Source organism: Ictalurus furcatus, chromosome 6 (genome assembly GCF_023375685.1).
Source record: "Ictalurus furcatus strain D&B chromosome 6, Billie_1.0, whole genome shotgun sequence".
Classification (NCBI taxonomy): domain Eukaryota; kingdom Metazoa; phylum Chordata; class Actinopteri; order Siluriformes; family Ictaluridae; genus Ictalurus; species Ictalurus furcatus.
The window spans coordinates 17768877-17840965 of NC_071260.1; the positions used below are offsets into that span (position 1 = coordinate 17768877).

The following is a 72089-nucleotide window of genomic DNA, read 5'->3' on the forward strand; positions in this document are numbered from 1 at the left end:
GTTGAAACAACTACATTCCTCTTCACAAATTCTGTAGACTGCAAAACAATAATATAAGCATTTCTGCAGCTAGTGTTATAAAAAAATTATCAAAAAAAAACAAAAACACATCAACGGAGCATTTGAAAATTCCAATATTATGTTCTACCTGTTAAATGTGAGATTAAAAACGTAATGGTACTTTTACTTCTTGGGTCTCACCTTTCTGTTTATAATACAATCATACACAAACATTTGAAGCAACAATTTCATTCATTATATAACCACTTTCTGTGACCATGACCCCACTAGGATTTTTTGTGCCTGTTCTAGATCAACATTAGGTCTTTTGCATTGCATAAGTAAAACTGTATTCTTTTATAAACATAAACAAGATAAAATATACCTATTTCAAAATTTCATGATTATACTGAGCATTCTAAACATTTTCATGCATTCTAAATATTACCAGAAGATGTTACATTTCATTATAATAATTTTTTTTACATTTTATTTTGTATTCTCACGTTACATTATTTGTTTCTCTAGTAATACTATAGAAGCAGTGTTAGGTCCTAAGCAATTAAATATTTTTAGAGTTCTTTTCAATTGTGAATCTACCTCTTCGATAAATGAATTCAGCTCTGGTGCTGCTTTGTTGGCCTTCTTCTTCAGATGCTTTTTTGCTTTATTAACATCCTTCTTTACTTTCTTCCAGTCCACCTGCACATACCCGCTGTGATTGGCAATCTGAAAATGATAATCACGTTTCTTTATCAGTGGTTACTGCAGCATATCTATGTATAAAGTTTACGTTTTCCCATGAAGAAAACAGTATTTGAAACGTGTGAAGTTGGGCTCACTTGTAACAAAAGAAATCCTCCGCCCACTGCAGTTGCGGCAATTTTCCCAACCTTCTGGAAGAGATAACCAGCACACCTAGGATCCAGACAAAATACCTTTACGTTTGTTTCTGTTAATATTTTGCCAGTTATTGTGCTCTCATACAAACACAGCAGCATACTGTTACAAGTGCTCTCTTTCTATGTTTTCGTATAATGAATCACTTGAACGGCAGGCATACTCATGTTCTTCTACTTGATCATGAGAGAAATGATATGAGGAAGCATTTGAAGGTGCATGATTTCTATGTTTACCATCCTGTTACGCCACCCATCATGATCTGTGTGGCTACTGAATACTTCTCAGCGATGGGTCCGGTGTTGCTCCCGAAAACTCGACTCCACCACTGATGTCGTCGTGCATATTCAGTGATGTCCACCACCTCATACAGCTCATCTTCGCTCTCCGCCTCTGTGTATGGATTAAATAAGAACGTTTCAGACATCCACCGTTGGATTCGCTGTTTAGTTTTAAGCATCAAGGAATCAGTAGTGCTTCATGTTTGGAAGTGTATGTGTTTCTCCAGATGACAAAACATGTGGAATAACAGACAAAGATTAGAAAACTTTTAAACATTTTCCCTAATTGTTCGGTGGAAGCCTCATCTTACAACCCTAACATAGCTACTCCTCTTCACATATCGACGGCGTGACAATGAAGTAAAAACAAATCTAACCATTTATCATAACACCTTTTCCCATCTTAGACATGTTTTTGCAAGTAAAACCATCACTATCAACACTATGACACTTCAAACTAAATCCGTCATATTGTCTGGTGCCCTCGAATAGCAGACAATATGAAACTCTTATTGCAAATAAACTGAAGACCAACATTCCAATGTGTACATCATCTATACTCTATCTAACTTTGGTGAGCAGCAGATAATCATGGCAAAGATAACCAGAATGCATACGATAAAAAATAAAATAATGCTATTAAATTTACACTCGGGGCTATCTATTCTACAGTATAACACGAAATGCTTGTAAAAACAAACAAACAAACAAATAAGAAAGAAATGAAGCTGACCCCTGAGATAACACGCCGACTACAACGACTATTTTCTCTATATTCCCCGACACCGACACCGATGAGAACCAGTCAAGCGGATCAATCAAGGAACGCTTCGTTTCAAGATTTAGTGGTACCATTTGTAATTTACCTTCTCCACGATCCGCCATTTCATACAGCTACAGCGCTGTTGACAACCGTTGCGTCTCCCAAGGCGCATGCGCAGTGCGCGACCGAATCGCGGAAGTGATTCCTTCCCATAATGCCCAGTTTCTGAGCTGGAGCAAAGAAAGTGGCGATGTTGATTGGAACTGGTTGTGAATCATAACATTACAAAACGTACATTTGAATCATGTTAATGCATACGATTTACAGCATAATTCGTAATCTCGTTATTTATCCTCCAACTGTATATAGTATATCGTTTACAGCTACCTTTATTTGGATTAGTAAAAAGCAAAAGCCATGTGCAAATATATAAAGAAATGAGAGCACAGTCGTGTACAGAAAAAAAATAGATAGAGTATATTGCAGGTTCTGCATTGATCTAGGACGTTAAAGAAATGTATATAGATATGCATAGTATGAAATTAGATGGTATCATGAAAAGAACTGGACAACTGAAGGATGGTACAACATGCCAGTTTAAACATCAACATGGATGTAGCAGGTTGCCATTACAAAGCTACTGGTTCATGTAGATGGTAGCAGCATTTACGTTTTAAAACCTTCCGTGGTGTGTGCATTGTAATGCTAACAAATGCACCTCAGACAACCTTATAAACAGTATTGAACACCTCTTACATTGTGCTTGGTATTTCAGTCCAGTTACAGCTCAAACAGAATGAAACATGGCATTATGAAACACTTTCACTTAATAGGGCACTTGCCAGAATGTCATGGCAGCCCTTCTCTTTCGTTTTATTCAAACCATGGAGCTGTGAAGCTGTGAGGTTGTGAGGTGAATATTTCCTGCCGCACCACTCTGCCACCGTGACAGTTTTTCATGGTCCCCCCATGCACATTTATGTGTATGTAATACAATTTCTATTTTGTGCCACATTAGCTGTGGACAGCTGTAGACCCCACTTACAGGTTGGGTGGTTAGTAATAAGAACATTGTAAGATCAGTTAATATCACATTTTATTTACACTTCTTTATTTACAATAGCGATGAATTTTATGATCCAGGTGCTTAACATCATTTGTATTTGTGATAGTATAGCTGTGTAGTCTATAACTACGGTTATGGTGCTGTTTCTTCATTCATCTTTCACCTGATGATCTTTTGAATTCTTACAACTGTAGATAACCATTCTGTCATGGACAGTGGGATTGGACGAGATATTTTTTTTTTTCATGAAATGACATGAAGGAAAAGGGAGTTACTAATATCATCACTCATCTCTTAACATGAGTCTCATCAAGTTATCATGTTTCCTCAAAGAACAATTTGGTTACAAGTGGTGTTAATTGAATGATAATTCATTATTATAATTTAATACATTAATTATGTTTACAAGGGTGTTTTTTTTACATACCTTTCCTACAAATTTTGCATTAGTTATTTATTCTCTTAGATAGATTTAGAGAAAAAAATCTAAAGATTTGTCAGCCATACAGACATAGAAGATATAAAAAGTACACCATTCACAACATAGTGACATGCCAAGATTTGTATATTTGCATGTGTATTAAAATATATACATTTATGCAATATGTGTACATACGTTTTAATTTAAAGCTATAAATATTTTGTTCAACGATTTCGAGATTAAACCACCTTTTGCGACATGAACAACAAGCGTAAATGCTTTAAAATATCTGAAATTATATACATTTTTACGTTTATTTTAAAGACCGAAAAACGCGTGACTTTAGAATAAAAAAAACTAATCGCGTATAAAAAGAGGAACTGGCAACAGTGGCCATTACGCCTATCACTAGCTTTGCATATCGTTGAGAGTGTGAATAGACAGCTGTTTTAACCAATGAAATAGTCCAAGACTGTTTGACGCAATCACAATAGAGCGGTGTCCACCAATCGAAGTGGACGAACAGATAGCGTAAAGTTGAGTCGTTTGTTATTTATCCTCCCCCTTTGAAAGTTTATGAAAAAGAGGGATCCCAAGACAAGGCCGGTCACGTGTTTATAGACACGAGCAGCGATTGGTTTAAACGACAAGAGAAGGCGTGGCCACGGCGGCGGCGTGGGTTCGCTTGAGTGACACAATTATAACAAGTTGGAACTGGCGGCTGAAGGGGAAGTTTGTGATATCGTTACATTGACACTTAACGAAATAAACAAAAATCGGCGTTGTTATTTTGCGTGCCTAATTCGGGGTCGGGAAAAGCGAGTAGGATTTGTATGGAAGACAATGTGAAAAGAGGGCTGTTTTGAGGAGAGTCTTTTCCTGGACGGATTTTGGCATCTGCTCATATTGCGTTTGGGATCCGCACAGAGGTGCTGGGGGACGGCGAGCTGGTACATTAATCCGGTGGCGTGGCTCTGCTGCTTCTTTTTGACTCTTCCATGAAATCGTGGGGAGTGTCAGTGGCCTCTGCAGCCTGCACCGCCGCAACAGCCGCCGCTGCTGCTGCTGCTGCTCGGAGTCTCGGCGATGATGATGAGGAAAAGAAAATGGCGGCGCGGAAACCGAGTGAAAGCGAAGAGGACTTTCCAAAGCTCACAGCTGAAGAAAGAGAATGCTTGGCTGGCGTTGACAGGTTAGATCAATCTTTTGTTCGCACTAGTTTTCATCGTTGTTTTTAAAAAGTGACACGTTCCTGTGCGGAAGTCGTTAAAAAAATATCAATTGAAGTGAGAGAACCGCCTCTGTGTTGTCCTCTGCTTGCAGCTCACTGTTTGGATTTCAGAGGCTTCATGAAGATGGCGCCAGAACGAAGGCCTTGCTGTTAAAGGTAATGTTAGCTATGCACACACAACGACCTGAAGCTGGCACTCGGCTTTTAGCACCGTGCATTCATATCTGCTGCACCGCACACACTTCTTTACTTTTCACTGGGATGCGAAAATATCATTTGTACCTAACGGCATTTTTGTTTGCAACATTTTAAATTTAACGTTACTTTTTTTTCGCCCCTGCACTGAGCTAGACACTTTTTCAGGGGATCGAGCTTGTGATTTCGTGTAGTTTTACTAGCTGGTACACTAAGCATTCAGCATGTTACATAAACATGCACCCAGTAAGTGAATTAATTGAGGATTTGGTATCTACTGAATTATTAATTTATTTTTTAAAATTAATTTAAGGGAACTGTTTCTGATGCGATGTCAGTTTGCGTGCTCTTAGCTAGTTGTGTCGCTTTGTTAAGTACTGCTGATAGCATGTGGTGGGCGCGAGATGTTAGCCACATATTAATCAGTTAACTATGTGGCGACCGGCGTTTTGCTAGCTAGCTTGACGTTGTTGCTTTTGTTCTAAAACCGTGTTATTAACTAGTATTGGTTTAATAACACGGTGTTAGTTGAACTTTCGCGTTGTAGTTAGTGAACCCGGTTAATTTGCAGGTTAGGACGGACTTGCTAACCAACTGAACCTGGTTAGTTTGCTAGCTAACCCCCCCCCCCCAGGCCACATATCTGGGTGCAGTGTTAATATAACCTGTATAACTAGCCGAAAGCTTTCTCTACGACGCACACATTTCTTTTCGCGTACATTTTTCGTGTTCGCTATTAGCATGTAGACCGCTCCCTTTTCGGGATTACTTCGATAACTACCCTGTTAGCTGGATGCTAGCTCAGTATTTGAATGCGCCATGTTATGTGTTTTTGTGTAGGGTGGCGTTAAGTTCAGACCATTTTCAAAATAAACGAGTACGGGCATTTTCACGAAGTAGCACTGCTTAGCTAGCGAGCTGGTCAGGGTTAGATTCTTAAATTACCTCCATTATTATTCGGGTATTATCATGAAAATTCTGGAAATCCAAGCCCTTGTTTGTTTAGTGAGCTGGCACTAAGGGTTTTCACTTCACATACGACATATAACTTAATGGATTTACATGACTGAATTGTAGAAGCGAAAAGAAAAAAAACCCAAACAAAATATTTGATATTGGACGTACTGGTGTGGTGTTTTGCTTTTCTCCGAGTGCTACCCCATGGTAAAAGCCTGGCCGAATACATGGGTGTTATGCGCACAAATGTCTGCTTGGTCTTAAATCTTCCTATTACTTTCCCCTGTTTCAGTTTTAGTCAGGCTAGTATGTGCCTCGTCTGGTTTTCAGAGGCCTGCCAGCTTGCATAGCTTGGTTTCCTTAAAACATTGTACAATAATAATAGTGCACGTGGCAGTGCAAAAGCTATACAACCTGGGAATCTCAGTTCGCTTATGACTTTTGGTGCATTGCATAACATACTGTAAGCAATCTTCATACAGATTGTGGGTGTTGCAGTTTTAAATATGATCTAGTTAAAAAAAACTTACAACAATAGCAGGGAATTAACTGACCATATATTAAAAAAAAATATATCCCTACACAAGCCAGTGGTGAGAATGAAAGGAAGTATTTATTCTGAAATCTTTGCACATCCTTGTGTGTGTGTGAAACCCAAAGGGAACAAACAGATCAATTCTCCTAATTTATTGTTCTTTCTGCAGGATAAGATTTCCAGACAAGTATGATTGTTTATTAATTACAATTGATTCACATGCCATTAGTGATCCGTGTGTGTGTAATATATAACATAAATAAAATCCCAGAACCCATGTTTTTCACCCTATGTATTACATACACCTGATTTTAATATAAACAAATGATTTTAACCTTTTATTATAACTTTGTTGTGATGTTGGTGCTACACAAGTTGTGTGTGTGGTCATTAGTAGGTCACCTGATTATTACATGTATCTAGACTGTATCTGTCTTAGGAGTTTGATTACTCGTGGAAGCATTACTTCTGACAATTTTTTAAATGTCTTCTATATTTTATTGTTTTGCATTTTAAATCTGGCCAGTAATTAAATTTTTTTCTAGTGGGAAATGATTTGTAAAGAGTGCTTTCTGGTGTGTCTTTTTACTGTGGAAAAGACACCAACATGTGAATTCAGACTTGCTATCAGTCAGGTCCATAAGTATTTGGACAGTGACGGGTTTCTGCCTCTGTACACCACCACAATGGATCTCAAATGAAGCCATCAGGATGTGGTTGAAGTGTAGACTTTTGGCTTTAATTCAAGGGGTTTAACAAAAATATTGCATTAACCATTTAGGAATTATTGCCATTTTTCGCCAGCTCAAAAGTAATCGGACAATTGACTGAGCAGTTTCATGTTCTGTTTCCTTGTCTATTTCATGACAAATTAAGGAGATAAAACGTCTGGTGTTGATTCAAATGTTTTTGCATTTGGTAGCTGTTAATGGGAAGTCTCAATATGTGGTCCAAAAAATCAATTATTTGGTACAGTTTTAAAATGAAGGAATGCACTGGCGAGCTCAGCGACACCAAAAGGCCTGGAAGATCACGGAAGACAACTAAAGTGGATGATCACAGAATTCTTTCCGTGGTGAAGAAAAAATGCTTCACAACATCCAGCCAAGTCAATAACACTGTGGAGGAGGTAGGCATATCATTGTCAAAGTCTACAATCAAGAGACGCCTTCTCGAATGTAAATACACGGTTTACTTCAAGATGCAACTCACTGGTAACTCTCAAGGACAGAAAGGACAGATTAGACTACTTATAAAAAACCTGAACAGTTCTGATGCAAGATTAACTTGTATTACAATGATGGAAAGAGAAAAGTATGGAGAAGGGAAGGAAAGGCTTGTGTTCCAAAGCATACCATGTCATCTGTCAAACATGTGTAGGAAGTGTTATGGCATGGGCGTGCACTGTATGGCTGCCAATGAAACTGGGACACTTGTTTATTAATGATGTGACTGCTGATAGAAGTAGCAGGATGAATTCTGAAGTTTATAGAGCTATGATTTCTACTCAGATTCAGTCAAATGCTGCAAACCTGATAGGACGGCGCTTCACATTACAGATGGATAATTACCCAGAAACCCAAAAGCAACCCAAGAGCTTCTCAAGGCAAAGAAGTTAAATGTTCTTAAATGGCAGAGTCAGTCACCTGACCTCAACCCAATTGAGCATGCGTTTCACTTGCTGAACACCAAATCGAAGGCAGAAAGACCCACAAACCATCAGCAACTGAAGGCGACAGCAGTAAAAGTCCTGGCAAAGCATCACGAGGGAGGAAACTCAGCATTTGATGATGTCCATGGGTTCCATACTTCAGGCTGTCATTGACGGCAAAGGATTTTGCATCCAAGTATTAAAAATAATTCTAATACTTATTATTCATAGTTCGTCCAATTACTTTTGAGCTTGTGAAAATAGAGGGGCCATGTATTAAATGGCTGTAATTCCTAAATGGTTAATGCAATATTTTGCTTAAACCCATTGAATTAAAGCTGAAAACTTGCACTTCAATCACATCTTGATTGCTTCATTTCAGATCCATTGTGTTGGTGTATAGAAGCAAAATTCAAAAATGGTGTCCAAATACTTATGGACCTAACTGTATATTACCTTTTAGTTATTTTCTTATGTTGATCACTTTTTTCGGAAGCTAAAATACAATGGAATTGTTCCAGACGAGTGCTTTCGGTAAAAAAAAAAATATTGACATGATGAAATTGGGTGGGACTAAAATCCCAGAGATCCTCTCTCTGGTAAGAGTTGCATGCCGCTGCCTCCCTATGTAAAACTAATCCAATCCAAATAAAGCTTTAGAAAGATATTTTTGAGAAAGACTTCACCATTTTAAATCTCTTGCATTGTCATTATTAATCACATTGACCTTAAGCTGAGTATAAGGTGGAAATGCATTTAATTTATGTTTTTGAAAAAATCTGTGGTATGTTTAACCATCTGATCGTTCACCGTGAATAACATTGACACAATATCAGCCCTAAAATACAGTGATGAAAAGTTCTTTCAGCTCTTCAGCCAGTTATGTGTTCCTTGAGTAGGCTAGTAATACTTAATCATATCATTAGATTAATCCTTATGACAGACCTTAAAGGCATAACTGTTGTCTTAGTGAATTGGTATTGACTATTCCCTGATAAAATCCCAGTGTGGTTAAGCTAGGTTCTAATGCTGAGAGAAAGGAGCAGGCTCCTGAAACAGTAGTGAATTCGAGACCGCATGAAACAGTGGTTTAAAAAAAAAAAGTGAAGGAAAAAGTATCAGTTGAGTGTGTTTGTCAAACCACTCCTTTGGTGGACACGGACTCCTCCAAACTAGCCAGCTGAAGATTAGGGGGGGAAAAAATCACCTGGTCTTTTTCCAGTCTTAAACTGTCTAGTTTGAGTGAGTTTGTGCCCATGATGGCTTCAGTTTCTTGGACCCGGATGTAGTCTTCTGTTGGAGCCCGTCCACCTCAAGGTTTGATGTGTTGTGCATTCTGAGATGCTTTTCTGTTCATCGCATTTGTAAAGGAAGCCGTAGCTCAGTGGTTAGGACATTGTCTTCTGATTGGAAGGTCGTGAGTTCAAATCCCAGCACTGCCAAGCTGCCACTGTTGGGCCCTTCAGCAAGGCCCTTAACCCTCAACCGCTCAATCTAATCTAAAAATTAGATAATTGTAAGTCACTCTGGATAAAGGTGTCTGCCAAATGCCGTAAAATGTAGCGTTCTTATTTGAGTTACTATAGACTTCCTGTCAGCTCAGACCAGTCTGGTCATTCTTCTCTGACCTCTCTCATCAACAAGGTGTTTCATGCAGAGGATTTTTTGTTTTTCACACCATTCTGTGTAAACTCTAGAGGTGTGCGTGCGTGCGTGCATGCGCAATTCCCAGATCAGCAGTTTCTGAAATACCATGCCACGCTTAAAGTCAGAGATCACACTTTTTTTTCTTCATGATATTTGATGTGAACATTAACTGAAGCTCTTGACCTGTATCTGCCTGATTTTATGCATTATGCTGCTGCCACATAATTGCCTGATTGAATAACTGCATAAATGAGAAGGTATACAGGTGTTCTTATTAAAGTGGCCAGTGAGTGTATAGTCAGGATAATCCAAAAGTAGCTGATAGCTGTTAATGTTACAGTAGTACAGGAAATTTAAACCGAGGAATCAATATAACAGTAGGGCTGTGACTAACGATTATTTTCATAATGGATTAGTTGGCTGATTTATTTTATCGATTAATCTGATGGGGGGGGGGGGCAAGCTTTCGGTACCCTTTTTTGTTTATTTATAATAAAAACCACAGACGGAGTGTTACAAATATAAACTTCAGACTAAAACTTTACACAGCTGTTTGTCCAATTATATAAGACTGAAAAGAACCCAATACATACACCAGAATATTTATTATTGATTTAGGACTGTACTTTAATTCAGTACTTTTCGTGCATCCATAAAAAATAATGCATAAATACTTATATAAACTAATAAGTCTAAGTATAAGTAGGTAAAAGGTAACATTTGACATAAACAGTAAACTGAAGAAAGTCATTGTTGGTGACTCTGGGTGTCTGCTAAAGTCAGCGGCATCACATTACGTGCGTATAATGTGCGCCGTTGACAATGAAGCGGCTTATACTTCCGGTTAGTAAAAACCTGCTAGTGTTCCTTTTGAGACGATATTACCTTTTAAAAATTAATACACTAGTCAATAGCGTGCATAGTGTAAGTGCACAGTACTTCATTCGGGACACAATTTTATTATTTACTCTCCGGAGCGTGTTTTCGGAACAGAAGTAACGTAGAGAGTAAATGTACCATGTGCCGCGCGAAGACTAACTAATTGATAATGAGATTCCTTGACAAAGATTTTCATAATCGATTTTATTGATGTTGTTGCAGCTCTGTATAACAGTATTGTAAACAAAAGCAATTGAATATTTGCAATTCAGTCTTCGGTTCAGGACAGCTGACGGTGTTTGGGGATGGTTCTTAAAAAATTTGTGGTGAGCCCTACCTGGCCTCAACCTTATTGAACACCTTTGGGATGAATTGGAGCATCGACTGGACCTCAGACCTCCTCATCCGACATCAGTGCCTAAGCTCTCTAATGCTCTTTTGGCTGAATGAGCACAAATTCCCACAGTGAGTGGAAAGCCTTCCCAGAGGAGTGGCGGTTATTATAAAAGCCAAGGGGAGGATGAACTTTGATATGGGACGTTCAGAAAGCACATATGGGCATGATGGTCAGGTGTTTACGTAGGTTTGGCCATATAGTGTACACTTACTGAGCACTTTATTAGGAACCACTGTACTAAGGGGACTTTCACATGGCAGTTTAGTCTGAAACGGAACACGGTTTGCATGAAAAATTGGAAATGTGAAGGCAGTTATGCAGATAAGGAAGCATACTGTGGTACAGAACCAGAGATTGTAATTGGCGCATAATATCTTCTGTGCATAGTAGCACCAAAGTAATAATACTAATAAAAAAAAAAAAAAATAAATAAATAAACATGGTGCGCTGCGTTGTGGTCTCCATGTACATTTGTGATTACATAAGATGAGCACAAGTGCACCGAGGTTGGATAGAATCAAGTCAGTGTGAAACCAGACCAATGCTGCAGGGGGCGCCGGGAACAATCACACTCGGATTCGGACCACAGCAAACTTGCCCAGTGTGAAAACCACCTAATACTTGGAAGGGCCTCCCTTTGCTCTCAAAACAGTCATGGATTCCACAAGATGTTGGAAACATTCCTTTGAGCTTCTGGTTCCTGTTGACATGATTGTATTATGCAATTCCTGCAGATTTTTTAGGTGCACTTTAATGCTGCAAATCTCCCTTTCTACCTCATCCCAAAGGTGTAGTATTGGATTCAGAACATTGAACTCATTGTCATGTTCATGAAACTAGTTTGAGACTTTTGCTTTGTGACATGGTGCATTATCATGCTGGAAGTAGCTAGTAGTAGATGGCAAATTGTGGCCATGAAGGTCAGCAGCAATATTCAAATAGGTTGTGGCAATCAAGCAATGATTGATTGGTATTAATGGGCTCAAAGTGTGCCAAGACAACATTCCCCACACCCTTACACCACCTCCACCAGCCTGGACTGTTGACACAAGACAGGTTGGGTCCATGGATTCCTGCTTTTGACACCAAATTCAAGTTAGTTCCCGTTATCAGTTACATTTATAGCAGCTACAAACACTTGCCTTCTCACCAGCATCCCCTTCTCTCTCTCTCTCTCTCTCTCTCTCTCTCTCTCTCTCTCTCTCTCTCTGTCCAACTCTCCACATGCTGATATTCTAGACACAATACTATTTGATTGAGTAGTCTCTGGTAACATCTTACCAGCTTTGTTCAGAAACTGGTGGGCCTACCATTAATTATTGATGTAGAGAAGGTCTATTTTAAGTGCATCAGGGCAAATAACCTTTCTAGTCTATTTACAAATCAGTAAAAAAGTGTTTTTTTTTTTTGTTTTTTTTTTGTTGTTTTTTTTAAACATACCAGTTGCCTATCCTTTTTCACTAATAATTGATTTATAATCAGTAATGGTCACTTTGAGATTGTTGCCTTGATTCATTTTGATTCTTTTTTTTTTTTAAACGAATGCATTAATCTGAATTGTCGGATTGTTACAATAATTATTACAGACTTTAAGACAGAAGGTATGACTTGAAATATATGTTCATTTGCTGTTAAATAATCAAAATGAATATTGCTAATAATTATCGCATGTTAGTAAGTAGATTAGTGTAAGCAGTAACATTAATCATCCCAGTTGCTTATGCTGAAACCTCAGATTAAAACATAATTGGGGTTTTAATGCCAGCAGTAACTTGTAAATAAGAATGAGCAGAGGTGACTTTTTTTCATTTATTAGATTAGTAATGTGTAATAAGTGCATAGTAAGCATTATCCTTGGCTATTATCTTTAAAATGCATTCCTATTATTGCCTCACTGCCACAAACACCTGCATGAATTGGGGCATGTTTCATGTATATTACATGTGTATGAGGGTAAACGGAGCATGCTGCGTACAAACCATGTGTAAATAAGGGATTAGTGGATTTGAAGTTGATTCATCAAACAAACTTGATCATCACACATTTTGATGTTATGACGGTCTAATGAATCAAATTCAGATTTGTTCATACACAGCATTGATAAATAAGGGCCAATATTCTAACAGCACGCCTACCTATTCCTTGAGTGTCATCAGGTTGGGTCATTCTGAAATGTTTGTAAAACTCTTGAAATATGACTTTTTGCTAAACTGCAGCACCTACATGTGATTTTGAGTGCTTTAAAAGCTAGTGTATTCTTTCCACAATGAATATGACCTGAATAATGTCAGAAGGGACATTTAATGAACAAAATGAAAAGGTACCGCGTCGCTTGTCTACAAATGCTTTGCAATCATTATGGTAAAATAATTAACGTCTATTGCAGTTTACATGACTGTTCATACAAACATCGAAATGGTTGTCATTTGTATGTTGTTACTCTCCACAATTTTGGAAACACCCATAGAATCTTTCTGATGTCTTCCAGGCCATTCGCTGCTATGACGCCTACATCTTGAAATCCGAAGGAAAAGTTGAGCCTGAGGTGTTTTGCCAGTTAGGCCATTTCAACCTCTTGCTAGACAATTACCCTAAAGGTGAGTCAAGATATTGTTTATTTAATCGCTTATTTTGATTTGATTATTCTCATCTCTGATCCCAGCCGCTCTGCCTGTAACAGTAATTGTGTCTTGAAATTAAAAATGTATGCCAGATGAGTCATCACTAATTACGTTCACGTTTCTGTCTTTGTTCCAGCATTATCTGCATACCAGAGGTACTACAGTTTACAGTCAGACTACTGGAAGGTGAGAAATTTTCTGTAAAGTTTCATTCAGAGCTTGTTTTGTTTGTGGTTTGTTTTAGTTCCTGGACTAGATGCATGTTGGTGCTAGTCATACAGTTTGTGTGGGAAGGCGAGCACTCCGAGATGCCATGGAGTGCTAGTGATGACATTTCTTGGTTTCCAGTGATGGAGCTTCAGGTTTGGTTGGCTGTTGATGAGCTGAACATGAGCTGGGCTTGCTCTCACGCTGTAGCTCATTTGTAGAATTCTCACTTTTAGCTTATTAGAATAAGCTCAAATCTGTACAATGCAGTATGTCAACCAGATAAAACTATTATTTTTTTCTGATCATTCTTTTTATGTGCACGTCATTGTCTAAAACCCAGCTCCCTACTAGTTTTCTTCTCTGGTTTGTAGCCTTTTCTCTTCTGTGTGATTGATGCAGATGGTATCAGCACTGTGTGTCTGCTCAGCCTGAAATGGCGCTTGCCTCATCTACTGCTCCTGCCACGGGTACTCTGTGTTCGTTGCCGTGTAAGACTGTGCTAGAAACAAGATATGTGTACTTGATAAACTGCGGTGCTGGATTGGTAGTGGCATGAATTGGTGAAATAAGTTGTGATTTTCCTGCTGCGACTGCATACATTTTAGAGAGAATTCAAAGGTTAGGGTTAGCATTTTCCATAGTGGTGACCACACTAGCTGCGCTCGACAACGAACACATCATGATGGTCTTCATCGCTCGTGGAGTCTCTTTGCTCCTCATCTTTCACCTCACCCAGAGTGCCATCACTGGTTGTTTAGTAATTAACTTAACGTGATGAGATGTTATGGAGACAAAAATATTGTTAATGTTTTCTTCCTGATTGTTACAGCTAATAACTGTGTAGACCTGCTCATTCTAATCTGAACTGTTAAGGCTGTTGCTGATAAAATCATTAGCTTAAATAATAACTTGTAATTACACTCGGCATGTAATTGAAACTCGGCACCCTATTGAAAACTGTTCACAGTATTAAGTGGGACTGAATAATCATTTGTGTTTTACTTTTTTAATTTTTTATCACTATTTTTTTTTTTTTTTTTTTTTTTTTTTTTTAAACTGATGTACCAGTTAACTTCCTGTCAGTCACCAGTCCAAGTACGGCTCTAGCAGCAAAGCTAATCATGCTGAACTACCAAATATTAAGAACATTCGCTGAAAACTCTCCAATCCCTCCATGTTCCCATGATTTATGTAGAATTTAACCAGAATCACAGACACTTCACTGAGTTGTAGTTTTCATAAAAATATTTGTAGGTATGGAAAAATCTGGGATGTTTCAGCCAAACACCACATCTATACACTGGGGGCAGTTCAGAAGGTCGGGGGTTCAAGCCCCAGCATTGCCAAGCTGCCACTGTTGGGCCCTTGAGAAAGGACCTTAGTGTTCTTTGCTCCAGGGTGTCATGGCTGACCCTGTGCTCTGACCCCAGCTTCCTAACATGCTGGGGTATGCAAAGAAAAGAATTTCACTGTGCTATAATGTATATGTGATCAATAAAGACTCGTTATCATTATAGTGCAAGGAGTCATTTTGCTCGTGGGACCAATACTTGACCGTTTTTAAACCATTTTGACTTTGAAAATTTGTTATTTACCTGATTATTTATTAATTTCAAAAAGACGTTTCATGTCAACACCATCTGTTTCTTGTGTTGAAAGTATTTTGCTTTTCCAAATGGTGATGGATGACTGGCATCTAACATGTGCAACCTCATTATTTATACCCCTAAAACAGTCAAAAGAAACAGCACTTCCTGGAGACTGAACACAAATTGAAAATAAATATGTTCACGGGTGTTATAACAACATGCTGCTCAAAAAGGCCGCAGACCTAGGGTGAGATTTTACCTGAGCGTTTTAAAAATTGTTGCTCATGTCCCTTGGTGCTATAGACAGACGGGAACGTGAAGTGAAAGAAAAGCAAATAGACATCTCTACTTCTGGCCAGCTCACTGCTTAGGGGGAGAGACCGAGAGAGGATAAAGGCGAGATGGGTTTGAAAACGGTGCTCGATGTGCCTTTTTAATCCTCACTCCTCAAAGTCATTCCCTACACACCACCTTCCTACAGACTTCCCCTAAACCACACTCAAGCATGCCACAAATGACTATTTGTTTAGATTCATTTAAAATTAAAACTATTTTTCACTGCTTTGGTTCATGTTCTCTTTGAGTTCAGTAGTCAGGTGGCACATGTAATGGTGAGAAGGTATGATATTGGTGTAAGTGTAAAAGAATAACTGGACGACCCAGCAACCTATAGTGGAAGTGCCATGTCTATATTGTTAAATTGTATATGGATTTCAAATAAAGTGGTCATGGGTAAAATGATGCATTCAATCTCATCCGTGAGGAAGAATTATAGGTTTAAAGGTGTCAAGGCAGGTGTCCACAGCACCGAAAGACTCTCTAGCTAACTTGACTGCTTTTAAATCCTCGCTACCTCTTGGTAAATGGTGATCTGTGATAATTGCTGTAATTGCTCAACATGGTGCATTTGTTTTTAAGAGTAAAGGTGGTTGGTGGTTTTGGTGTGGGCTTCATTTTTGACAAATGTTTATATGAAATGTTTTGGTCTTTTAAGTATTTGCTCATCCCCATTTTATCTCCTCAGAGCTCCTAACCTGGAATAGTATGAAAACTTAAAAAGGCAAACAGGGATGAAGTCAGGCAAAAATCCTATAGAGAGTGTGTGTGTGTGTGTGTGTGTGTGTGTGTGTTTGTGTTTGTGTGTGTGTATATACACACATATAATCACACAATCTAAAGTGACTGTCTTACCTGTTAATGAACATGCTTAATCTGCAGCAGATGCCATTCTGATGCATTTTTTTTCTGTGTGCATCACATGCAGTAGATATGCTTCCATTTTAACAAGTTCAGTTTCAAATATTGTCATGCTGCTACAGTAGGAACATTGAGCTAAGATTCAGTAAGAAAATTGAATTGCGGTGGAAAAATGATACTAGATTACACCACATCTATGAAGTCCTCCCCTCCCCCATTCACACACATTGTTTCTTTCTTCTATCAGATAACCAAATATGCCTTAATTAATTCTTGCGGGTATTTGAATATTAAAGTTGGGCAGAAAGCACATCCATAATTTGCATTGCTATATGACCTGTCTTGTATATATGCTTAAATTGCTTACCTTTCCACTCTGTATACAAAGTATACAGAAGCTGGACACTATGGCAAACACGTTTTAAGTAGTAATGTTGTAACAGACTTCCAAGGTTTTTGTCTCTTCAGACACACCCTCTGTTATAATGTATGCAAGATGGCTGCCAGTGTTCTAATTGCTGCCACATACCATAATGATTATGTATTTGCCACATTCTGCCTCTTGAAAATGTGTTGATTAGCCATATTAAAGCAGTTTATTATTTTAACACTATAAATCCTTGGCACAGCACCACCTGTGTGTGGTGGAAATGGCGTATCCCTACTACAGATTGCACAGAATGCCATCTTGTAGATACCTACTCATGTTGGACAAGTCTTTAACTTTTTTCTGTCCTCTTTTCAGAATGCTGCCTTTTTATATGGCCTTGGCATGGTTTACTTCCATTACAATGCGTTTCAGTGGTGAGTACTTTTTTATTTTTATTATTTATTTCTATTTTTTTTACTGCATATTTTGTAAATGCAATATTTTGTTCAGCATTGTCCTTTTATTTTACCAACATATAGTGTGTGTGTAAGAGATATATATATATAAAATATAATAATATTACACACACATACATGCAGTATGTCACAAGTTAGTACACCCCTCACATTTTTGTAAATATTTGATTATATCTTTTCATGTAACAACACTGAAGAAATGGCACTTTGCTACAATGTAAAGTAGTGAGTGTACAGCTTGTGTAACAGTGTAAATTTGCTGTCCCCTCAAAATAACTCAACACACAGCCATTAATGTCTAAACTGCTGGCAACAAAAGTGAGTACACCCCTAAGTGAAAATGTCCAAATTGGGCCCAAAGTGTCAATATTTTGTGTGGCCACCATTATTTTCCAGCACTGCCTTAACGAGCTTGGGCATGGACTTCACCAGAGCTTCACAGGTTGCCACTGGAGTCTTCTTCCACTCCTCCATGACAACATCACGGAGCTGGTTGATGTTGGAGACCTTGTGCTCCTCCCCCTTCCGTTTGAGGATGCCCCACAGATGCTCAATAGGATTTAGGTCTGGAGACATGCTTGGCCAGTCCATCATCCTCATCTTCAGCTTCTTTAGCAAGGCAGTGGTCGTCTTGGAGGTGTGTTTGGGGTCGTTATCATGCTGGAATACTGCCCTGCGGCCCAGTCTTCGTAGGGAGGGGATCATGCTCTACTTCAGTATGTCACAGTACATGTTGGCATTCATGGTTCCCTCAATGAACTGTAGCTCCCCAGTGCCGGCAGCACTCATGCAGCCCCAGACCATGACACTCCCACCACCATGCTTGACTGTAGGCAAGACACACTTGTCTTTGTACTCCTCACCTGGTTGCCACCACACACGCTTGACACCATCTGAACCAAATAAGTTTATCTTGGTCTCAGACCACAGGACATGGTTCCAGTATTCCATGTCCTTAGTCTGCTTATCTTCAGCAAACTGTTTGTGGGCTTTCTTGTGCCTCATCTTTAGAAGAGGCGTCCTTCTGGGACGACAGCCATGCAGACCAGTTTGATGCAGTGTGCGGCGTATGGTCTGAGCACTGACAGGCTGACCCCCCCCCCCCCCCCACCCCTTCAACCTCTGCAGCAATGCTGGCAGCACTCATACGTCTATTTCACAAACACAACCTCTGGATATGACGCTGAGCACGTGCACTCAACTTCTTTGGTCGACCATGGCGGGGCCTGTTCTGAGTGGAACCTGTCCTGTTAAACCGCTGTATGGTCTTGACCACCGTGCTGCAGCTCAGTGTCAGGGTCTTGGCAATCTTCTTATAGCCTAGGCCATCTTTATGTAGAGCAACAATTCTTTTTTTCAGATCCTCAGAGTTCTTTGCCATGAGGTGCCATGTTGAACTTCCAGTGACCAGTATAAGGGAGTGTGAGAGCGATGACACCAAATTTAACACACCTGCTCCCCATTCACACCTGAGACCTTGTAACACTATCAAGTCACATGACAGGAGCGAAAACGTCTAATTGGGCCCAATTTGGACATTTTCACTTAGGGGTGTACTCACTTTTGTTGCCAGCGGTTTAGACATTAATTGCTGTGTGTTGAGTTATTTTGAGGGGACAGCAAATTTACACTGTTATACAAGCTGTACACTCACTACTTTACATTGTAGCAAAGTGTCATTTCTTCAGTGTTGTTACATGAAAAGATGTAATCAAATATTTACAAAAATGTGTGGGGTGTACTCATTTTTGTGAGATACTGTGTGTCTGTGTATATATAATAAATAAATAGTCATGTGGAAAAATAAGAATACCCCCTGGAAATTGTTGGCTTTTTTGATATTTATTTTTGACAAGTGAACCTTTTTGAAACTGTGGATATTAATAAAGGTGATACACTATCAAATGACAGAAAATTGGCATTTTGTAGTAATTTTCACAATTTAAATGAACAAAGAAAAACAAATCAGTCACATGGAAAAAGTAAGTACACCCCTACATTGATCACACCTTAAAATCCATACAATGAGAATCAGGCAAGATTGGGTAACAGTGATTATAACCTGCTTAAGGAGTGCAGGTGTTATTTAAACCTCACATCTAGTGTTTGGTGTCATCATGCCAAGATGTAAAACAACTGCCAATTTGACCAAAAGACTACAGTTTGCCAATGAGCATATAGGCAAAGACCAGGCCTTTTTGGAATAATAGACAAATTAAAGATATAGTTGTTTGGCCACAATAACAGCAAACATGTTTGCCACTGACCAAAGACAGCTTTTCAGGAGGAGATCCTGAACCTCATACCAACTGTGAAGCATGGTGGCGGAAATGTTATGGTTTGGGGTTACTTCGCTGCCTCAGGGACTGGACAGCTTGCATTCATTAATTCAACTATGAATTCTGCATCATATCAAAGAGTTCTTGAAGAGAATGTGAGGCCATCTGTCCAAAAGTTGAAGTTGAACTGAAAGTGGATCTTTCAACAGGATAATGATTCTAAGCACACTAGCAAATCCACTAAGGAATGGATCAAAAAGAAGAAAGAGGGTTATGGAATGGCCTAGTCAAAGGCCAGCTTTGAATCCCATTGAAAAGTTGTGGGGGATTTGAAACAGGCAATACATGTAAGAAAATCCTCAAACATCTTGTAGCTGAAAGAATATTGCATGGAAGAGTGGTCAAAAATTGCAGCAAGCCTGGTGGACAGTTATGCAAATTGCCTACATGAAGTTATTTCTGCTAAAGGGGATAATACAAGCTTCGTAGCCCAAGGGTGTACTTAGTTTTTCCACAGACGAACATCACATCTATTGATATTTCTGTTGAATAAATAATTGAGATATTTTACCCTGTGACTTTGTTCAAGTTAATCAACTTCATTAATAGGCACTGTTTCAAAGATGATCAAATGTTTGCTTTTCCAAATTTGTCAAAAAAGCCATCAGTTTCCATGGGGTGTACTTATTTTTTCACGAGTGTGTGTGAATGAGAGAGAGGTGTGTGTGTTTTTTTTAAAAAAATTTTTATTTTTTATTATTGTTTATATGTGTGTGTATATATATTACAATACACACACACACCCATCAGCCATAGCAATAAAACCAGTAACTGGTGAACTGAATAACATTATCTCATTACAGTATCACCTGCCATGGGGTGGGATATATTAGGCAGCAAGTGAACAGTCAGTTTTTGAAGATGTGTTGGAAGCAGGAAAAATGGGCACGCTCCAAAATGGCAGGTTTTGTGGGGTGTTCCTGGTTTGCAGTGGTTAATACCTACTTAAAGTGGTAAAAAGGACAACTTATGAACCTGCGCTTGGGGGCAAAGGCTAGCCTGTCTGGTCTGATCCAACAGAAGAGCTACTGTAGCACAAGCTGCTGAAAAAGTTAATGTTGGCTGTGATAGAAGGCTATCAGTACACACAGTGCATCACAGCTGCAGGCCGGTCAGAGTGCCCATGCTGATCCATGTCCACCGCCTAAAGCAATGGGCATGTGAGCATCAGAACTGGACCATGAAGCAATGGAAGAAGGTGGCCTTGTCTGTTGAATCACGTTTTCTTTTGCATCATGTGGACAGCCGGTTGAATGTGTATTGCTTACCTGTGGAAGAGATGGCACAAGGATGCACTGTGGGAAGAAGGCAAGTTGTGTGATGCTCTGGTCAATGTTCTGCTGGGAAATCTTTGGTCCTGGCATTCATGTTGATGTTAACTTGACAAGTACCACCTGTTTGACCAGTACACCGCTTCATGGCCATGGTATTCCATTATGACAGTGTATAATACACTGCACAGATTGTTCAGGAATGGTTTCAGGAACATGAAGAGTTCAGGGTGCTGACTTGACCTCCAAATTCCCCAGGTCTCAATCCGATCAAGCATCTGTGAGATGTGCTGCACAAACAAGTCCGATTCTTGGAGGCTCCACCTCACAACTTACAGGACTTAAAAAGGATCTGCTGATAACGTCTCGATGCCAGATACCACAGCACATCTTCAGAGGTCTAGTCTAGTCCATGCCTTGATGGGTCAGAGCTGTCTTGGTGGCACAAGCGGGACCCAATCAATATTAGGCTGGTGGTTTTAATAGTCGTGTGTGTGTGTGTGTGTGTGTGTGTGTGTTAAACTGTTTCAGGATCTTCTTTTGAATTTATGCTTGATAGAATTTTCATGGTATGGAAATAGCAAAGTCTGCCGTTGCAGGGAACCTCTGTGGAGGCATTTGCATTATGTTCATTTCTGAATGACAGTCTACAGCAGCATCTATACAGGCCTTTTCTCTCCACATGGAAGTAAACAAAATTAGTGACATTTAATAAAAAAAAAATAGTTTTATGTTACAGCTTTTGGTTTTGAGGAACATTTGAGTTGTACACATAATGGCCCAATAGTTTTATTCAGGCTGATGGTATCAAAAACCCCCACTTCTGTTGGTAAAACCCGTTTCTCACCAGAGCAGCTAGTGGCCCTAAAATTTGAATGAATTAAGGGATCCCTTCCTTTGATATCCAGGAAAGTTAAATATGGAATCGTAGTGAATTTATTTACCTTTTTATGAACATCATTTATAGCGCAGTTATTGCGGAAAACAATGTTATTTGACACACACATTGTAAGTTGCACACTATGTGCGATAACCACATACTACTAAGCATTTGGAGTCTCTCACATAACAATCACCTAATAGTGTAAGCAGTTGAATAGTTTATAGCCGTTATAGAAACCGTCAAATTCTACTTTCAGTGTTTTGATAGATAATAGATGGAATAGACAAAAGCATGTTAAAACTGCTGATGTGGCAGAATTTGAGTTTGACTTGTCTACAGTGCACTTGACGGATTCCTGAAAGTGATTTTATTTATTTTTCTTGTTGTGATTTGTAACTTGTGACACAACTTCACATTCTGTTACCTCACTACCACAGCTTCTTATGTGGGCCTAGCGAACATGGCTAGAGTAATGTTAAACTAAATCTGAGGCCTCTTTGTTGGTGCTAGATTGCCCTATAACCCTATGAATGACTCCTTGAAAGTAGCTACTACATAGTGTAAGTTTGCGCAGATGGCACAAGTGCTCGAAATGTCTTGTAGCACAAATTAGCATATTGTAGAACTAAGATTTAAAGCGTCTGTAATTCTATAGTTTTATGGTAGCGGCTCAAATGGGCCAACATATTGGCACCCATTTAACAATATTTTGAATAACTACTATTTAAATAATTGGCATTTAAATATAAGGTTGTAAAATTGCATGTAAAGTAACCAACTACAAGTAAAATAATTACTTTGTTCTCGATATTTCCACGACCATGAGAGCTGTTCTGTATTTAAGTACCTGTGGTGAATTATTCTTCTTGCCCTGGTACTATTTGAGCCAGGGCATATTTGAGAAGATGAGAATACTGCAGTCCGTTGATTGTTTAACTCAGTTGTCATAGAGTCATCCTGATTTTAATGTCCTTAGCTGGTCATTAAATGTCCTTCCTTCTCTAACAGCACAGATGTGTGTTAAATGAGTGAGATATACCTGGTTCTGTGTCAAATAATAATAATTATTATTATTGAATTTGAAGTAGTATTTTATTTATACATTTTATTTCTTTTTTTGTTTATTATTTAGTTTATCTAGTCATATCTACCAAGTCACCCAGTAGCCTCCAGAGGGACTGGGAAAGCGGCATGGGCATTCAGTTGGGACATGAATGGCTGTGGGCTTGTATTTGTTGCTGAGCAGTGGTCACCCGTGTTGTTTGGTGGAGTAAACACAGAGAAATGGTCACTAAACTACATAAGCAGTTAAACATGGCAGTAAGCATAATCAGGACATTACAAAAAGTCTGGAACAGTTGAATGTTTGCCAAGAAGAGGCAAACTTTCAAACTGTTAAACATCACCTCCATAACAAACTATGTAGCTGTTCTCCTGAGTTGAAAAGGGGGAGAATAAATTGAGTATAACACTTTCATAATATTTAAGCAGTTCTTGTTAAAGATGGCGGGGTTTTTTTGGAAAGTGAAGCGATTTTGTCTTTGTTTATTTAAGTTGGGAGTTCTACACTGACTGGCACAATACAGGTGACCTATAGGCGGTCACTCCAGGGTTTTGCGAGCGCAGAAATTAACGCAAAATCAAGGAAACTTTGCAATATTCAGAGGAACTTGGAATTTTTCAAAATCACCACAGATTTGGGCCAAGACGCATCCTGCCACAGCCCACTTCGATTCACGTGCATCAAACAGGAGTACAGCTGAAAGCTTCCATTTACCAACAATTTTGTGCAATTGCCATTTTGCCAGTTCAAGTAGGTTTCTGCAAAAAAGGGGTGCAAAAAACTGCAAGTTGTCACATTTTTTTTTTAAAAGCCTCTGCAAAAATCGAGTTTTTTTTTTTGTTTTTTTTTTAAGCCGCAACGGTAAAAAAAAAAACTCCTCTGCGTAATCCTGTATGGACTGTCTAGGTGGTTTTGTGACTCCCCATCCAATAAGTCTTCATTTAACTCTTGAGGTTTTGCCACCATAGTTTTTGTTTTTGCAACATTTTGTGTTTGTTTGACCATTACTTCAGTTGAAAGTAAACTTCCAATAAATGTTATCCATTGTTGACCAAAGGTTAATGTCCCTTTTTATCCAAACTACATTGTTTATATACATGCAGTACATACGCAGAAATTTGTGTTTGGGTTAAAGTAAATCGTTCATGATTTTGTGCTCTGCATCTTGCAGCTGACCTTTTAACAAATAGATTTTCCTCTTTTGGCAATTATTCGTGTTTTTTTTTTTCTTTTTTCTTTTCTTTTTTTTTTGTAGTTTTAGCTCTGCGTTCTCTCGTACACATCCTGTTTCACAGTCTGGGATAAGTCATCTCAGCATCGAGCACAGCAGGCAGGGAGGAGAAACTGGAATTTGAGTTCAGTGGGTTCACTGAGCTGTGCTTCACACAAATGACCTGTTTGCATTCACTGAGGAACAAGCAGAACCCTACTGCTACGCGTTGGCCACGTGCAGTTTTATAGGGATTGTATGTAGAAAAATGTGTCTGTAATAGTTTGCGTTCTTAATCACTAATACCTGCTGACATGCATTTACATTTTTGCTCAAACATTGCCATGGTAACCAGATTACTTTGGCCGCTACTGATGTCCTTCAGAGTGTCTGCACACTCTGAAGTTAAACGAATACTTTATGTACATGTTTTAAAATTCAAATTGAAATGATTCCAGCCTTGATTTGAATGCATTTACTGCATTTTGTTCCTCTGTGCTGCCTGAAATGGCTTTTGTAGCATGTTATGAGGGAGTATGTTTCCACTCAGATACCTCTTTATGCTTTTCTGACTTCTGCAGGGCGATAAAAGCCTTTCAGGAGGTGCTTTACATTGATCCCAGCTTCTCTAGAGCCAAGGAGATCCACCTGCGGTTGGGGCTGATGTTTAAAGTCAACACAGACTACGACTTGAGCCTAAAGGTTTGTCCAGTTTCCTGTGACCATTCTGCACAATTCAATTTCGAGTCAGATATGCATCCACTCCAGTAGAGTAAGTTTAATTTTTTGATCATTTTAGATATATAATATGTTGGTATTATTCACATATTAAAATAATATAACATATATGAAATGTGTATAAAAAGGGGGGGGGAAACCTTTTTGGATAAGCAGCTGTGCTGTTGTGTATTATTTTTTTTTCCTTCCCTCCCCCCCTTCTACTGTGGTCACTTGAGGTTCAGAGCTGGGGTCCTTTAAGCATCTCTCAATCCTTTTTAATACAGTGGTTTGCATGCTGAGTTGCCATCTGGGTCATGTTGCCTAATAAGGGAGGAGAGGAGCCTCTGTGCTGAGGATTTGATGCGCAATATCGACTTTGTGATTTTTGTCCCTTCCTGTTTCCCCCAGCATCTGTTTATTCTCACAGAGCCCCCAAAACACTACAATTAATAAATGGGTTTCCTCACCACGGTTAAGATGGTGACAGGTTATTACTGTGTGTTTGGGTGTAGTGTATGAGCTGGGGCTTTTATATCTGCAGTCCTCAGTCATCACCAGTGAGTATGTGTGTCAGTCAGCCTTTTTGCTCCTTACACTCCAGGCTGCTGTGGGCAGAGTGAGTAAAAAGTGAGTGAGCATTAATAAGTTGCTGGTGCTGCACGTGCAGAATGTCCTCTGCTATCTGCGAGGGTGCTGAAGGCAGCTCTGGCCAGCAGCCAGCCTTCCGATTACACGCCGAATCTGTGTCCCACTTATGGGAACAAAGGCAAGGAACCAACACTGCACATCACAGATACAGCTCATGTGCCAGACAGGGCTTCTTTCTTACCATCCGAGCCCTGGTTTTTTATTTATTTTTATTTTTTATTTTATTTTTTGTGGCTAAAAAAGGATGTGTTCAATAATACACTTTGGGCAGCATTTCAGTATTTTTATTGGTGTGAAATATTTTCCTGGATGGATTTTGAAAACATTTGATTGTCTTTGCATCAGTCTCCAGTAATGAAATAGATATTGCATCATTTAATATTGCAGAATTGTTACTTTTGATTTATTGAATTAAAGAAGCTTACAGCTTTACAACCTGAGAGCAATACATGTTTCAATGCATAACATGAACCGAGAGAGACGGTGAGAGATGTTCCACAATTAGAAACACATACTGCTGCTCCCCCCCCCACCCCAAAGGGATTGACTGGTGCACCAGTTCTGCTGCTATACTACCTACACCCCCCCCCCCCCCCCCAGCTTTCAGAAAAGAGTACAGGGAGAGCTTACTGCAAGCATATGAAGTGTGTGTGATTTTAAAAAGCCTGGAGGTGTGTGTCTGTGAGTGAGAAAGGGAGCAGCATGTCATCTCTTTGCTGCTGCTCTCTTGAATAGTAATCAGTGTTGGAGGGAGACAGAAGCTGGCAGTCCTGCTGCATTATCTTCTTGCCCGCTGAGTGCCATAGAGCTCACACAGGATGGTCAGCTGCTTGAGGGATATCAAAAAGCAAACTGCATAGCGCTAATGGCTTGATGTGCTCCTGGTGTGTGTATGGGATGGGTAGGTATTCTGTGGAGGGACATTTTTGTTGTCTTTTCATTGCCATTATGTGGAATGTGTGTCTTAACTGTAATGGTTGATCGGAATTGACAGGACAGAGGCAAGTGGTAAGTGGTTTTCTCCCTCTTTCTTTTTAATTTTTATTTTTTCATCTCCTAAATGTTTCACTACCTTATTTTCATAGTTCTGTCATTTTATTTATGTTTATTATTAAATAGGAACCTGATTTTTTTTATTATTATTTATTTATTTATTTTTTTAATCGTGTCAGTATGGGTTATGAAAGCTATTATTGGTAAGGCTCAGTAGACAGATGTTATGTCTCTCCTATTTCTGTGTACTGCAACATATTGTAATTCATGGCTGTCTCTTTTCAGTTGCTATGCTTGCAGACAGGTAGCCTGTTATTTAATTAAGCTTAATTGTCTAATGGAACAAATTGTTGGCCCTTATTTTCTTTACATATTTCTTTACCTCACTTACTTTGTAAATGATTTTTTATTCTTGTCCAATTTCTGGTGCAGTTTCATATTTTGGGTTCAGTGGCCTTTATACAATTTTAACAATTGAAGTGGATTCAAGACAACTGTTGCAGCCAACAGTTGTTTGAGCACACAAACATTTTGTCTGTTTAATTGATGGTTTCATCTGATGCCTTTGCTCATCCCGTAGTAGGTTTATATATTTTTGAGAACGCATATGTAAATAGGTGTTACGAAGTCTAGTGTAGTCCCCTCTTTGCTATTGGTTTGTTAGTTTCCTTACAAATTGTGTATAATGATTGTGTATTTATCATCTTCACTAAATATTATACACTTGTAATCAGCTTGAGGTTGAAACTAAGACACCAGAGTTCACCTTTGTCTGAACGTGATGCTCTATTTAAGACCTTCTGAGTAGTGCAAGAATTTATCCTCTCTAAAAATCCTCTCTGTAAAACGAGCCCGTGTATGTGAATTAACATGAGCTTTAGTCACACTTCTTCTCTCTCTCCTTGCAGCATTTCCAGCTGGCTTTGATTGACTCCACACCCTGCACTTTGTCTAAAGCTGAAAGTAAGTACCATTAAGCAACAAAGCAATTCTTTATGCATATAATCCAGTTGTATTGAGTATCTGGACGTGTAAATCGACAGAATTACAGTGGTCCCTTCATCTGTTCCTTTCGAGGAGAACTGAAAAGAGACTAGGCAGCTTAGGCAGGTTGGATACAAATGGATATTTCTGTAATTTATTTTTCCTCCTCATTGCCATTTCCACACTCCCTAAGACTCCAGTTGCCAAGGAAACTGCCTTACAGGATTCAGCCTTGTGCAACTCTCCACACCGGCAGTAATGAGGGACTAGGAGTGCACGTAGAGCACCTTAACCTTCTCCCTCTGCCTCCATATGCATCCAGCGTACCAGTCACTCTTTCTTTATCTTTTGGGGTGGATAAATAGCACTCTTGCTAATGACAGTTTCTTCTCCTCCTTTGCTGTTTTTGCTGTATTTCTTTAGTGATTGTTTTTTTTTTTTCTTTTTTCCCTTTTATGCAGTTCACTTCCACATTGCTCATTTATATGAAATTCAGGTGAGTGCTGTTTTGTATTTGCACCGTTTTATTTTATTTTCTATTTATTTATTTTTAAATCTATGATTTGGTTCATGTATTTGTTAGAGCTAACTGTTAAGTGGCATTCATTTCAGCATGCCCTTTTTATTGAAGTCTTCTCTTTAGGGCTGAAACTAACAAATATTTTCATAATCGATTAATCGGCTGATTATTTTTTTTTTTCTGATTTAATTGGATTGAGAAAAACAAACAAACAAAATTTCAATACCGCCATTTATTTAAAATAAAATCCACAAATTGACTGTTACAAATATAAACTTCAGACCAGAGCTGCAATAGCTAATTGCTAATAATCGATTATGGAAATCGTTGCCAATGAATCTCTTTATCGATTAGTTGGTCTACATGCGGCATGGGGTACGTTTACTCACTACGTTACTTCTGTTCCAGAAAAACACATCACGGAGTAAATATTAAAATTGTCCCAAATGACGTACTATACACTTACACTATGCATGTGCACTCTGCCATATTATTTTGATATTTTTTTTTATCATTATTATTATTTTTATGGGTTTTACTTTCAGTAAAGAAAAAATGGTACTGGAAGTTTGTGCCCCCCAATTAATTTAATTAATCGATTATGAAAATCGTTAGTTGCATCCCTACTTCAGGCTAAAATTTTACATTAACACAATCTACATATACACACACTCTATCTGATGCGTGTTTCCGGAACAGAAGTAATGCAGTGCGTAAATGTATCCCGTGCCATGAAGAGACAAACTAATCGATAATCAGATTCGTAGACCATGATTGTCATAATCGATTATTATCGATTTTATCAGTTAGTTGTTGCAGCTCGACTTCTCTTATTTCTGAGATCAATGCTTAAAGTGAAGAGTGTTGGTTATTATTGCAAATAAGATTATTAGCTATTTGGCTCAGTAGACCTGGTGCACTGCTTCTAAACCTACATGGGTGATTCAAATTTAGCTGTGTCTTAATTTGAGTTTTTTGGACTTGTACGTTATACATAGCCACTTTTGGCATGAGAGAAAGTCAAGCTTCTTTCAGTGACACTTCAACCAACACTGAACCAAAGACATGACATAAGAGAAATTTGAACTTGGAAGATATTTTATGTGGCATCATTTTCAGGACTTAACTGTCCTGCAGTCCGTCCCCCCACCCATCAAAGGTATATGCTTGAGAATTGAATAGCTCTGAAATGCATAAAAATGAATCCAAGCTGTATATTTTACAAAATATAATTTTTATATGGCTCTTATCAATTAAGGAGACAAAATTTCTCTCCTTTCAAAACTATTCAGTGTGTTGCTTCGGTGTAGCCTTTGCCTGAGTTACCTGCGTGAACTCACTATTCTGTTCAGTGCTTTAGTTTTTTGGGGATGTATAAAATTGATAGTGTTGGTAGTGCTCTGTTGCTACCGCCTTGCAAAATGCTTGCAGTGCAGACATTATAAGTGACTGTTGGACTGCTTTTGTTTTCCAATTTCAAATATTTCCACACTGCTGACATCTTAACTGCGTAGTCTGGCCACAAATTGTGCTCTGTGACAGCTGTCTAAAACAAATGATCTGGTTTAGATTGGTGCTCGATAAAGCCGATACCTATCAGTTTAAAAAAACGCCTTAATCGGCCCTGATACCGATCTTTGAGGTCGGATGGGGAAATCCCTAAATCTTAAACAACTTCCAGTGCTACTTTCTGTCTCTAGCTATCTACTATGTGCACTTTGTGCTTTGGATTGATTTGCCGTTCTCATCCCATCAGGTTAATCAGAGTGCACAATCTGTTTGGAATAAAGATATTTTTAGTAGAGAGGGCACTAAATCTCCAACGTCTTTAGATATGGGTAGAGAGAACCTTGTGATTTGATGAGGGATTTCTAGTTCTTAACTTTCAGTTGTGGTAAATCGAAATTGCTGTTCCTAGCAGGTCTGCGATTAGTGTTTTTCATATACTTCTATACTAGTGCCTATTTGGTCTTGAGTTCCTCTGTTTATTTTCAAATACATTTAGTACCTTGTACACAGACATCCTCACACAGGGAGGGGGTTGTCCATATAACTGTGTGAGGTGTGATTTGCTACTTCATTTTTTTTTTTTTTTTTTTTTTTTTTTTTTTTTTTTTTTTTTTAAATGTCTGTGTGTGGGCTGGGTCTTAAGCACTTAGTCTGGCTTTGTGGAGTCTTTGGCTCAGTCTCAAGGTCACCAAGAAAAACAAATATTCTGAGTGGTCTTCGCATATTTCCTGTGTGTGCATGCATTAATGTGCTCCTGACCCAGTGACTTGTTGAGTCTAGTCTGTCCTGTCCGTTCCTAGACTGACCCTCCCCCAGTGTCTGTCCGTCATGTCGTGCATGCCATCACTGTCTGGCCTGACTTGTTAAGTCCTTTCCTCCTAGCCAGCACTCTCATTGTCGTCAGTCTGTGGAGCCCTTTTGTGTCCACCCTTATGGGCCATAAAAGTGCTGACCCTTCTGTCTGCTAAACGTCCTGTCCTCACTCTCTCTGCAGAAGAAGTACCGTGCAGCAAAAGAAGCATATGAAAGTCTGTTACTGACCGAGAATCTCCCAGTACAGGTGAAGGCAACCACTCTTCAACAACTGGGTAAGTTTTGCGCTTTTCAATTTTGCTTTTCTGTAGTCTGCCGTGCAGCCTGTAAGTGTAATTGTAATATACTTTGTTTAATTAATATTGAATGTGTTTTCACCTTTGAGGGACTGAAAACTGTGGTTTGATTTCTGGCTTAAATCTGTAATGCCAGAATTCAATATCTAACCTAATGGCTCTTAATTACACCAGAATGAGCTATAATCTTTTTCAGAAAGAGTGTTCACTCTCTTATACATAAAAGATTTGTCACTCCTAGTGAGATTTATGAGCTCCAATTGCAGATGTAATTCTATTTTGTCTGATGCAATAGCACACCAGTATAGTACTTCACCTTAGTTTAGTTGCACAACTGACCACACAAAACATCCAACCCACCTGGTGGGTCTTTTCACCCACCCCCTCAAGGTCCTTTTAAATCTCCTGCCAGTCTAGAATTTACCCTAGAAGGATGTCAAGGGGGGGCTGAGAGACGCTGTCATAAAGCCATTTCCACGCTGACCTGTAATTGTTGGTACTTGTGCGGTTGCTGTGGTGACGGGCATAGGCGCTTGGCACAGATGTTAAAAGCTCGGCTGGGATCAGAGGCTGGAAGAGGCTTTGTCTAACCGTCCTTAAGAGCTTCTGGCTGTGGTGGTATCTGTTGAAGCTGCTTGCGGTAGTGAAAGAACCTCCTCTTTCCCTTTAATAACTTTTCTGTTACCTCCCTATGGACAGATGAACAAGAGGACAAGCAACTTTTTGTTTGTTTGGTTTTGTGTGTGTGTGTGTGTGACCAGAAGTTTTCTTAAGTGGGCTTGCTCATGGGTTCATGGATACAGCACAGGCATTGTTAGGTTCTTGTAGGTCATGTTATTGTAGAGTGCGATAACCGGTTTGATTGATGATTTCCAATGCTCCTACAGGCTGGATGCATCACACAGTAGAACAGCTAGGAGATAAAGCTAACAAAGACAGCTATGCTATTCAGTGTCTGCAGAAGTCTCTGGAAACAGATCCTGACTCTGGACAATCTTGGTACTTCCTGGGCAGGTACTAAACCCCTCCTCCTCACCCCACACCCATCCACACACACACACACACACACACACATGTACTTCTTGGTTTGGCAATTATTATTGTATTTGTTATTCACTGATATCAATATACTTATTATACAGATTCACACAGATGTTTTATTGACTTTATAGACTGTCAGATCCATAGTGTGCTGTGCATCTTGTAGCTGACGTAATATTGTTGGGTAATGCTAGTCGTAATACGATAACTCACAGGATTGTATCATTCTTGAGACTATAACAACATAGAACTGTTGTATTTATGTTCAGTACCTTCACAGTAACTGTGAGCGCAAACCTCAGTTGGGTGATCATGCTGATCATGCTTTTCCCTTCTCACAGGTGCTACTCCAGTATTGGAAAGGTCCAGGATGCGTTTATTTCATACAGGCAATCCATTGATAAGTCAGAGGCTAGTGCTGATACTTGGTGCTCAATAGGGTAAGCACTGTGAAGGCATGATGTGTGGAAATGCAATATTACTTTTTTGTGTAATTGAGATGTCTGGAAGTCAGATTTGACCGTGAATTTCAACAGGAAAGTAACAACCCATGATAGATATAGTTTTGTAATGTTGCTGTAAGGCATATCTATTTGTGTGTGTGTGTGTGTGTGTGTGTGTGTGTGTGTGTGTGTGTATGTGTTTTGCTTGTATACAATTTGGCATTTAAAAAAATCTCTCTCTCTCAATCAACTGGTTATTTATAAGCTTGCATTTTTAGAACATCTTGAGATATTTACTATGTAAGCTCCTGTTGACTGCAATACCTATGCCCTTCATTGGGATTCCAGTTTTCTTAGTACCTTCCCACCTCCGTTTTCATGCCTGATCTCTTGTTCTCCCTTATGATTGTCTTCCCTTCTTACTGCTGGTCTTGTCCCCAGTGTGTTGTATCAGCAGCAGAACCAGCCGATGGATGCACTTCAGGCCTACATATGCGCAGTACAGCTGGATCACAGCCATGCAGCTGCCTGGATGGACCTGGGAACCCTCTATGAGTCCTGCAACCAGCCTCAAGATGCCATCAAATGCTACCTTAACGCCACCTGCAGCAAGTCCTGCTCTAACGTTACTGCCCTCACTGCCCGTATTAAATGCTTACAGGTACTAATCAATGTGTTAGACTATACTGATGTTTAATGTTAAACATTTTATGGGTCCTATTTGACATACAGATCATGTTTAGTGTTTTCTGTTCTAAACTGTGCATTGTGTATGTGTGCATTTTTATTTTATTTATTTATTTATTTATTTTTGTAATACCCGAGCTGTTTCCAAGCCTTTGCCATTACCATCTTTACTTTCCAACATACTTCCATTACATGACCTGGAATGTTTGATTATAAAATATGTAGATTCATGTATGGAGCGCTTTTTTCCTCTCTCTCTCTTTTTAAAAAAATAATCAACCACTTATAAATCCAACTGTGATTTTTACACATCTTTTCTAGGCTCAGTTGTGTAATCTACAACAAAGTAGTCTACAGAGTAAAAGTAAAATGCTCCCTAGTATTGAGGAGGCATGGAGCCTACCAATTCCAGCAGAGCTTACCTCCAGACAGGGAGCCCTGAACACAGCACAGCAGGTGAGAACAGCTCAGCTAGACGGGCCTGTAGACATCCACCCCACTTCCCACACCCTTTTCTGAGGATTCTAGAAGGTTCATATATTTAGTACGATATTAATGCTAAACAAATATGTATTTCTCTAAGAGCTTTAGATATATCCTTTTGATAATGTTTTAATATATACTAATACTTATATCACACTTTGAACACCTTCAGTGTTTGCACATAAACATTACAATTTCACTTGAAACGTTTTTATGAGTACTATGGTATTTTCAAATCGTATTGGGCGAACGTTGTGTAATAATTATTTATAACACAGCTCAGACAGAAGTGCTAGCAGCAAGTCAATTCACAGGTTTATATTAATGAACTCCTTGTAAATACGTAATCATTTCGGTAGTATCTGCTCGTTCTGTGGGACTTGTATCTTGAATGTTCCACATAATCTAAACTAATAATAAACAGATTATATCATTTGTTATTTAGCAAAGGGGGAAAAAAAACATCATTGATATTTGTGAAGTTCTCTGTAAGGAGGTGTTTCTTTAACACGTGGAAGAAGTCTCAGTGTTAGCAGTTTATAAAGGTCAGGAAGTTTTCCTCCATGGGAGAGAGTTGTGGACAGAGGGCTTTGTGGTTTCTGGTTTCTCAAGAACGTGACAAGAAATGAACGTCTATAGCTGATCAACATAAATGATAACGTGAACTAAGATATGTTCCATGGCATTAAACGCGACTATAAACAGTTCAATTGGATTGCGTTTGAGTCTTTTATTTATTTTATTTATTTATTTTTTAATTAAAAATGGCTGCAGATTGCAAACAATTCGGGACATGCTGCTTCACGCCATGTTTTATTCTTTACACTAATTTGTAATCCATGGTTCAATCTTTGATGATTTAACAATTTAATTTTATTTGACTGTTGACTTCATCAGCACAACAGCTCACTCACTCATATCATTCATCATTACTGTTCATGGGATCCACATGAACAGAAAATAATGACCAATGCACTAGATCAGTTGGAGGTCTGTGGTGAATGCAGCATTTGTGAATGTCGAGGGACAATTATTAGGAGACTGGTGTAAACAAACTCCCTGTTCTTATTAACTTTTTTCCTTGAGCAGCTGTTTGACATTGAAGTGTTCGGTATCAACGTTTCCTGGAAAATTGTGTTAATATGCTTGGATTTCATTGGTCATGTCACTGTTCCATTATTCCTACCCAGAAAAAAAAAATTGATGCAAGGCTTGGAAAATCTATGAAAAGGAAACCTTGGGATTAAAATCTTGCTTTTTGTTTTAACCCCCAGTGGCTTCCAAAATTAAGCTAGTCCTTTTGTAAATGGTTTAGAGAGACTATGTAGACACATTCCAGTAAACTCCTTTGCTGTATGAACGCCTCCAAGCTGCTGTCTTGTACTTTTTACCCATAGCAAGCAGGAAAATCTCATCAGCGTGGTGAAGGTCAGTCCCAGCTCCCAGCACAGACACTGCCTCCACACATGCGCTCTAAGTCAGTTGACCAGTCGAGTCCTAGCAAGCGGAAGAGGACTACTAGTCCATCCAAGGTACAGAAGAACATCATATGTAGTTTAGCATTGTTCAAAACTTTTTATGTAGCCCTAACAGCATGTTTTCCCTCATTCAACAAATGCACAGAGTTCAGGTGACATCTGTACCAACAATCCAGTCCAGCAGCAAGTTCCAAACTGGTACCTAACTCCCCAGAAGATTCAGGTTGGTAGAATGAACTTTTGCTGTTTTGTTGTCGTCCCCCCCACCCGGAACTGTATAATGTACACATTAGCAGAATTTGACAAGCTCCTTCCTTTGTACTCTCAGCTCCTGGAACAGTTGCGGGCTAACAGGGCAAACCTGAAGCCAATGCAGCTTCAAATGTTAGACCATTTGGAAAAACAATTCATTCTTATGCAGCAGCATCAGCAGGTGTGTATGCTGTTACAAACAAATAAACGCCTGCATTGCCTAATTCTGCATATCCTGTTTTTGTTTAATCTTTATTAATTTCTGGACTGTAGTATTGTAAACATTTAAAGACTTTGTTTCATCTTCTTTGAACAGATGAGATTGAATGCTGCTGGCGAAATACGGCCCACCTTATCCAATGGCCCTTGTCCAAAAAGTGACCCATCACTGCCTGATTCAAAATCGCTCCCATCACCGCGCCATACACCAGTTGCGCTCTCCAACGCCCCAAACACCACTCCGCCCTCATTTCGGACACCCTGCACCCTTCAGCCAATGGCCAATGGACCTATTCCTGCGAGCCCCTCCCCCTGCAGTACTGCTGGAGCCCTGGCTAACACGGAGAAAAACTCTGTGGGCAATAATCACTTACCAGGGCCAGGGAGCAATGGAAATGTGCCTTACCTGCAGCAAAACGCACTACCTCGTAACTGTGCAACCCCTACCAGCAGCAGCAGCACAATGAATGATCAGCTGTGGAAAAGCCAACATGTCAGTCCCACTCAGGTAAGAGAACCCACTCACATTTTTCTGTAAGTGGTCTGGCAAAATTTGTATTTTTTTTTTCTCCTAATGGCAGGAATATTACCTTGTCAGTTATCACCCCAAAGCTACTGGGATGGTTCTTTTATTTATAACTGCTGTTCTTTTTTCTTGTGCTTTTGACAGGGGCTTAACAAAAGTCCGGGTTCGCATTTAGCAGGTCCCAATGGTGAGCGGCCACTTTCTTCCACAGGGACGTCTCCACCTTCCTGCACTAGCGTTCCAAATGAGTGTGGATATTCTGCACAGGAGGCTCTCAATCCCCTTCCCTCTCCCCCGGTCCCTCACTCCTCTACCTCAGGTGGACAACAAGGCCCTGCTCCGACCAAAGAGAGCATGCCTTCCTCAAATGGGCATTTGGCGGGAATGCCCAACAGCACTGCCACTGCAGGACGGCCTAATCACGTCCATCAGGGCCTGGCAGGTGCTGCTGTGCCCGAACTCTGCTCACCAGCTCAACTCAGTCCAGACAATCTTCCGCTCTCAGCCTTGCTTATGAGAAAAGCCAATAGTAATGATGTTAGTAAAGACAGTGGGGTAGTTGCTCTTGGCACAACAGTTAACAGCATTCACCTACAAATGAGCTCTAAGACGCAGGAGAATTCTGTGGCTTCATCACCCTGCTCGGCCATGTCTACAGCCACACCTTCGCCCAAATCCACAGAGCACAACAGCGCTGGCAGCCTTAACAGTCCCAGGCTCAATGGGAAAGGCTTGGAGGACTCACAAAGCCCAATGAAGGTTGATTCTCCTTTAGTCTGCTCTAAAGCTCCAACACCTTCGCTTGTTCCGTGGGCATCCGTCTCCATCTACCCAAGCTCCAGGGAGGTGCTTAAAGCCTGCAGGTGGGCACCAACAACAGTCATGAAATGACTGAAAATGTTCAAGCTTGTTGCTCCTTGGACCAGGCAGCGTATAAAATTGCCCGGTCGGAGGAGCTTATCATGTTACTTCTTATTGTGAGTTTCACAGTAGCAGGACATGTTTCAGTCCATAGAGGGTATATGAAGTGAAGAACGCATTCAACTGCAGGAGACTCAAACACATTATATAATTTAGGGATTCAACTAAGGATATTTAGATAATCGATAAATTAATGTGGATTATTTTATAAATACAGTGAATTATTAAATATTTATCATTATCAACCAATACTACAGAACTCATAACTAGGCTTAATTAAATAGCACATCACTGACTACAATATTGTTAAAGTGCTAAAGCCGAAGTGTGGGTGTGTATCACACGTGAAATGCATCTGAAAAAATATGTACACCCCATGGAGGATCTTTTATTTTTTCTAAATACACATTTGGACAAGCAAACATTTGATCCTCTTTGAAACGGTGCCTATTAATAAAGTCGATACACTCCGTCAAATGACACACAAAATTGACATTTTGTAGTAATTTACACAATTTAAATTAACAAAAAATGTCAGTCACATGGAAAAAGTAAGTACACCTTCAAATCCAAAAAATTGGAGAAACCGGCATAGGAAGAGTTCTATAAGGCCTTTTTTTAAAAAAAGAAAAAAAAAAAAGGTTGTGGATGCTTTTGAGTCTGGCAAGGGATTTCCAAATTATTTGAAATACACCATTCCATTGTAAGGAAAGTCCTCTACAAGTGGCGCAGATTTCAAATGACAGCAAATTCAGCCCAAGAGCTGACTGTCTGATGCAAAAAGAAGTCTTCAGGAACTTCACATCTTACAACTGTTGGTGTCAAAGTGCATGCTTCTTCAATCAGAAAGAGATTAAACAAATTTGACCTGCATGGGAGGCATGCCAGGAGAAAGCCTTGGCTGTCTTAAAAAAAAAAAAAAAAAAAAAACATTGGCAAACTGTAGTCTTACACTAATGAACATATAGGCAAAGACCAGGCCTTTTGGAATAATGTGCTCTGGACAGACGAATCAAAGATAGAGTTGTTTGGCCACAGTTACAGCAGACATGTTTGGCGCTGACCAAAGACAGCTTTTCAGGAGAAGCACCTCACACCAACTGTGAAGCAGGAGGTGGAAATGTTATGGTTTCCTAATTTTCATTCTTTTGTTCAAGTAAATCAACTTTATTAATAGCACAGCTTGAAAGATAATCAAATGTTTACTTGCCCAGATATGTCAAAAAAAGACAACAGTTTCCATGGGGTGTACTTATTTTTTGAATATAAAGATGTAATTTTTTTTTGTAAGACCTGATAATTTACTGCCATTTTGTGTAATTCACTGCAGTAGAAGTGTTTAAATTGGAAAGGTGTTTTTCTCACCTTCTTCAGGCACCTTGGGAAAAATGGTGTATCCACGAGTAGCATTTTATTGGACAGATGTCCCCCTCCAAGGGTTCCTCCTTCACCCTTCCCTCCACTACCAAAGGACAAACTCAACCCCCCTACCCCTAGTATTTATGTGAGTATATCATGTTCTTTTGTGCTTGGTTGTTGACATGTTGGTAATCATTTATGCAATTGTTGTCTTGGCTCATGTCTTGGACATAATCCATGACAATTTGGTCCTGTGAGAAATGATGGTTTAAGAAGACGTGTCTTAAGGTTTTAGAAGACTCTTACAATCAATCAAACAAAACACCAGCACATACAGTTGCAATGAAAATTATTCAACCCCACATTGCAAATGAGGTTTGTCAGAATTTACAGACTTTCAGCTGTTTGCAATGAACAAATCAAACAAAAGTAATCGAAATAGTTCAAATAGTTTTGCCTTCTCAGAAATCTGGTTGCAGCTGTTGATGGCTTCCTTTTTCTGCCCCGTCCAGGTATTTCATGTATTTCTTCCCGTAGCCAGTTCAGGTATTTCATGTGTTCCAGCTCAAGCACACCTGGTACAACTAATGTAGCCTTTGATTAGTTGCATCAGGTGTGCTTGAGACAACACCTGTTTTACGTATTTGTGCTGTTGTGAGGGATTTTATTCAGGGGGTTGAATAATTTTGAGAATGGAGAAGTCATTATAAGTTGCATTTTCAGTTGAATTTGGGGAAACCACTTGAAGCATTCATTGTGTTGAACTATTTCAACTGCTTTTGTTTAATTTGTTTATTGCAAACAGCTGAAAGTCTGTAAATTCTGACGATAAACCTGATTTGTGTAAGGTATCATTTAAGTTTAGCGGACATTTAGATAGTCGGTGAATATAAATTCAACAAAGTACAATAATTAAATATTAGAAATTTTAATTGAATGTAATTTAACAGTTTTATTAATTTAACACAAGTTTTTATGTTTCACTATATCTAAGTAACTGCATCCAGTTGAAAACCATCCTGATACAGGCTTCAAGAGATGATATTGTCACAAAAAATATAACATTTTAATACATTTATTTTGTAATAGCAAATTGAGCCACCGCAATGTCAATGCATTGTATTGTAAGAAAATTAGATCAGAATTTATAATATAATATGTGCAATTTTCTCCTATTATTTACGTTATTGTAATAATTTCATAAATGTACAGTGCCCTCCACTAATATTGGCACCCTTGGTAAATATGAGCAAAGAAAGCTGTGAAAAATTGTCTTTATTGTTTAACCTTTTGATCCTTTGTTTAAAGAATTCACAAAAATACTCTGCTCTCATGGATATCAAACAATTGCAAACAAAACACAGGTTTATTAAAAAAAAAAAAAAAAAAGTTGTTAAATACAAGTGTGCAACAATTATTGGCACCCTTTTAGTCAATACATGGTGCTACCTCCCTTTGCCAAGATAACAGCTCTGAGTCTTCTCCTATAATGCCTGAGGAGGTTGGAGAATACATGGCAAGGGTTCGGAGACCATTCCTCCATACACAATCTCTCCTGATCCTTCAAATTTTGAGGTCCATGCTGGTGGACCCTCCTCTTACATATTACTTTTATGGCATTTGGCAGACGCCCTTATCCAGAGCGACTTACATTTCTCATTTATACATATGTGCAGTTGAGGGTTAAGGGCCTTGCCCAAGGGCCCAATAGTGGCAGCTTGGTAGTACGACCTTCTGATCAGTAGCCCAACGTCTTAACTACTGAGCTACTACCTCTTCAGTTCACCCCACAGGTTTTCTATGGGTATCAAGTCAGGGGATTGGGATGGCCATGGCAGGACCTAGATTTTGTGGTCTGTAAACCATTTGTGTTGATTTTGATGTGTGTTTTGGATCATTGTCCTGCTGGAAGATCCAACCACTGCCCATTATAAGCTTTCTGGAAGAGGCAGTCAGGTTTTCATTTGATTAATAGTCCATGATGTCATGTATCCTAACAAAATATTCAGGTCCTCTGGCAGAAAAACAGCCCCAAAACATTAAAGAGCTGCCACCACCATATTTAACCGTGGTGTTTATTGCCAAACAGCTCTATTTTGGTTTCGTCTGACCATAGAACCCGATCCCATTTGAAGTTCCAATGGGCAAACTGAAGATGCTTGAGTTTGGTTTTTGGATGAGACATTATATATCCATGAGAGCAGAGTATTTTTGTGAAACTCTGGTGTAGGTATATACGTCAGTCTGCGGTAACTGCCCTTTGGATGGCTACTCTACAGGTTTGCTGTGAATTCTGGATAGTGTATAAATGTTGAGCAGTAGTGTATAACAGGCTGTTTCTGTATAATTTTTATTATAAGTTCACGAGGGCCAAAAGAAACAAGACTCTAGGCCGGATTTTCCCTGCAGGCCTTGTGTTTGACACGTGTCCCATAACATTTCCTTCTGATTAGCTTATCTTTTTGGATTTAAGCAAGCATGCTTTGAGGCAGTCAAGTTTCCACTCACATACTTTGTCCTCAGTATGCAATTACCTCTGGTGTTACTGCCTTGTATATAAGAAGAGGTACAGCTCATAATGAATATTAAATAGAAATATAGCAATACACTTCAGAGAAGCAAAAATCATCTTGTCCGTATTTTGTATCGTAAAAATTCAACAATGAATTTCTCATACCTAATGAAAACATCAGCAAGACCATATAACAACATCTGAAGTTTGGTTAAATGGTGAAGTTCAATGTATTCTATACAAACACAACAGAGCAAATTGCATTAGTGAGCACCTGAGGAGGAAGTATGCCTGTTCAAGTGTCTGTTTCCAGAAGGCAAGTTGACTAGTGTTAACATAGCCATCAATAAAACATTTGATTATACACTGATCAGCCATAATTTTAAAACCACCTGCCTAATATTGTGTAGGTCCCCATTGTGCTACCAAAACAACTCTGACTCATCAAAGCATGGACTAGACAAGACCTCTGAAGGTCTGCTGTGGTATCTGGCACAAAGATGTTAGCAGCAGATCCTTTAAGTCCTGTAAGATGTAAGGTGGGGCCTCCTTGGATCAGACTTGTTTGTCCATCTCACAGATGCTCGATTGGGTTGAGACCTGGGGAATTTGGAGGCCAAATCAACACCTTGAACTCATTCATGTTCCTCAAACCATTCCTGAGCAGTTTTTGCAGTGTGGCAGGGCACATTATCCTGCAGAAGGAGCCCACTGTCATTATGGAATACTGTTGCCATGAAGGAGTGTTTAAGTTTAGGAAGGTGGTATGTGTCAAAGTAACATCCACATGAATACCAGAACCCAAGGATTCCTAGCAGAACATTTCCCAGAGCATCACGCTCCTCCGCTGGCTTGTTTTCTTCACATAGTGCATCCTGGTGCCATCTCTTCTGCAGTTAAGTGACAAACACACACCTAGCTATCCCCACGATGTAAAAGAAAACATCATTCATTAGACCAGGCCACCTTTTTCCATTGCTCCATGATCCAGTTCTGATGCTCACATTTTGGTGGCAGCTACACAGCCCCATACGTGGCAAGCTGTGATGCACTGTATGTTCTGACACCTTTCTATCGTAGCCAGAATTAACTTTTTCAACAATTTGTGCTACAGTAGCTCTTCTGTGGCAAAGGACCAGGCGGGCTAGTCTTCATTCCTCACACACATCGGTGAGCCTTGGGCCCCCATAACCCTGTCGCCAGTTCGCCAGTTGTCCTTCCTTGGACCCCTTTTGTGGGTACTAACCACTGCATACTGGGAACACCCCACAAGACTTGACATTTTGGAGATGCTTTGACCCAGTCGTCTAGCCATCGCAATTTGACCCTTGTCAAAGTTGTCAATCCTTACGCTTGCCCGTTTTTCCTGCTTCCAACACATCAACTTCGAGATGTGACTGTTCACTTGCTGCCTAATATAACCCACCCCTTGGTGGGTACCAGAGTCACCTGTCAGTGGTATTAATGTTTTGGCTGATCAGTGTATTTTAATTGGAAAAATTGCTTATTACTGAAGTCCCCATGAAAGCTGTATTTTCAAGAATGTGCTAGGAATCACTGTCTGGAGCAGTAGTAAACCCAGTGGATTTGTTGATCATTTCTCGTTTATCCCCATGGTCTGTCATTCATCATAAAGGTTAATACTGTACCCTAAGTCTGTAAGTAAAAAAAAAAAAATTAATGTGGTCATCAGAAATGTGACTTGGTAACTACCCAGAGCTTATCATTTTTACATCTGTCAATCATTTACACAAGCATTTTTGCTTTTCCTCTTTTATTGTTTGGTGTTTATACAGATAAAAGGATCTGTTTGTACAATGAACCTGTTTACTATCATTTGTGCTCTGCTGTTGGTTTCTTTGATGAAATTATTAATTTTTCCTTTTGTTATAGAATATTGAGGTTAGAGCCTTAGTGAAGATAAAATTCAAGATTAAGCCAAGTGCTTTTTGATACTACATAAGTTAGGAAAAATGAAAACTGTAAGGTTATGGCATGGCACAACAGGATTTCTGCTCGGCGTAAAACCAGGCAAATGTTATTTGAAACCATTGAACCATACGTTTAGAGGAAGTGGGGAAGAGTATTGGGTTAGGCATGATTTTGTACGTCATACTTCCCTCAGCAAATTGGGTCTCACTGCATGTTGCCTATTGGAAAAGTCACAATCAAAAGGAAAAGTCTCATAACATGGCAGCATTTGTTTATTTAAAAAACTTTGGGTTTAAATCTTGTTTTTAAACTTCCCACAGTTGGAGAGCAAGAGGGATGCGTTCTTTCCCCCACTTCACCAGTTCTGCACTAATGCGTCCAACCCTGTTACAGTTATCCGAGGCCTTGCTGGAGCACTTAAGCTGGGTACGTGAACCTGTGTTTCTGGGTTTGTATGTCTGTGTCTGTTTGAAGTTTTTTCTGTGGCCTTAAGCACATACCACTCTTGATTATTTGATGTGCTAAAGAGTAGCCATTTTGGGAAGCAGCTGAGTGTGTATTAATTGTTGGGTGGTTTAATTACAAGTCTGAGAGCTTGGGAAATATTTAGCTGTTTGAAGCTGCCAGTGAGTGTGGGCATCTTGCTGCGTGTGTTTCGACTGTTATCAGATCATACAAGGCAACAGCACCACCTGTAAGCTAAAACTGACATTACAGGTAACATCTCAAAAAGCAAAACAGGTACATTTTGATAGGTCCGTCAGCAGCACTTCCCACATTTAAGGTGTGCATTTTGAGTGGTGGTCATGAGCTCTGATTTTTGCCACTAAGGGAATTTTTTTATTTTAATATATGATAATACATAATATGTCAAAATATGCCCGTATATACACCAATATCTTTGAGACAGATATTACATAATTAGTGTCCTTGAAATTGCAGTGAGTACCTGTCATCTCCTCTGTCTGCTGATTTCATTATACTCCTCACATAATTGGCTGCCTGGCATTTCTCCAGATGTGCGTTCACTTGAACCCATTCACATGCTTTAATACCATGCTGCCAACTTGTCATACTGCCAGTGCTTTATTATTCTGTGCAATTCAGTTTGTGTTTTTCAGCTTGAGACGGTTTATTGGTTTTGAAAAACTTATTTTGCTACGAGGTTTAAATCTTTGAATGGGGTACTCTCGTTACCTGGGTGTATTAAGGGAGACAGCTAATTACATGCTTTACTCTCCATTCCTCTCTCCTCTCTCTTGTGCCTCAGACCTTGGTCTATTCTCCACTAAGACCTTGGTGGAGGCCAACCCAGATCACCTGGTGGAAGTGAGAACTCAGTTTTCTCAGCCCACTGACGAGAACTGGGATGTAACTGGCACCAGGAAGACATGGCGCTGCGAGAGTAGCCGATCTCATACCACTATCTCCAAGTATGCGCAGTACCAGGCCTCCTCTTTCCAGGAGTCTCTGCGTGTAAGTACCACCTGCTCTTACGCCATTAGGGTTGCATGTTTGAGTGAATGTTGTGCCTTTTTTTTTTTTTTGGTTTTTTTTTATGTTGTGTGTTTTTTTTTTTTTTTTTTTTTTTTTTTTTTTTTTAAAGTAAAGGTCATTAGTCTCCGTTTCACCAGTTTGATATCTATTCTTGTTCCAAAGCTCCGTTCCATTAACTATTTAGCCAACCAGCCTCTACAAACATGTGCATGGGCAATTAAATCTTTTAGTGTTCTGTTTAAAATCACAATTGTCACTATTTGCTGTTGCCACATATATTCAAGTCAAGTTTTCATTAAATAACATGACCTCGGTCTGCTTTCTAAAAATGATGTTATGTATTATATAATGATAATTATATACATATCATCCAGTGTATATAATTTAAAAATAAGTAAGTGAATTTAGGTGATGCTGACTCAAGTAATTACTCTCTGATATGTTGTCACATGGCCAGAACATGATGCTGCCTCATAAGCATTTGTAAAGTCCCCACCAGCCCCAACCTAACTGTTCCTGACCACGTATTTGGCTCATTAGTAGAGAACGTCTGTCAGATTGAGCCAGAACAGGGAGACAAAGGAAACATCTGTAGCAGTAGATGTGGAACCAACTCTGAAATAAGAGTTGTGGATCAGCTCAGCAGAGCCAAGCATCAGGCCTAGTGTCTTCATGATGTCCAAAGGCTTTGTTATTAGGCTTAGCATACTAGGGGGGAAAAAAGTTTTTGATAACACTAGACGGTTTATCTGTTTTGTAGAACGGCAAAGCAGAAGACTCTGTAGTAAGTTAACCTGTTTTACCGGTAGCCAAAAAATTGCATTTTTGTCTGTTTTGGGGTACCTATGTTCAGCATTGATTTGTTTTGTGATATCACACACCACAGTAGTGGTTAATGGCTCATATGAAAGTATACACTTAAGACTTTAAGAATTAGCAGTTATTTCAAGTATTTCTTCTTTGACCTAGCCTACCTGGGGCAATATATTCAGAATTCTTTTTTTAATTATAAGAAAAATTATTTACTTTTAACACAAATGTTATATCTTCACAGCAAATGTTGATGATAACCCCATTCCTGGTCTCAAAGATGACCCAAGTACTTGTCCATGAACACCCAAAATATGAGGAAGTTATCTTTAACCACTAAAATAGTGTGTAAGGTTATCCAAACACAAAAACCTCTCCAAATGGCACCAAACATCTCTAAATGACACAAAACCTCTCTAAATGGCCCAAAGCCTTTAAAAATTGCAGACTTCTAGAAATAGCAAACATTTTTTTTTTTTTTTAGAAAAGGCACAAAATAACCTCTCCAAAAGGCACCAAACCTCTCCAAATGGCACAAAATGAAAACAAATGGCAGTAGCATGACCTCTGTTACACAATGTGTAATTTCACACACACAAAATTCGAAACATACTTATAAAATATAATGTTTATTAAAAATAGTGCCAGAGCCCCAGGTGAATGAGCACTTGCTCTCCGAATGGCTCAAATGATAGACACATGAGTGACCCCTCTCCTCTGACTTCTCTGGGGGGTAGATAGAGCCCCTCAACTCAATCCACATAGTCTTCCTCCAAAAAAAAAAAAAAAAAAAAAGAGCCACTCGGAAATAACTGCTTCAGAAGCTGTGACGCATTGAGGCTTTTTCGGGAGCACGCCACCTCTATAAGACACCGATAAATTGCACGCTGACCGAAAACCAGTAGAAAACTAGCGATCAGAAAAACTATGCAAAAACCTGCTGTATAAAGATTTGCTGGAAGACCGCTAGAGCGGAGCTGCCATTTCCTGATAGTTTCTCTGCACGGCCCTGTAGCGCTGTGCTGATTGGCCTGTACCCACTGACACACAACTCAAGACGCACGCGTAAAAGGTTTGGTTGTGCTGATTACGCATTTGATTTTCTCAGCCTCTGAGTGGTCAATCATGTCGAGTTTGGGCTTGTTTGAAAGCTAGAAGTATCTACAATTGGTCCAAGTGGGTGCCAATCAAGTTAGACTGCCCGATTAAAATTTAGGAGGTGGGTTGTTCAGCATAGCCAAAGCAGATTAGTGTTTTTTAGATGGTGTCTCAATTCAGTTTAATTACTAATTTCCAGAGTGGTGGGATACCAAAACACTTAATGCCTTTTGAAGAGGACATTTGTGACTAAATATGGAGCATTGCATTTGTTTTCTTCAATAAAGCTGATGGACTTTATACCAATGGAAATATGCATGATTTATAAAACCGCAAGTGAACTGGATTTTCGTCTATGTAGGTAATGTAAGGTAGTAAACGTTTACAAGTCCGATCTTTGGTTTAAATGTTATTTTATTGTGGCAGTTGTATATGGTGTTTTACTATCAAAAAAGCTTTAGTTGTGCTCTCCGAATTATCTTTGTCTGTGTTTTCGTGGAGAGATGTGAATTGTTTGCCCAGCAGGGAGCTCAAACTCCGCCCCTTTCCCATCCCCCTGCTCACCAGCAGTTCAGCACACAGACATAAAACTGTACACACAGAAAGCCACAAGTGTCCTGACTAATCTTGTACCAGAACTGCGGTGATACAATAATTCATTTGTTTATACTATTTGAAAATGTCCGATAAGTCGTTTTCCATTCCGCCGGTGGAATGAACGCTAGTGTCGAGGCGAAAGGGGATAAAGACCATAAAGTAAACCAGTGACACCTGTGTTGAAGTGATTAGTCTGAATTGATAGCTTTCTTGTGAAATACCAAGTTAGTTTTCTTATTGTCTGGGGTACATTTCAGTCTAAGATGAAGGGATGGGCAAAAACAATGGAATGATTAACACTGAGGAGTATTAACAGATTTTGACTGATTATACTGTCCTGGTGGAAACTGTTGAGGTGATAAATGAATGACTGATTTGTTGTTGTTTGCTTTCTGCTTGGCTCCAATCTTCTTTGGAAGTTTTAATGTTTTGGTTGGCAATCACTGTTAAATAAATAAATATTTTTTTTTATAACCGTATCAAAAACTAAACTGCCACTGCAGACGGTCTTTAATTAGCTGTGCTTAAATTAGCACTAAACCTAGTTATAACGATAGTGGCTACAAACTCACATGTAGTTAATAGTTTAAACACCGTGACCACAACTAGTGATTGATTTGTGGTGATCATTGGTAATTAACATTGTTTGCCAAACAATTCTGTTAGCCGACTAGATGTCTATGAAATATGATTGTTAAATCAAAAGGTTAGCTGTTAGTGAGGCTGTAAGTATTAGTAGGGTCAGGCACTGATGTTGGGTGAGCAGGCCTGGCATGCAGTTTGCGTTCCAGTTCATCCCAGCGGTGTTCAGTGGGGTTGAGGTCCGGGTTCTGTGCAGGCCACCAGCGTTCTTCCCCATCAACCTTGGCAGACCATATCTTTATGAACCTTGCTTTGTGTACAGGGGGCATTATCATTCTGGAACAGGTTTGGACATCTTAGATCTAGTGAAGGGAAATTGTAATGCTACAGTATACAAAGCCATTCTAGATCAGTGGTCACCAGCCCTGTTCCTGTAGATCTACCTAAGACTTTCACTCCAACCATTATCGTGCCCACCTGACCATGTAATCATTGCCTTAAGAAGCTCTTGATCAACTTAACAGGTGTGTTTTAGATTTTGGTTGGAGATGAAACCTGCAGGAAGATGGATCTTCAGGAACAGGGTTGGTGACCACTGTTCTAGACAATTTTGTGCCTCCAGTTTGTGGCAAAGGTTTTGGAAGGCCAACCTGTGTGGGTTTTGGCCATATAATGTGTGGTAATAAAGCTCTTATCATTTGATCATATTATATCAATTGTTTGCCACTGTATTGCAAATGCTTTAAGCCCACTAAGAAGAATAGACTTGCCATGTTATGTTAAGTCACTTCAGAAACAGTCTCTCTTTCTTCCTTTACTTGCTCTGAGTGGCTTCTAAGACACAGGCTGTCCAAGGGCTGTCAAGATTTGTACAGTGTGTTTGTTTTAGTGATGTGGGGGGGAACCCACACATATACGCTGCATTTGACTTGCTTCTGAAGTTGGAAGTCGACGCTTGGAATAACATCATTTTTGACCTTTTGAGCTACCAAGGTGGAAGAAAATATGGATGCGCCTCTGTTCGCCTTTTGTTAGCAACAAGCAAGCCAGCTAACTATGATGAGTGCTGTACATTTTCCCCGAAACAGTGATCTGTATAGTCTGTGTTATAGATTTAAAAAACTGTCTGCATGTGGATTGATCTAAAGCAAATACTTGTGTATACAGCGTACTTCATTTAAAGGTTATTTATTTCTTACATTGTGCATGGCCATGTTGATTTGACGTCACACTCTGAACTTGTAACTGGGAGTTGAGAAGACCATCCTGAGTAGGAATACTGAGTTGAGGGGGCATTTTCGTAGTTTTTTCTGGTCCAAGGTCAGGAATTAAGAGTTACAACCTCTAGCCAAATGCAGCAATAATCTTGGTGCAAACCGATAGGACCTGGGGGGAAAAAACTCAAGCATGAGTGGCGTTTGCTGTAGATGACTTCTTATGGCATTGTTAAGACAGAGAGTGACCCCTGCTGTCTCTTCTCTGCCCCTTTTCAGTGTGGCTCGGGATATAACCCCACCCCCCTTTTAATTTTGACGAGACAAAGTACCATGTATTTTATTTGATAAACACTGCATAATGATTCTGTCTCTCTTTGACTCATTTTCAGGAGGAGAATGAAAAGAAAGGACAAAAGGAGCACTCGGACACAGAATCCGCTCCTGCAGAAAGGTATGGCTCAGCGTGCTCAAGACCATACAGGCCTTTGCAATCCTGTATCTCAAATGCATCCCAAATTTAAATAAAACTTTTGTATCTCTTTTTTTTTTCCTCTTTTCTTTTTTTTCTTTTCAGTTTGGTACGACGACGGAGAGGTCCCTTTAAGCATATCAAGTTTGGGACAAACATTGACTTGTCAGACGAGCGAAAGTAAGTGTGTTGACTGTGTTGAAAGGAAGGTCTTAATTCAGACCATTATCCTTTTTTTAATGCTTTAGTTAGTTAGCATTGTTTACATGCAGTAATTAAGCTGTCCCAGAACTTCACAACCATGTTCTGGAAATATGCTTGTGAGTCGTCCAGAGAAACCTGTAACCTGTGACACTACATACTTTGTTTATATCACAGTTGTAATTTACATTAAAAGAAACTAATTGTTGAAGGAATAAAAAAGAAACTTTTTTCACACGTATACATTACAGTATAGTGAAATTCTTTACTAAACATATCCCAGCTTTTTAGGAAGTGTTGGGGTCAGAGCATGTTGAAGGAGAATGGTGTGGGTAGTGTGTACACTTGTTAACCATGATTTTTTTTTTTTTATCACCTTTTCTCTGTGTGATGCAGATGGAAACTACAGCTGGCTGAGTTGAGTAAGCTGCCTGCATTTGCTCGCGTTGTTTCTGCAGGGAACCTGCTCACTCACGTGGGCCATACCATCCTGGGCATGAATACTGTCCAGCTCTATATGAAGGTCCCAGGCAGCAGGACACCAGGTCTGTGATGTCCACATACATACGCGCACACATTACTCGTGCAAGTGACTTATGCCATGCATGTACCATTGCATATATGTGATAAATATGTTACATGTTCAATATCTTTCAAATACTTACATGCCACTAATATTTTGATTCAGGTCATCAAGAAAACAACAATTTCTGTTCAGTCAACATTAACATCGGCCCAGGAGACTGTGAGTGGTTTGCTGTACCCGAGTCTTACTGGGGTGTTCTGAATGACTTTTGTGAGAAGTAAGTCAGTTAAAACTGTATACTGTTACTTAAGACATGAAATGATATAATGATTAGTCTTTTACTGTTTTACATAGAAACTTCATACACCATTATACGCTACATGTATATTGACCTCTGTGACAATTGTTTCGTAATTATGTAGGAACAACATAAATTTCCTGATGGGCTCATGGTGGCCTAACCTGGAAGACTTGTATGAAGCTAATGTGCCAGTGTATCGCTTCATCCAGAGACCAGGAGACCTGGTGTGGCTGAACACAGGCACAGTACACTGGGTGCAGGCCATTGGCTGGTGCAATAATGTAGCCTGGAATGTAGGCCCTCTCACCGGTAACTACAAGATGTTTTTGATATGGCAAATGTTTTGTACATTTTTAAAAAATAAGCTTTTACAAATTGAGGATTTTTTTGTATTATAACTTTCTACCTGAATTATAATTGAAGAGGTGCGAGGACCTTATGATGCCAAGGTCATGAAATCTAAGTTCTGTTTCGTCATTAACGTAAAAGCGATATTTCCGTCTCTTACTTCAGCACATCAGTACAAGTTGGCAGTGGAGCGCTATGAGTGGAACAAACTCCAGAGTGTCAAATCCATCGTTCCTATGATTCACCTCTCTTGGAACTTGGCCAGAAACATTAAAGTGTCGGACCACAAGCTCTTTGAGATGATCAAGTGAGTCATCCTGATGTACAAACACTGTGCCAAGAACATATCGTTCTCATGCCACGTATACTGAACATCTTGGAGTAATTAATTTGTTTTTAGATAATGTTCCAGGTGAGTTTAAACCATGAAACAAGAATTGTGTGGTCTTTTTGATCATGTGATTCTCTGTGGTGGCAGGTACTGTTTGCTGAAGACACTGAAGCAGTGTCAGATGCTCAGGGAGGCTCTGATAGCAGCAGGCAGGGAGCTGATGTGGCATGGGAGGACCAAGGATGAGCCAGCACACTACTGTAGCATTTGTGAGGTATGGGGTGGCACTCAGGCTAGAGAACTTTACCATAGTACTGATCAAACATTTATAAATATAATGAATCACTTGTCGATCTTTTAATGTAACACAATGAGGTGATGGCTGGGCTGGACTTTTGATTTATTATGACAGTGTTCCTTTAGGTTTGGCAAATGACTAATGTGATCAGTTTAAATCGACACAGACTTTCTCTTGAAAATCAAGGTTTGATGCATAGCCAATTAGTCCAACAATTCAACTACTTCATCAGGAATTTTATTAACAGACAAAATATCTTAAGATGATAAATATATTAATTCCTTCCACATCGAGACTTTAATGACTCACTGTATTCAACCCCAGATTCTGAACGGTGTTTCTATGTGGGTTTATTAACAACAGATATAAACAAAACCAATGGCTGGCTGTCCCATCTTGTACCACCAGGAGGCTCTGAATTACCATTGCTCCATCTCAAAGGCCCTCATTCATCAAAGATGCATATGGTCAAACTTGTCATAATATAGCCATATGCAGATTCCACCAAAGCTTCCTTATTTATCAGCTTCATCTTTGGTGGCTGGAGTGCTTGTGAATTTGTGCAGATTTGTACACACCTCAGTATGGGTGCTCAAATCTGCACTGGTTTCTACACAGCTTTGAGGAATAATTTAACCCTCTTACCCCTTAGTTCCCACAGTATTATGTCCCTCAACCCTATATTCCCCATAGAAACAGCACGCCAACCCTGAGTTCCCAGACCAAAATTGGCCCCAAAATCAACATTTTAATATTAACATTTTTAGGCCTTGAAACAACTTATAATAATGTATTTGTGTAATATTACTTTGAAAATGAAGCAGTTCAGTGCTTTTACTCCATTTAGAGCACAATTCTTAACTAGAGAAATGACGAAAAATGCTCGCTAAAATCCTTCTACTCATTTAGAAGTACCATACGAGCATCAGCGTGGTCAATGCCTTTGAATAAATTCAAGTAAATAATAAATAAATGCATTTTAGCGCCAAAAGTCAAGTTTCTGGTGATAATCAGACCAGCAGGTAGTGTTTTCACGAATGCACAGAAATGGTCCCGTTATGACTCCAGACCCCTGCAGTGTCAGTCGCACTGGTTGATGCTGAAGATGAAGACGGATCAGGGTCTGAATCAGGAGAGTTTGCGTCTCTTTCGGTTTCAACATCGCCTGAACTTTCACTGCTGTCACTATCTAGAATCCTCGCTCTCGCCTGTGTAACTGTGTATGTTTTCTTTTTTTTTTTTCACTGTGTTAGATGTACCTGTGTTCACTGTAGGTATAACTTTAGCTGGAACACGATTAGCTTTTCACTTTGGCATTTTTAGTTCACTTCTACTATTATACCAATATTCACACTTGGATCTTCATCGTAATGCCGGCGTAATAACGTAATCACGTTGTGACGTCATGATGTCATCAACCTGCCGGGTTAAAAAATAATAATTAAATAAGTAAGGAATCATGGCAGAGTAAAGCCGGTACACCGGACTTACGGGGATAACGTTTACACTGTAAAGCCGCTGTATCGGCCTTACGGGTATTTGGCATAGACGACCAAGCCGGTATATCGTCCTTATGGGAATAGATCAAAGATGGGCAAGCCGGTTTTTCGGCCTTACGGGGTAAGAGGGTTAAAGGCAACTTCTCTATGTATGAGTGGTTGTATATTTGTAATAATTCTTGTGATTTGATGGTCCCCTTTTTAGGTTGAGGTCTTTGACCTACTGTTTGTCACCAGTGAGAGCAACTCACGGAAGACGTATGTGGTGCATTGTCAGGACTGTGCTCGACGAGGCAGTCAGAACCTTGACAACTTTGTAGTTTTGGAGCAGTACAAGATGGAGGATCTCATGCAAGTCTACGACCAGTTCACATTAGTAAGTCACAGTCTTTAATTTCAAATATTGTTCAACATGTGTCTTGCCTTTCATGATGTAATACTCTTATAGTAAGCAGTTTGTTGTACGTACTTAATTCTGGCTTATTTGTGTTATTCTTTTCTCAACAGGCTTCACCTCTGCCTTCCTCCACGTCTTGACATTAACATTAACAAGTTCTGAGGATAAACCCCTGGAACGCAACATAACTCTTTCTGATATTCAGGAGTAGTGACCCAGTTCCACACCACTGGTTTCTGTAGCAAATAGCACAAGGCTGCTGGCTCTAAACTGTTTGTCTATGCAACCCAAATACAGAGTGTCACCCCCACTGGTCTGGAGTGGGCAGTGGGCACCTCTCCAATCTATTCTCGGACTGTTTTGACTGGCTCAGCACCACTCCTTTAGAGGGAAAAGGCAAACCTATATACAAAGGACAAATCAGTGAAAAATCCTACATATATTACAACTGGCAAAATCGTTCAAACTACTGATGTGTCTGTTTCCTTTTCTTTCTTCTCTCTTGTTTTGAATCTGATGAATTTCTTTCCTTTCTTAAGAGATTTATGTATGGGGTGATACATGACCATAGTTCCTTGAATTTCTTTCTCTACTAAATGAGTACTAGGGTAGCTGGTCTTTTCTTAAATTTCTTTAGGCAATGAAACTGAAAAAAAGAGAATTATAATGTGAAGGTAATTCATTTTTTTAAAATCAGTTTATATGTTAGTGTATAATATATATATATATATATATATATATATATATATATATATATATATATATATATAAAATAAAATATGAGTAAGGGAAAAACAGCCAAGTCACAAAGAAACATGGGTTGCACATGGCTAATGAGTAAACTTTAATTTGTACTTTTTGTTATGTTTCTAATCTTGTAAATTTACACTATTTATAAATGTGTATTTATTGCTTGAAAATATTTGTTGATGGAATGCTGTTATTTTTTGAGAGTACACGCCATTAAATTTTATGGAGCAGCGTTGTTTTACCATTTCTCTTGTTTTCTATACATGGATTAAACTGTTTCGTAAGAAATGTACAGAAAACACTGTCAAATTGTTTGACGTGTTTGAGTAATTAAACAGTTTGAATGGAAATGCGGCTGTTTTGTGATATGTGAACTGTATAGTCTATGCTGCACAAAGCCTATGTGGTATGTTTATAGTGCCCACAAAATTGTGACTTATTGTTCAAACCGATGCTCTAGAACTTGTCACTGTACCTGCATTCTGGATACCTGTATCCATAATCGGTATTGCATGGCCTGAAGGCCTGTAGTGTGTCCTTAAGGCTTTGAACAGCTTTGTGTATCCTCTGATCAGACTGTGCTCGGTCTGCACATACAGTCAGCTCTGCGATGGCCTTACTGGGCAGTCCAGACCATTGCACATCTGTAGAAGTGAGCAGTTTGGGCAGGACATGTCTACAGAGCAAGGCAAAGCTCTGAGAGGGTCGAATGCTCTCGCAGGGAGGACTTCTTCTACAGGAACCGCTCAGACATGAGAACACATCTGTGTGGTTCTCACATGGGTCTGCCTCAGTGTGGAGTCCTATAGAAGGTATGTGGTTATTAGTGTTATTAACTAACTGTATATTAAAAGCATATGGTCATGAATAAAGCAGAAGGCCAAAGATCATAGCAAGTATACAGCTCTGTCCTAAGCTGAATAAAAGAAAGCAGAGTTTGCAAAGTAACCCTCTATCTGAATAAAAAGATAATCATGCTCTATTACCACCTCATAATCTTTGATGTACAATTAATTTTATATCTTGTCATTTTAGGTCTTCTCAGTCACACATGACAAAAGTATTAACAGTTCAGTCCAGCATGCAAGTCATCTTGAGTAAAGGGGTTCATCCGATACCAACTGGGTGTGTGAAAATGTATTTGACGCCATCGTTACTAATTCCCCAAATCTATGAAACTGCATTCATAACAGGGTTCAGCTGGACCTGACACAACCAGGCCTGATTACTGCACACCCTGTTCAATCAAATCAACCCTTAAATAGAACTTTTTCAACAGCATGAAGTTGGTTAAAAGATCTTACCCAGTAACACACTATGCCAAAACTGAAAGAAATTCCAGAAATGGTGAGGAAGAAGGTGATTGAAATACATCAGTCTGTGAAGGGTTACAAAGCTATTTCAAAGTCTCTGGGACTCCAACGAACCACAGTGAGAGCCATTATCTCCAAATGGAAAAACTGCACAGTAGTGAACCTTCCCAGAATTGGCCGACCTTCCAAAATTCCCCCAAGAGAACAGCAATGACTCATCCAGGAAGTCCCAAAAGAGCCAAGGACAACATCAAAGGACCTACAGGTCTCTCTTGCATCAATAAAGGTCACTGTTCATGACTCCACTATCAGAAAGACACTGGGCAAAAAATGGCATCCATGGAAGAGTGGTGAGGTGAAAACCACTGCTAACCCAGAAGAACATTAAGGCTCATCTGAATTTTGCCAAAACATCTTGATGAGCCTCAAACCTTTTGGGGAAATGTTCTGAGGAACTGTTTGGAAGACAGGGTCCCGTTACATCTAGCGTAAACCAAACACAGAATTCCACAAAAAGAACATCATACCTACAGTCAAGCATGGTGGTGGTAGTGTGATGGTGTGGGGATGCTTTGCTGCTTCAGGGCCTGGGCAACTTGCAATAATTGAGGGAAACATGAATTCTGCTCTCTACCAGAAAATCCTAAAGGAGAATGTCCAAACTTCAGTCCGTAAGTTGAAACTCAAGGATTATGCAGCAAGACAATGATCCAAAGCATAGGAGTAAGTACTAGTTCTAGAAGTAAGTGAAAGACTGATCTCCAGTTATCGGAAGTGGTTGGTTGCAGTTATTGCTGCTAAAGGTGGCACAATCAGATTACGTTTAAGGGGACAATTAGTTTTTCACATTGGTGATAGGTGTTGTGGATAACTTTTTGCTTCATCAAAAAAATGAATAAATAAAAACTGTATTGCGTGTTTACTCGGGTTGCCTTTGTTTTATGTTGTATTTCGTTTGAAGATCTAAAACTATTTAGTATGAGATATACGTAACAAGAAATCGAAATATATCACAAGATTTGTATTACATATATGAGAAAAATCCTACAAAGCATGATTTCCCTTAATCAGAACTCATTTGGGAGAGATTGTTTTTCCAGTCACCTCGTATTACTGTACATAGGTGTCCTTGGAAGATAATGACCTATTTATGCATGACTTCATGTTATCACATTGATCTATAGTCTTGTTTTCTGTACATATATCAAAGCAGGAGAATATACTTCAACAGTATTGTGAAGTGAAAATGCTAATTAGAGAGTCCACTTCCTAATGCTCACACTAACAGAACTATTCTTTTAAAATGCCTCACCCTCTTGCAGGTCGATGATCCCGATTGTGCTGGCATCCATAATGAAGAGCCTTCCATCCTCCGCTATGCCAAATATGTCCTCTGAAACGCTGGTGTAGTAAAGGTGGAAGTGGAGGCTATTGGAGGCCAAGGTCTGGGTGATGTGGAGGATCTGGTAGGCAGCGTCAGATCTGTGTGCCAGTGGTGATGGGTACAGGCTCCTCAGGGGTCTGCAGCCTGCCCACACCATCAGCCTGCCGCAGGAACCATGATAGCGCGGGAAGGGCCAGCCCTCAGTGCTTGGAAACATCTAGAGCCAACACAGCAGGGGTGGGGAGGAAGTTGCTTAGATATTATTCACAAATGTTAGCCTACTCAACAGCTGAGTCACTTTGTAATATTACAAAATGTTCTAAAGGTTGTCAGTTTGGTTCTGGCATTTTAAAGTGCTTTTATGTGGATTTTCCCTCTAAACAGTAAAGAATTAACTGTTGAATGTAGGGCTTTCCTTAGGGTGCCAGATAGAACTTTTCTTTGTGATGAGTGTAATAGTCACTACACAGCTATAAATATGTGAGTGGAGTATATTGCTTTTATATGCACTCATAGGACAAAACAACAGTTACTGAAAGGTTCTTTGAATGGTTGATGGGTTTCTGAATAGTAATCCTGTCTTATAATGGTATACGTTAACCTTTAGGGATTCTTCCAAAGGGACAACATAAATGGACACCTTTTTTTTAACACGGTTATAACAATGAGCATGTGGAAATTAAGACCGTGTTGCAGTTTTTTACCTGCAGTATAAGAGGCTGTTGATTGACAGCCAGTGTGTAGAGCAATCTGAGTTTGTCCTTACTGGTGAAGTGCTTCATCTGCACACTGCCCACATCAGCTACCTCAAAGTAGCGGCGCACGATTCGATCCAGCAGCCTCTGAGATGGGCAGCGCAGCATCGGAGTAACCAGACCCTGAGGACAGAGGTTAGCATATACTGCAGCAGTCTCTTCAGAATTGTTCATGTACAGTAGTTAATAAACCTTCAGAAACTCTCCTGCTAGCTCAGGACAGATGCAGCTGAAGGGATAGCTGCCTAGGGCTCAGCTGCACCAAAATCATTTTAAGTATATTGAATGTATATTGAATGCTATTGTAAGTATATTGAATGTAAATTCTGTGGGAATTACTTTTCATGAAAAGCTTCTTCGAGAAATACAGTAGTTGTAGAAGCCATAATGTTATTCCTGTTGTTCAGCCACTAGAGGGTGGTGTGCACTGTGGTGGGGTAGGTGTGTAGGTCACCTGTTCACATCATGTGATGATAACCTGCTTGTTGGTTGAAATGGAGACGAACAGGTGGCAGGAAACATGTGCTTACAGTAGTAAGAACTAGTTCTAGTGTTCTAGTGCCTGAACAAAAAAAAATATTACGGCTCCTACACATGGTTCTTAATTTTTTTTGTAGTGTCTTTCCTATAAGCCAGTGCAAGGTGGTAAGATGTTCTTTACTGTTAGGTTGGAATAGACAAATAAACAATGTCCACACAGTTTCTTGATCCTAGGTCCATTTAATGAAAAAATATCACTTCGTCAAAGGAGCATGTGGATCTAAAGCAGTGGTCACCAACCCTGTTCCTGGAGATCTACCTTCCTAAAGAGTATAGCTCCAACTGTAATCCTGCCCACCTGACCATCTAATCATTGCTTTAAGAAGTTCTTGATCAACTAAAACAGGTGTGTTAGATTTTGGCTGGAGATGAAACTTGCAGGAAGGTGGATCTCCAGGAACAGGGTTGGTGACCACTGATTTAGATCCATATGCTACTTTGTCTAAGTGATATTTTTTCATTAAATGGATCTAGGATCAAGAAACCGACACTGCTGTGTGGACATTGTTTATGTGTGTATTCCAACCTAACAGTAAAGAACATTTCACCACACTGCCCTGGCTTATAGGAAAGCCATTACAAAAAAAAAAAAGTAAGAACCATGTGAAGGAGCCGTAATATTATTAGTTTTGTTCAGCCACTAGAGGGCGGTGTGTACTGTGGTGGGGTAGGTGTATAGATCACCTGTTCACCTGTTTCTTGATCTGATGTCCATTTAATGAAAAAATATAACTTACACAACGGAGCATGTGGATCTACGATGAGAACTCTGTTCCCCGCCATCCATTCCTCTCTAATTCAACCTATGGGAAGTTTATCGTCACAGGTCACCTACCCCACCACAGTGCACACCGCCCTCTAGTGGCTGAACAACAGCAATAATATTATGGCTCCTACACTAGTAAAGAAATTCAATCGAGTTCAGTAGGTGAAGTAGCTCAACCGGACACTTGAATTGTGTATGCTGAGAACTGGTCAGACGGAGACAGACCTGCACCACACTGGGTGACAGGATATTGGAGTTGTCCAAGTTCTGGAAACGTGGTGTTGCTCTCAGAACTGCCTCAATGCTGCAGGATTTCCGTTTGCCTGCTGAGATGCAAATGCTTTTGTCAGCCAGCTGGTGCAGGTCAGGGGAAACCAGGCGTGATAGTACCACGGGCCGCCAGGTTTCTGAATCATCTGTGTAATTCCCCTCGTAAGATGTCCTGTTGTCTGAAGGCAAATGCAACTGAGGAGACAGCCACCTTTCAAACCTGATGTGAAATCAAGTGAATTTCACATTAGACTCCACATCCCTTAGTTGATGGTTGTTTCTGCTTTATAATCAAAAACAGTTGACATGTTTTGTGCTAAATTCTCTGTAGTTTAGGAGGACGTGCAACCATTGATGGAAAAGGAACTTAATATATGTAATCTACTTCAAAGTTTACTTAGAAATCACAACTCATGATATTTGAGCAACTTCCCTTCAAAGCTTTTCTTCAGTGTTGTAGATTCAGTGGTGATATTAACACTTGTTCTATGCAGTTTGACTGTTGTGTGAACTGTAGTGTTTAAGTTTGAAAAGAGAAAGAAAAAAACACAAAACCCTAAAAATGCAGCTTTTTAAACTCAATCACCACCTTACCTTATTTGCTCTTTATAAAGCTTCTTACATATGGAAGTGCCCACACAGGCATTGCATTTATCCAGACCCAGGAAGCCTCTCATAAAGCTGTTGGTTTCCTGTGATGGTATGGGTGAAGGATTTGAAACCACCAGATGCAGCCCCAAGCACAGAAACCAACCATGCCACCATACTCCTACTATCGCTTCTGCAGAAGCCATGGACGAGAGACTCCTCAGTGCCATCCCGGCATGGTGTACAGACCTCCAGCAGCTCAGGACATAAACACCACACTACAGAGTTTAAGGTCTTAAATCTGTGGCTATACTCAGAGAACAATATCTGTATGACCACTACCACACAATGCCACACCTCCACAGGAAACACATGGAGGATACTGATAACCACAGTCGTCATGGAGACCCTTCCTCCCTGGGGATGAATGGACCCTGGGTTGTACATGACCCTAGTGGAACATTGCCTTGTGTAGTTTTTGTGCAACTTTTTATGCAACAGAGAAATGAGACAATCTGAAAAATTGAGATTTGGAACTTGCTAGTAAGATTTCTGCTTTGCCTGTGTTTAAGCAAAAAAGTTTTCATTCAGCCAGAGCTTTAGTTCAGGAAGGCATGCTGTCGCCTAGATAATATCTGTTGAGTGATGGTCTTGTGGTGATCCCTGTCCACACCTTTACGGAAAAGTCACATGAAATTTTTAAATACTGTTTTAGATACTTCACAGATTATGTTTTAAACTTTTTTCACATGTATTACACATTCCTATTTTTGATTTTATTTCCCCACATGATTCATTTTTGAATTCATTTCATCATTTATTTTACATGTTAATCTTTCATATGGGTGACAGCACTTACTGTCTGTATGGAGTTTCTGTTCCCCCTACGTCCATATAGGTTTCCTGCCACTTCCCAAAAACATTGCAGTAGATGAATTGGCTACACTATCCCATCTCATATTCCTGTCTCTCACCTAGTGTTCCTAGGATAGGCATCAGCTCCACCACGACCCTGGCCAAGATAAAGCAGTTACTAAAGATGAATGAATGAATGAAACAAGCAACGTCTAACACACTTATTCTATTTTTACATTATTTTATCACATGATTCAGTTTCTTCATTCATTCATTTCTTCAGATTTGTTTATTTTCATATGGGATTTTGAACATGACTGATTCATTTGCACGTCATCACATACACTATAAGGCCAAAAGTTTGTGGACACATGATCATCACGTGCATATTTGATTTTGAACATCCCACTCCAGGCTCAATCCCAATTTGCTGTTATAATAACCTCCATTGTTTTAGGAAGGCTTTCCACTAGATTTCTGCAGATGGAGCGTGGTTGTAGGGAATTCTGTTTATTCAGCCACAAGAGCATTCGTGAGATCAGGCAGTGATGTTGGATGAAGAGTGCTGGGAGGCAGTCGGTGTTCCAATTCATCCCAAAGGTGTTCAGTTGAATTGAGGTCAGGACTCTGCAGGAAACTCAAGCTCTTTAAACCAGCCTTGGGAAACTGTCTTCAAGGAGCTCAATTTGTGCACAGGGGTATTGTCATGGTGGAACATGTTTGAACTCGACCCATAGTTCCAGTGAAGGGAAATTGTAATGCTACAGCATACAATGACATCCTATACAATTGTGTGCTTCCATCTTTGTGGCACAGTTTGGGGAAGGCTCACAAATGGGTGTGATGGACAGGTGTCTACAAACCTTTGGCTATTGAGTGTATTATTCATGTGATTTCACGTATGTGTTTAATTGAGGTCACATGTAAAAAATTCAGTACATAACATGAAATGATGAAATTATCACATCGGCAGCTGTAGGTACAGGTGCACCAAACAGACTGGTATCTAAGTGTAGCTGTATAAGAATTGGAATACATGAAATTATTTATCAAGCAAAATGAAAATGTCAACTATGTTAATATGCTTCTCGAACCCTGACAGATACCAAGGCTTTAAGATGTATGTATTTTGAGGGAGGAAAACAGAGTGCACTTTGAACCGGTGTGATTCATCAGCACAACTCGTAACCACATGTTTCTCTCGTGATTAAGCCATGAGTGTACGGAAGGCGGCACTGTGTAGTTACACAGTGTGCCCGCTAGAGGGGACGAGTGCGAATTAACAGCAAATTACATATCCCAAACCTGTTAGTCATTCGGGTGAATCATTGAGCCGCACTGATTCACATATATGCTGGCCTTGTATAAACACATGGGGTTATTTAAAGGTAGGAAATAAATATACAGGAGGTAATTATGTTCGGAAGTTTCACGGGACAAGTCATCAAACCACCATAAAGGAAATGCATTCATTTTAGGAAGTCGTCTACTTCAAACGTTTTACGCATTTATTCCAAGGAAAGATTAATAGAGTAGTAAAAGGACTATGGATTCAAGAGCATCGTGTTTATGAAGCGCACAGACAGACAGTATGGAGGATTTATTGGAAGTAGGGTAAATGAAGGTAATCTGGTATATTTTGTGAACTTTATTTTTTTATTTACTTTTTGAGAAATATATATTTTTCATTCGAGTATCTGCACATTAGATCCACAAGATAGACTTAAGATGTTCACTTAGCACATAATAATAATAATAATAATAATAATAATAATAATAATAATAATAATAAAAATAAAAACGTGTAAGTAGCATTTTACATTTTTTAATTATAGTTTTATTTATGCTAAAACAAATTTGGGATACGTCAAAATCATACTAATTTGTTTTTGTTTACCAGGCTTCTCTGGCCAGAAAATGGCACCATATTAATAAAAATAATAAAATGTTATTAAAGTGGGACAGTTTTGAAAGAAGTCATTTTTCTGTCACTTTTTTTTTTTTTTTTACCATCATCCAAATTTTCTATAATCTAAAAGGACTGCTTTATAACTCACTCTTAAGTTCACTATTTAAAAGCAAAAATAAAATAAAAAATACAAAACAAAAGCAGAATAGTGATTCTTACAACCTCTGCTTATAGCACACTTTTTCATGTGATAATCTCAAAGTTAGATGATCTATTTACTCTAAACATCAGGTCAGATGCTGGTAATGTTATATACATAAAAACGTGTGAATGTGAATTGTTTTGAAAACTGGAAATATACAATTTTCATAAAAATTAAAAACATTTAAAACTCTAAATATTAAATACCTAAAACCATAAAAACTGGAATTTATGATTTTTTCCAATTCAATTTGTCAGTGAAAATATAATTGAAGACTTGTTATTGGAAAAAATCTTATTTTTACTGTATGTTTCAAATTCTACATGTACCTTAAATTGTACTGAGTTTCTTTTCCGATATCTCAAAAAAGGTTCAGCAGAGAATCAGCATCAGAGTGTAGATGCATTTAATTTTTTTTTATTATTATTTATTTATTTTTTAAAATCAGAGTTTATTGGCCTAAAAGACTATGTACGGAACTTACAGGTATATAAAATGGCTGTTGATTTCTGTGTGTCTTGGAATCACAGCCTCTGAGCTAGCCAGCTAATTTGGCTGGACAAACATAAATTTTTCCCTTAAATATTTTGATCTAAAAATGCTGTTACAAGACAATGACTCATAGATACAATAACTGCATAGATCATCACAGTTTTCCTAAAGGTATACTTCCCCATTTCATATGTCTCAGAAAACCCAAATGCATGTTGTCCCACCTTCAAAGAAACAAGAATGTGAAAAACATTTTCACCACTTTAATACCTATTTTGTTGCATTAATGTTTACAAAGCACAATCCATCAACAATTAGCAGTTTAGCATTAAAAAAAAACATTAAAAATGATATATTTAACAGTTTTACATGCAATTTTTTCTGGGGTGCTTCCTGTTTAAACATGACCCCACTTATGAATTCATTCATAAACTCCAGAATTTAGTAGCAATCTTGCTGGTGAGTTTAGGTTAAAACAAGAATTAAAAACACCAGAGATTTGGTGCCCCATCATACCCAGCTTGTTTGACCTGATCCCAACTGCCAGAACACAGGCTGAGCTGGTCAAACTGCTAAACCCTCTCTGCCAGCTGGTAAATGCTGCAAGAAAGGAAACAGTTTCTGAATGATACATTCTAATACTACATTGTAGAAAAGTTATTGCCTAAGGAATTTATAAAATCTCAAACATGTATTGATCAGTTTAGTCAAGTAAGGAAGCTGGAAAAGAACTTCCCAGTTGGTGAAGTTTGATCAGCTATGTTTGTGTTTTGGCAGCTGGTTAGACCAAGCTGCATTTTTCAGCAGGGATACCCAATGTCCTAGATTATACCAATTCACCCTGAACACACAAGACTCAACACACTGCTTGTTTTACAATTTCTTATGAGATATTTCTCGCCTAATGTGAATGTTTGGGGAGGTGTTTAAACACATCCTATTAGAGACTTCAGCAGAGGTAGGCTAGCCCACACTTGTAGACTGCACATTTTATAAATAATAGACTATATCTGTCAGAGTGCAGGAACTATTATCTAGTGGCTGGCGAAGGCTAAACTTCACACATATCTATCTATCTATCTATCTATCTACACACACTCTACTTACCTTCCACTTTATTAGGAACACCTGTCCATCACACATTCATGGAGTTGTCTAATCAGCCAATTATGTGGCAGCAGTGCAATGCATAAAATCATGCAGATACAGGTCATGTTCACATCAAACATCAGAATGAAGTAAAAGCATGATCTTTGTGACATTGATCATGGCTGGTTTCACACAACAGTCTCTAGAGTTTACACAGAATGGTGCAAAAAACAAAAAACACTGAGTGAGCGACAGTTCTGTGAGTGGAAATGCCTTGTTGATAAGAGATGTCAGAGGAAAATGGCAAGACTGGTTCGAGCTGCCAGGAAGTCTACAATTCAATTCAATTCAATTCAATTCAAATAGTCACTCTTTACAACCACAGTGAGCAGAAAAGCATCTCATCATGCACAAAACATCGAACGTTGAGGTGGATGAGCTACAACATCAGTAGACCACATCAGGTTCCACTCCTCTCAGTCAAGAACAGGAATCTGAGGCTATCATGGGCACAGGCTCATCGAAATACGACAGTTGAAGATTAGAATAAAAATTACTGTTTTTTTTGTTTGTTTGTTTGTTTTTTTTTTTCTTTTTTACCCCCGGTTACCATCTGTCCAGTTTCGGTGAGTTTGAGATGTTTTTCTGCTCACCACAGTTGTAGAGTGCTTGTTTGAGTTACTATAGACTTCCTGTCAGCTCTTCAACTGAGTATCTGCATGATGTTATGCATTGTGCTGCTGCCACATGACTGGCCGATTGGATAACTGCATGAATGTGCAGGTGTCCAGATTTTCCTAATAAAGTGGACGGTGAGTGTATACATATGGATATATAAATACACGATAAAGCACTCTAGAGGCGTATGAGTCACGGTGAATTAATCACCGGCGTTGTGGTGAAGGTACCGGGTCTGGCGGAAGTCAGTTTTATTGACTGAGTGACTCAAGGAAATCTCATTCAGTGAAGCTGGGCTAATAGGCTAACTGACACCCACAGGTTAAATAACACTCCAGTGTAAACAAAGATGTGTGTGGATGCCGCAGGGTTCTTGGCTGTGTGTTTTGGCCGTTTTATATCGGATACGGGGAATAACTGGCATCTGGCAGCTTTGTAAACAGAGTGTTAAGACCCGAGCCGTTACAGAGAACAGAATTCCCCCAAATACCAGTCCGGGTGAGTGTCCGCGCTGATGAGCTGACTCACAGGAAACACTGGATTATACTGCGCTTTTAGCCAAAGGACACGGGGACACAGACACACACACACTTACACACTTTCTCTTTGAGCGAAACAAGGTGTAAACTAGATTGTTGTTGCATATTAGAGCTTAGAAGTCAGTGAGTAATGCCTTAAAGATCCCAATACATCTGCCTTCAAAGCATCATGAGATAGAAATCGCTTGTAAGGTTCACAAATCAAACCCTTCGGCGTGTTAAGATAAATACCACGCGATGGCACTGTTGGAAAACCACAACTCTGTAACGCACAAACTAACACACCCAGCCTTTCCTCAGTTCATTCAGTGCTTTAAAGGTTGATAGACCTAATCATTTTGCTCCTTGACAAGGGAAATTCACACATCTATAGATCACGTGCAATTCATGTGGTTCGTTTACGTGATTGATGATTTTCAACAACATTTGAAAAAAGAAAAATAATAATAATTCTGGAAACTGTAGCCTGCTATTGTACAATTTGTTAGCCTACTCTATATTTATTGCTGAGTAAACCAATGATATGATATCTGTGAGACTGTGGAAATGAGTACTCAATTAGGGAAATGATCAGTAAGATATTTATTAACTGCCAGACATATAATGTCATAATTAATATAATTAATAATAGCCTATTGATAGATGGAATAACTGAGCCATAATCTCCTGTTTCTCATTTGCATTTTTGTACAGAACCATCAGTGTAAAAGCTAACTAGGTGAAAGGTCACACTGTTCCATTAGTCTGGGACCAATATTTAAAAAATGTCATCAAAAATTCTACAAATCAAAGTCTAAATCCACGCTGTAAAGACATAATGAGGTATAATTTACTTTGCACCCTTTTGTATAGTAATCTTGAATGTCCGTATGTGTAAGTGTGTAAGTTGTTTGGAATCTCTGATATAAAGGATATGGGTTGACACCACATGCTAAATAATGGGATCTGTAGAAGGTTTAGGGCAGAGGTGCATGTGCGATGAATCAGTGTGGCAATGTTGGCATGGTGACAGAATTTCTTTAGAATCTCTTTAGCTCGCGGCGTGCTCGCACCCACTCCAGATCCACCCTGAAACCCATAGTGCCGCTCTGCTCCAGCCCTCCTTGTGGATATGTCTGTTGCTGAAGGGCTTTCTGGACAAAGGAGAAAGTAAAATCCAGATTGTAGCTTCCCCACTATATTTCTACCCATGACTCATCTCTCACTCACTCCCAGAGATTCATTTTTAAGTGTTTTTTTTTTTCTTCATTTGGAGACCATTTTTGTAGAGGTCTTATATTTCATTTTAAGTGTCTTTCTAAACAGCACTGTGATGTAAAACATGTAATTTTCAGGTGAAGTAGTAGTACAACTCTGTGAGAGAGACACACAATGAGAGAGAGAGAGGTCTGTGTGATAACTGTCTGAGAGGAACAGTTGGTGCTGTGCTTTTTTCCATTTGTCTTGTTAAACACAATCAACCTTTGCTTGTGACGTGTTTTCCACTGGATGTTAGTTCAGTTATGACTGAATTGACATCAGTGGGTCGATCCAGTGAAGGCTTCTCCCCTGTGCCAGCGTCACTCTGTGGATACGTACCATTGTCTAAAATGGTTTGTCAATAAAAACCAAGACCGAAAAATATGGCTGTTAACAAGTGACACTTGCCAAATATTACCTCACATTTGACAAAGGTGTGTGTATATGTCCAATGCAACACTGTGTTTGCTCATCCACCACAAACCATGAGTAGAACTTTCTGCTCTGTGCTGCTTTACAGTTAAATTATTACTCAAACGATAGCTCTATGTCTTATGAGGCAACCATGTTTCTTATTGTAGCCAGTGCAGTACAAAAGCGAACCATTATTTCTTTTATTGATCCAACAAGCCAGCTTGATGTTGCACATGGTCAACTAACACAGTGCAGCTTCACTGGATATATGATTCAGGCATGACTTGACTCACACTGGAGTGACTTGCTGTTGTTCTGCCTTCCATGTAGTTTTGCCATCAATAGTTTCACTATGCGTCTAAGCACTCTTGTTGCTCACTTCTTCCATGCTCCGTCCCTTTAACATTTAAATGTAGGGAGGGGAGGGCAGTTCAACTTTGTAGAGGAAGCATTGTCATATCCACTAGGAAGTATGAGTCAGCCATGTTACATTTTTTAAGGCTTATTCAGAGCTGCCAAGGAAGTGGTGCCTTAAGAGTACACAGAGAGCACTAAGAAAGTGACCCACTGGTGTACACATTAAGTTGGCTGGTATATAGCAGCTGTCGCACTGTCTGACCAGCAGTCAGAGGAACTGATGTCTGAGGAACAGATTTGATACTCAGGCAGGGTCACAGAAAGCACATGCGAGAGAGAGAGAGAGAGAGAGAGAGAGAGAGAGAGAGAGAGAGAGAGGCTATCACACTGCAACCCCCTGAAATCCCCGTCTCTCTTTCCTCTTCCTCATCAGGTCTCGGGTTTCAAAGATTTTACATTGGAGACCTCCTTTCTAAGAACACATAGTTAGAACCCAAAATCTTATCAAGCAGGAACCTGTAGCCTCATGACAACTGTAAAATGTCACAGTAGTACTAATTTAATATCACAGTAGTCCTGAGCTAAGAACTTCAGCTAATGAGCTGGTGTTTTAAAGTTTACTTTGAAATAAATGCAACGTTATATGAAACTCCAGCTTTCATTCTGCTGTATTGCAGGTTCTCAACAGTTAAATAAACTGTGATCAGGGTATCCCACTTTTAGACCTGACAAGGGTCTTGCAGAAGAAACACAGAAGAAACAACACCATCCATTGCACTACATTCCTAAACATCCTAATTAGAGGCATAATTTGTCTTACCAAGCAAAAAAAAAAAATATTATATGAAGTATATACTGACCTATAATAATGATAACTTTTTATATGACAAATATTTAAACATTTTGTTCACATGAGTAAATGGACAAATCTCATGTAGCAACTTTACAGCTTGTGTGTATACAGTTTTAGAAAAAGAGGAGCTGAAGTTTACACAAGAAGAATGTTCAAGTGTTGAATCATTTATCAACTATGTTCTCCATTATGGACTCTTGACAATGAGAGTTTATATGTAATCTTGTTGAGATAAACCCTTAAAGCCTTGTACTTCACTGTGGTTGATGAACCTTTTAAATAAACCATCATATCAATATGTCACACTACCAAGGACCCCCAGAGCAACTTAGGGTTAAATGCATTGTTCAAGAGTATAATTGTAGCTGTCACAGGAAAGGCAGGAATGTTAAAAGGCTGGAGTTGATTGGTACTAAGTCAACATCCCTGGTAGCCATCCAGTATTCAGACCAGGTGCCTCATGTTCATGTGTGTAACAGTAACCCACTGAGATGTCGTAAGGTGTACTTTAGCAATACAGAGTCAGTTGCGTCAAAATATGAGTTTTCAAAATCTGTATCTAAATTCTAGGTGCATTCAGCCTCCTTTTTTACAAGTAGACTTAACCGTACTAAATGAAAAACCTACTCCAGTGTACTGGAAGACCATTTGTTGTCACTTCGCGCGCAGTGTTCCCAGGATAGAGCTCAGATATACCACAACCCTGATCAGGACAAAGTGGTTACTGAAGATGAATGGATCGATCAATGAATGAATCAACCAGTATAGATCACTGCTGTTTATGTAGAAGTGTTTATGCCTCATTTTTTGAAACTGCTAGAGTTGGGGTACTCGATCTCGGACTCGGAGTCCGGACTTGAGTCCAGTTATGAACGAACACAGACTTGTCACGCACTTGGGTAAATTTGTACTCTGAAGTTTTTCTGAATACAGTCGAGTCGGTGAAAGATAAAAAGAAAGATAGATAAAATAAACAAATAACAACATTAAGATAATAAATTAATGAATGTCTCTTTGCCTGCCTCATGGTGCGAGTACTGAATGGACTCTATGCATGATTGCTTCCGTATTTTGTCTCAGCCAGCTCAGTTACATCCGGTGCTGTGCTGGAAGTCGTTTTCGCTATTGGCGATAACTGTGTGAAGATGGTGCAGGAGAGTATGACATATTACACTCGCTGTTTACAAGAGCTTCCCCAGATTACTGTGAATGGCGTTAATTGTATTGTGAGGCAGTCACCTATTACGCACAACAGTAAGAAGGAGAAGGGCTGCAAATTATATATTTTGAGCTACATCAACAACTTTGAGGGTGAATATTCTCATGCTATATCCGACTAGTGATTCTAATTAAGTTCATACCTGTCTTTGCATTATTTGTATTTATTTATCTAATAAAAATTTACTTTATGAAATAAATTACCTGCACTTGTAATGAAGGTTAATGTTTTATTAAAATTTAAGGTAAAGCAAGGAACCAGCTGAAATCCTTAAGTAATTATATCTGTGCAAATTAATATCAGCTGGGTCAGTAAACTGCTGGTCTATAAAAAGGCTTTTTGTTACCAAGGTGCCCCACAAGAAACATCTCATGATGGGTAAAAGCAAAGCACTCTCCCAAGACCTTTGCAATCCTATTATTGCAAAACATATTGATGGAGTCAGATACAGACGTATTTCAAAACTCCTGAATCCTCCAGTAAGCACCATTGGAGCCATTATCCGCAAGTGGAAACATCATTACTCCGTCATCAACCGGCCATGCACAGGAGCTCCTTGCAAGGTTTCTGACCAGGGAGTGAGAAGACTAGTCAGAAGAGTAGCCCAAGAGCCAAGGACCCCTCGGAAAGAGCTCCAGAAACACTTGGAGACAGCAGGTGCCATCGTCACAGAGAAAACAATAGGCAATGCACTCCACTGCTCACGCTCACTCCGCAAGACTCCATTACTAAAGAAAAGGCATGTCGAAGCTCGTTTAAACTTTGCTACAACTCATTTGGACAAGCCTATGAAATACTGGGAGAGTGTAGTCTCGTCAGACGAGAGCAAAATTGAACTTTTTGACTGTCTGGAGAAGAAATGGCACTGCACATCACCCTAAAAATACTATACCAACAGTGAAGTTTGGAGGTGGAAGCATCATGGTGTGGGGCTGTTTTTCATAACATGGTACTGGCAGACTTCATACAATTGAAGGAACGGTGAATGGAGCCCGTTACCGGGAGATTCTTGAGAGGAATCTGCTGCCATCCACCAGGATGATGAAGATGAGAAGTGGGTGGACCTTCCAGCAGGACAATGATCCAGTGTTATCCAATTAAACAAGACTTAAAGACAATATGTTTAGAAGAATGGGCCAAAATCACACCTGAAAACTGCAGACGATTAATTTCTTCATACAGGAAGTGTCTTGAAGCTGTCATTACAAAGTATTACACATCTCCACTAAGTATGAAATAAATTTCAGTTAGTGTGTTCAATACTTTTTTCCTGTGTCATTCCTCTTTATTACACATAAATTCATTTATGGACTTTAATGTTTTGGATTTGTGGATTTTTTGAGTTAATACCAAATTCTGGTGAAAATTTCATGTGAATAACCTCATTGGAGATATATTTACTGAAAAAAATGTTGACTCGTTCATTACTTATTTCCCCCACTGTATATATAAATACTATAATAGTTTAATCAATCTAAAATAAATGGTATGAAAGAGTTTTGCTGCTAGTACACTTCACTATAGGAACATGCTATATGGAAGTAGCTGGCTGAGACTCTACCGGAAATACATAAGCAGTGTTTGTGCATAGAGTCTGTTGAGTTCTCTGTAGCTGCTTATTATGCTTGGACAGTCAAATAAATACACACATCATGTCAAAATGCAGGTCTGGCCGAGTATTCATGTAGACATAGTCGGTTATGTCTTAAGTATATGTAAACAGTTGAGATGTGTCAATACAGTATATTGGATCTGTGCATTAGGTGTTAAAGTGACAGCAGTCTAATAAACCTGTTGCTGTCTGTGTCATTAATGTTAAACAACAAAAGACAAAGAGAAAATCACTCACTCACTCATTTGACTGAATAACTTCAGTATATTTAATAAGAATCACTGCATATGTCATACAGTGAAGTCTATTTTATTTTACATTTACTTGCTTTATTCAATTTCCATAGTATTTCCTGCTTGAATACTACTGATAGACCTACCTGAGAAAATGTATCGTTATCATGAAATAAGATTGTAGTCATATCACCCACCTCTAAACATTAACATTTAGTGATTCCAGTCTTGAATTTCACGTAAACGTGAAATGTACTTCTTAAAAGGGGATTGTAAATTTATTTTAGGAATTCAAATGAAAAAAGGTACAAGAACAGAGCTGCGTTCAGAAATGAGTTTCTTGTCATTCATAGACAGATTAAAAGCAGTAATAAAGCATGAAGCTTGTTGTTATGACCTGCTGCTAAATGTAACTCTACTCTGTACTCTCTCTTAGCCTATATAACTGTGGGGTAGACGCATCAAATCATTGAAATGTCAACTCGAACAGGAGGACACAATATAGTGTGATACAATAACAAAACAGGTTTAGTTGTATTTTCATACACTTGTAATATAATAAAATGTCTATATCCCTTTTTTTTAAAACCATTTTTTGATGAGAAACTAGTTGAGGTGCTGATGAAATAAAATGTTCATGAAACAAAAATATTAACTGGCAGTGGCAAGATGTAAAAGTGATATTTCTTGTTACATTAATGTTGCCATCGGTTTGTGAAGGTTAAAATATTAATTTAACAGCACAGTGCTGAGTTTACAATTGCAATTTCAAATCTTTTTTCAATTTAATTACTTTCTGGACTCGACTCGGACTTGAGTCCAACTCAGCCACTTTTGGACTCAGACTCGATTGGTTAAGGACTTGGTCTCGACTTGAACTTGACAAAGGTGGACTCGGACCCAACACTAGAAACTGCAATGGTGGGTTTTGATGGCCACTGATCAAAATATAACTAATGTAACTTAAAAGTTTTAGGCACCCTATTTTTTTTAGTATAAACTTTGTTATCGATTTTTATTTTATGACCTACATTTTTGAGTCAGTACAAAAACATTTTAGATTTCCAAACACTAGTTTTTCAGCACAAAACTAAATGTTACAGAAAAATGTTTGTATGTAAGTAAAGAAAGCAGCATATTACATAAGAGACCATTTTTCAGACAAAAAACACAGTGAAAGCTGCTGGATTTTTCTGCAAGAATAAGAGGCGACAGTCAAAGACTCCAGAAGAACTGTGGCTGGTTCTGCAAGATGCTCAATAAAACTTACAGCTCATTTCCTTATAAAATTGCACTAATTCTCCACGAGACAATGTTTTTTATGTAAGGGGTCGTCACAGCAAATATTGCCTTTGTTTCATTTATTAGTGTTT

The 72089-nt window shown here is 39.2% G+C and overlaps 3 protein-coding genes across 8 annotated transcripts in view; 1 reads left to right on the forward strand and 2 right to left on the reverse strand.

The window, feature by feature from the left end:
- fundc1 (FUN14 domain containing 1) overlaps nt 1–2120 on the reverse strand; it is a 3387-nt gene extending 1267 nt beyond the window's left edge. Inside the window, exons 1-5 of one of the 2 annotated variants that reach the window (XM_053626823.1) lie at nt 2048–2120; nt 1137–1293; nt 843–918; nt 601–729; nt 1–38 (exon numbers count right to left, since the gene is read on the reverse strand). The exon at nt 1–38 is cut by the window's left edge and continues 412 nt beyond it. In XM_053626823.1, coding sequence (XP_053482798.1) covers nt 1–38; nt 601–729; nt 843–918; nt 1137–1293; nt 2048–2066 — 419 coding nt within the window. In that variant the 5' untranslated portion in view covers nt 2067–2120. The remainder of the gene's footprint in view (nt 39–600; nt 730–842; nt 919–1136; nt 1294–2047) is intronic. The other variant, XM_053626824.1, reaches the window with a different exon arrangement.
- Nucleotides 2121–3930: 1810 nt separating this feature from the next.
- kdm6a (lysine (K)-specific demethylase 6A) lies at nt 3931–53368 on the forward strand. 2 transcript variants are annotated; one of them, XM_053626825.1, is made up of 30 exons: nt 3931–4623; nt 4755–4818; nt 13412–13520; nt 13681–13730; nt 17286–17344; nt 24734–24854; nt 27422–27476; nt 27959–27993; nt 30521–30614; nt 31523–31649; nt 32018–32116; nt 32561–32780; nt 33128–33262; nt 34687–34821; nt 34913–34990; nt 35096–35200; nt 35336–35746; nt 35909–36627; nt 38060–38189; nt 42809–42914; nt 43759–43964; nt 48679–48740; nt 48864–48938; nt 49356–49504; nt 49648–49762; nt 49908–50095; nt 50300–50441; nt 50613–50739; nt 52468–52638; nt 52770–53368. In XM_053626825.1, exons 1-30 carry the CDS (start codon nt 4430–4432, stop codon nt 52797–52799), a joined length of 4311 nt encoding a protein of 1436 aa, XP_053482800.1. In that variant the 5' UTR covers nt 3931–4429; the 3' UTR covers nt 52800–53368. The 2 variants fall into 2 exon arrangements, with proteins under 2 accessions (XP_053482800.1, XP_053482801.1); XM_053626826.1 differs by lacking the exon at nt 33128–33262.
- A 229-nt stretch (nt 53369–53597) lies between these two features.
- On the reverse strand, nt 53598–59448 carry dipk2b (divergent protein kinase domain 2B). Of its 4 annotated transcripts, none has more exons than XM_053626830.1 (6): nt 59032–59448; nt 58393–58657; nt 56811–56984; nt 56035–56323; nt 55254–55365; nt 54121–54212 (listed from the first exon to the last, which is right to left on the reverse strand). In XM_053626830.1, exons 1-5 carry the CDS (start codon nt 59253–59255, stop codon nt 55256–55258), a joined length of 1062 nt encoding a protein of 353 aa, XP_053482805.1. In that variant the 5' UTR covers nt 59256–59448; the 3' UTR covers nt 54121–54212; nt 55254–55255. The 4 variants fall into 4 exon arrangements, with proteins under 4 accessions (XP_053482802.1, XP_053482805.1, XP_053482806.1 ...); XM_053626831.1 differs by having other exon boundaries at nt 54152–54212; nt 55250–55365; XM_053626827.1 differs by lacking the exon at nt 55254–55365 and having other exon boundaries at nt 53598–54212; nt 59032–59446.
- Nucleotides 59449–72089: the final 12641 nt, after the last annotated feature.

What these genes read in the sequence shown, in the direction of transcription:
- kdm6a (XM_053626825.1), top strand. Translation starts at nt 4,430, where the DNA reads ATGAAATCGTGGGGAGTGTCAGTGGCCTCTGCAGCCTGCACCGCCGCA. An exon ending in GAGGTGCTTAAAGCCTGCAG is followed by an intron (nt 36,628 to 38,059) that starts GTGGGCACCAAC and finishes CACCTTCTTCAG; the next exon opens with GCACCTTGGGAAAAATGGTG. An exon ending in GAATGTAGGCCCTCTCACCG is followed by an intron (nt 50,096 to 50,299) that starts GTAACTACAAGA and finishes CTCTTACTTCAG; the next exon opens with CACATCAGTACAAGTTGGCA.
- dipk2b (XM_053626827.1), bottom strand. Translation starts at nt 59,255, where the DNA reads ATGGCACTGAGGAGTCTCTCGTCCATGGCTTCTGCAGAAGCGATAGTA. An exon ending in CTTTATAAAGAGCAAATAAG is followed by an intron (nt 58,658 to 59,031) that starts GTAAGGTGGTGA and finishes ATTTCACATCAG; the next exon opens with GTTTGAAAGGTGGCTGTCTC. An exon ending in AACAGCCTCTTATACTGCAG is followed by an intron (nt 56,324 to 56,810) that starts GTAAAAAACTGC and finishes TGTTGGCTCTAG; the next exon opens with ATGTTTCCAAGCACTGAGGG.